Source organism: Coptis chinensis, unplaced genomic scaffold, assembly GCF_015680905.1.
Source record: "Coptis chinensis isolate HL-2020 unplaced genomic scaffold, ASM1568090v1 utg270_pilon_pilon, whole genome shotgun sequence".
NCBI classification, from domain to species: domain Eukaryota; kingdom Viridiplantae; phylum Streptophyta; class Magnoliopsida; order Ranunculales; family Ranunculaceae; genus Coptis; species Coptis chinensis.
The window spans coordinates 55,691-127,779 of NW_028238134.1; the positions used below are offsets into that span (position 1 = coordinate 55,691).

Below are 72,089 nucleotides of genomic sequence, written 5' to 3' on the forward strand. Positions count from 1 at the left end.
TCACACACTCTTCTTTTGATTTCGCAACCTTGACATAGTCTCTAATACATATCCTCTCTTCATCAATCCAACCCCTATTCAAAGGCTCAGTTTGCAACTTTGTTTGGATAACATCCATCTCTTCTTTTTTTTTCCTCTGCCCTTGTCTTTACATTCCCAATCCTCTCTCTGTTCCATTCAATCAAAGCCCCTTTCACAATCTTGAGTTTTCTCATAAAGACAAACATTGGGTTTCCTACAACTTGACTCACCCAAGCCTGCTGGACGGTTTCCAAAAACCCTTCCTCTCGAGTCCAGAAATTAAAAAACCGAAATGACTTCTTATTCTGGCCCTTTTGTCTTGAAGAATAAGTTACCATAGAAGAGTGATCTGATATAGTGCCCGGGTTCAGGAATTCAGCTTCTACTTCCTCAAACTTATCCAGCCATTCTGCATTTACAAGAACTCTATCTAGCTTTCGCCAAATTCTTATACCTCTTCTGTTATTCCATGTCAATACATTCCCCTTGTATTTCATATCTGTCAGTCCAGCCATAGTAACACATTGCAGAAAATCAGTATAATGTATTGGGTGGGTCGGCCTACCTCCAACTTTCTCCTCAGAACTCAAAACTGAGTTGGAATCCCCTAATATCACCCAAGGTCCATGATGCAAACACGAAAAGTTTACCATCCTGTTCTAGAGCTCTCTCCGAGTAACCAAATCAGTGCTTGCATAGACAAACGTAGCCATGAAAATCTTACTACTAACTAGAGTCACCTCCACTGTTATATATTGCAATTCCCTCTCTATAACTCTGACCTTGCACCTGTTGGCATCCCAACATACCCAAATCTTGCCCTTCTCACTATGCATATAGTTATGTTCCACATTCCATCCCTCACAACACATTCTACTAATTTTGTCCATGTTTTTTTCCTGAACTTTTGTCTCTACCAATCCCATAAGGCTAAGCTTATGTTTCTTTATCATCTCTCTGACTTCCACCTGTTTGAACCCCACATTCAGCCCCCTCATGTTCCAACACCCTAGATTTATCATCATTTGGTCTTTCTCTTTGGATTAGAGTGATCGTACTTGGAAACCACTATATTTGATTTTACATAACTAGGTATCTTAGTCGTCTTTATAACTTTCGGGCTCACCTCTATGCTGGTCTTCCCCTTATCTTTTCTGCTTGTCTCTCCTCTTTCTTTTCTCTGATTTTTTTTTTGAAAGGCAAGCAGGGTTTTTGAGAGGTCCCTTACCCCTATTTTATTAGAAAATAATCATGTCTTGGTTACACTCTTACATACTGTTTGCCCGTGGCATCTTCATAAATAATCTTTTTTACATTCTCAGAAAAAGAACTAGGCACTATCTCTATGTAACTAACTGTGGGAATAGTAGCTGCTAGTGCATCAGCTAGTCTATTTGACTCTCTATATACATGGCAAACTGAAAAAACATCTAATTTCCGTATTAGCTCCTGTAGTTCGTCCATCAGATGCTTTGCCCGCCATGGTTGCTGTTCTCTCCTCCTTAAGTATGTGACCACTGTGGTTGAGTCTGTTTGTGCGCTAATTCTCTTTAAGCCTTTCTGAACTGCTAACTTGAGCCCATGGGCCAGGCCCTCTAGGTCTATTAAGTCTATTGACTTGTGTTATGCCTTTCCATTAGCTGCCGCGACAACAGTCCCAAGTTCGTCCCTGATGACTGCAGCCCAACCTCCATGGTTGCCTTGAAGAGTGCCATCAGTGTTTAAGTTGTGGATTTCTGCTCCCGCACTCACTTCCACCGTAATGTTCCACAACTGCATAAATTTATCCCTCTCTAGCCCTTCCTCCAATTTTGCTTGAATGGATTGTAGCTTACATCTGACATCTCTTACGATCAACTTCCCCACCTGTTGTGCTGTTTTATTGGTGTGCTCGAAAATTCTTCTATTTCTCTCCTGCCAAATGTTGTAAATGAACCCATTGAATATGAGTTTCAATGCATCCTGTTTGTATCCTTTACCTTTTGATGTTTGAATAATCCATGAGATTTCTTCCCGCCATGTTGTTCCACTCGGTATATTATAGCCAGCATGCACAAGAAGTGCCTGCCATATGAACTGTGAGAACAAACATTCATAAAACAGATGCTCTTCCGTCTCTCTTTTTTTCCAGCACAAAACACACGTATCGTCTTGCACTTTCTTCCACTCCTTCAACTTCACTAACGTCTTCAGACCTTCTTTGAGGGTTAACCACGCAATAAACGCGTGTCTCGGTATTCTGTTCTGGAACCAAACAATGCTATGCCACGATATAGGCACTTTTGTCTCTCTGACACAGTGAAATGTATCCCTGAGGTTAAAGTCACCTTTCTGCGAAGCTGTCCACACTATTCGATCTTCACCCCTCCCCACTCTGACTTCTTCTTCCATGTAAGTTATAATGTCGGGCAAATGAACTCTCGCACGCCAAGGTGTATTCCACCTCCCATCTTCAATCATATTCGCAACTGATGCGTTCAAGTTACATGTTGAATCATAAGTTAGCGAAATTGGGAAGTACTCTCTTAGTATACCCATGGGATGCCAAGGGTCTAACCAGAACTTAGTGTCCCTTCCATCCCCAATCTGATGATGTACAATGAACTTAGCATCCTTCCTATTTCGCAAAATGTTCCGCCAAACCCATGAACAGTCATTGGGTATCTTCAACTGCCAGAAGTTTCTATCTTTGATGAGATTTTTTTTAATCCATTGTGTCCATAGTGTGCTCTGACCACTCACCAGATTCCATATGTGCTTGAGATTGGCTGCTATGTTAGCAGTTCTTAAGTTCCGAATCCCGAGCCCACCTTCGTCATAAGGGAAACACAAATCTTCCCAACTGATAAGGGCATGTGAAGTCGTGCATTCAGGTCCAGACCATAAAAAATTCCGGCACATTTGATTAATCTCATCTATTGTCTGTTGTGGAAGTACGAATGATGAAATCCAGTATATGCTCATATTGTTCAAAACTGCCTTTAATAGTTGTAGTCTTCCTGCATAAGACAATGCTCTTCCCTTCCATGCTTGTATCTTGTTTCGAACTTTGTCTATCAGAGGCATACAATCAGTAGCTTTCAATCTTGTGGTTATCAATGGCAGCCCCAGATATCTTACCGGTAGAGTTCCCTTCTGAAACCGAATTATGCTCTTCATTTGCGTACACATAGCAGCATCCATTCCCGCATAGAACATATTACTCTTCTCTATATTGACTTGCAATCCTGAGCAGCTCTTGAATTTCATGAGTGTGTCCTTCAATGTTCTTACTGTGTCTAGATCTCTGATCAGTTCTGCTTGCGTCTGTTCTGGGATTTTCATTACCTTCCTCTCCACTTCCTTCCTCATCTCTTACTTGCTCAACCACCACACCTCGTCAGAACCTCTTGTACTGCTCGTGGCCTACAAGTATTCTTTTTTTTCGGTGTCAGCCATTCTTCCTCTGTTTCTGTTTCATTCTTCTCCTCATCATTGCTTATTTCTTTCTTCTCCTCCTGCTCATTCATTTCAGCTTGCGTTACTGATACTCCCTTTTCTACCATTGCTTGCTTTATAGTTTCAGTAACTTCCTTTGCCTCTGTCTGGTTCTGTTCCTTCTTTCTCATCCATACAGTAGTCATACTTTCCATCTTCTGTGGTTTCCTTGGACAGTTATTGTCATTATGTCCAAATAGTTCACAATGCTTACATTTGGGTGGCTTCCAATTATACTCCACCTTTACCTTATACGCTCTTTTCTGGTCCAAGACACATGTGATATCCCTCGGGTACTCACATTTTGTATCCACTTCCACGCAAACTCTTGCGTAACTAGTCCTTGTCATGTCCTCTGTTGCCTTATCAGTAAATAGCGGCACTCCTATAGCACTCGCCACCTTACTGAACCCCTTCTTATTCCATAATTCCATCGGGAACTTCTTTAATATTACCCATATAGGGATAGTTTTCATCTCATCTGCCTCGACAAAAAGCTTCCATGGCCTGACTACAAAAAGTTGGCTTACTATGTGAAAAGATCCTATGTCCAGCATAGTGTTTCTATCCTCCTCACTCCTAAATTCAAATGAGTACATGTTCTCCCCATACGTCTTCATCTCAAACCCATTCTTCAACCTCCATGTTTTTATGACTACATCCTTCACAAACGCGAAACCCAGTTTCCTTCCTACAAACGTCCCCATAATAAGATTTTCAAACTTCTTATGCACATCAACATACTCTTTAGACTCAAAGTGTACTATGTTGTTCATCTCAACTGTGCCCGGTTTGAAATACTCAAGAGTTTGCTTTCCTACTGATTTCCTACCTAGTATTTCAGCCCATGACCGTTTCTGACCAGTCTGAATGACTGCCTCTGATGTTTTTTTTGTACTATCTTGGGTCAAGCCTGTTGTTCCTTCACTCTGCTCTGTTCCCGCAAGCATGATCTTCAGTGTATCAATTTCTGTTCTAGCCTTTTTCTCATCTCCTATATTTTCGGATCTTACTTTTAGGGTTTGCAAGGTCATATTTCCATGGCTTCCCTCTTCAGTTCCTTCCTTTCCATCATTCTTACCTTGTAGCTTCATATTATCACCTTTCTCTGATGGTTCCTCAATCAGGTTTTCTACCTGTTCTTCTTCTCGCTGAACTAGCAGTTCATTATGGATCCTGATCATTCGTTTTTTCAGAAGTCTCTCGAGTGACCCTTTTCCATTAACTCTCTCAAACTCCTTCTCTTGTTTCTCCGTCTCCTCATCATCAGTGTCCTCCCTAGAAGGTGTTCTAGGATTTGCGCTCACTTTCTCTCGTGTTTTTTCTCTCTCCATATGTTTTTTTGTTAAATGACTGAAATACCCCTTATGAGAATCGCCCACTAAAAGGTCCCTATTATTATTATTATTATTGTGCAAGCTCACACGTAGGTGCATTCAATCTTGTGTTTTGCATTCTTTCCGACGCAAGCTCGCTTGTAGGTACATTCATTCAATCAATCGAGTGTTTTTTATTCATTCTAATGCAAGCTCAAATGTAAGTGTATTCCATCAAGTGTTTTGCATATATTCAATCAATCAAGTGTTTTACATTCATTTTAATGTAAACTCCCACGTGGATGCATTTAGTCAAGTGTTTTGTATTATGTCGGTGTATAAAGTGGGGTTATAGGGTTTCGAAGTTGTTCATCTTAGATCTAACTTAGATGATCTAGGCTAGGGTTTAGGGTTTAGAGGCTTCTTCCTTGTTTTACAACGATCAAAGCCATAGTAAACGATAAAAGTGAACTCAAAGGCCGAAAAACTCAAAAGCACAAGAAACACTCCAAGGATTCATGGATCAATGACTAAACCATTTGTAACACAAGGACTAAGCCTCTAAACCCTTAACCCTAGCCTAGATCATATAAGTTAGATCTAAGATGAACATCTTTCGAACCCTATAACCACTTTATACACCGACAGAATGGAAAACACTTGACTAAATGCATCTACGTAGGAGTTTGCATTTGAATGAATGCAAAACATTTGATTGATTAAATGTATGCGAAGCACTTGATGGAATACACTTACTTGTGGGCTTGCATTATAATGAATGAAAAATACTTGATTGATGTAATGAGCGTACCTACAAGCGAGCTTGCGTTAGAAAGAATGCAAAACACAAGATTGAATGCACCTACGTCTGAGCTTGCACTATAATGAATGCAAAACACTGGATTGATTGATTGATTGTAGAAAACTAATGTTCTTATCGCTTTTTCCGGATACAACCCTATTATTTAACTAATACCTCAAAAGGTGTGTTACAGAGCCAAAAGGAGCCTAAAAGGGACACCATGGAACAATTGGGAAAAAGTGCCAAAAAGTCAAACTGTCAAAAGTCAACGGTCAACGATCAAAGCCATAGTTAACGATAAAAGTGAACTCATGGGCAAAAAAACTCAAAAGCACATGAAATACTCCAAGGCTTCAAGGATGAATAACTAAGCCTCTAAACCCTAAACACTAGCTTAGATCATATAAGTTAGATCTAAGATGAACAACTTCCAAACCCTATAACCCCACTTTATACACCGATAGAATACAAAACACTTGACTAAATGCATCTATGTGGGAGTTTGCATTAGAATGAATGCAGAACACTTTATTGATTGATTATATGTGGAACACTTGATGGAATACACTTACGTGTGAGCTTGCATTAGAATAAATGAAAAACACTTGATTGATTGAATGAACGTACCTACAAACGAGTATGCGTTAGGAAGAATGCAAAACACAAGTTTGAATGCACCTATGTGTGAGCTTGCAAAATAATGAATGCAAAACACCGGATTGATTGATTGACTGTAAAAAAAACTCATGTTCTTATCGCTTTTTCTGGATATAGTCCTTTTCTGGAACCGAGACATCAAAAGGCGTGTTATAGAGCCAAAAGGAGAAAAAAGGACCCTAAAAGGGACATCATGGAATAACTAGGAAAAAAGTGCGAAAAAGTACAACTGTCAAAAGTCAACAGTCAACGATCAATGTCAACGATAAAAGTGAACTCAAGCGCCCAAAAACTTAAAAGAACAGGAAACACTCCAAGGCTTCAAGGATCAATGACTAAACCTTTTGTAAGACAAGGACTAAGCCTCTAAACCCTAAACACTAGCCTAGATCATATAAGTTATATCTAAGATGAACAACTTCCAAACCCTATAACCCCACTTTTATACACCGACAGAATGCAAAACACTTGACTAAATGCTTCTACTTGAGAGTTTGCATTAGAATGAATGCAAAACACTTGATTGATTGAATGTATGCGAAACACTTGATGGAATACCCTTACGTGTGAGCTTGCATTAGAATGAATGAAAAATACTTGAATGATTGAATGAACGTACCTACAAGCGAGCTTGCGTTAGAAAGAATGTAAAACACAAGATTGAATGCACCTACGTGTGAGCTTGCACTATAATGAATGCAAAACACCGGATTGATTGATTGATTGTAGAAAACTCATGTCCTTATCGCTTTTTCCGGAAACAGTTATATTCTGGAACTAATACATTAAAAGGAGTGTTATAGAGCCAAAAGGAGACAGAAGGACCCAAAATGGCTGCATTAGAATAAATAAGTGTTAATGGTGGCAAATAAGTGGTGATTTTTAGCCTTAAGGGTATTTCAGTCTTTTGCTCATAAATTAGATTTTAGGTCGATTTCAAATGAAATTAGGTCAGTTTACTCCATCTGCTGGTGGCGCTGGAGAGTGTTGGGCTCCCTCAGTAGATACATCCTCCCCAAGTAGTGATGCTGAAGCGGAGGAGTTGGAAGCAGCGGCGAAAGCGCATTTTGGGGAAGGCTCGCTTGAAAGAATGTTGAGAAAGAGAATGTTGAAGATACATTTAGATCTACTCGCTGGTAAAGGGGAGGAGATAAGGAATCAAGAAGGCATAATCGGAGATGAAGAGAATCTGAAAAATGGAAATGATGGGGACGTTCTCAAGAAAGGTTCGCAAAGAGGTCGGGATGAAGTTATAAGGTCAGATCCTAAAATTGTGGATCTTGTGATTCGGGATGATGGAGACAAATTGAAGAATGGGGATAAAGAACGAATCCATGATGGGAAGCTTATTGAGAAGAAAAATAATTTGAAGCAATCTGGAAGTCAAATTCTGGTTCGTGCTACAGTAAAAAATATTCAGGAAGATGGTGAATTTGAATTCAAACAAGTCAATAATGTTGTAGAAACGTTGGATTCTGATTATGTGTTTGGATTAAGAGAAGAAGCAAGTCCTTGTACAAAGCCGCTGCCATCAGCCATAAATAACGATGAAGATGCCATGAATGAATCATCCTATGAAGATAGTCGAGGGGCTGGAACAGACAAACAAAAATGTATGCTAGAATCACCGTTTGAATATCCAATGTTGCACGATAAAGGTTGTAGCGATACTGTAGCATTGTGTGGAACTGTAGCAGACAACATAACTACAGAGAATGTCGGAAATAATGCAGGTCAGCAACCAAGATTGGGTGAGAAGAATCAAGGTTGGAAGGAAGGTAAAACCATAAAGAAATCATGGGCAGAGATGCTTGGCAGCAGCGCGGTGGGTAAGGAAGAGTTAGATTTTGTGCCGCCCATGATGGTGGATGGGAAACCTGTTATTCATGTTCAGAGTGATCAGTTTCAGCATGAATGTAAGACATATGAAAACCTTGTGGTAGGACAGTTTGTAGGAAGAAGAATGGGGTACAAGTATGTGAAAGAAACACTAACCAAGACTTGGAACATTAAGAATTTCAAGATGAACTTATATGGTGATAAAATGTTTACGTTTCAGTTTGAAAAGGAAGAGGATAGGCGGGAGGTTCTTGAAATTGGATGTATTCATATTGCTAGCCAGTTATTTGTCATTAGGCCTTGGAAATTATTTATTGAAAATGAGATAGATGATTTAAAAACACTTCCCATTTGGGTGGTTGTTAAAAATTTGCCATTAGTTATGTGGAACAAGAAGGGGTTTAGCAAGATTGGCAGTATAATTGGTAATCCACTATTTGTGGATAGACTAACAGAGAGCAAATCAAGAACTTCTTATGCGAGGGTGTGTGTTGAAATTGATACCAAGTGTCAATACCCGGATGGAGTACCTATAGTTATTGATGAGCGGAGAAAGTTTAAGGTTACATTTGAGTACAACTGGAGGCCAGCAAGGTGTACTTGTTGTGACACCTTTGGGCACTCTGAACAAAGGTGCCTTAAGAATGTCAAGGTGGTTTCAGATCCTAGAAAGGGTATTTGGCTTAAGAAAAAAGATGTTGGGCATGGGATACTAGATGAAAGGGAAGGAGATGAGAAAAGGGAAAGTCCTAAAGAAGTATTAGATCCTGTTAATTCAGTGGAAAAAGAGACCGAGGAAAGCAATGAAGAAAATGAGCCAGGGAATGAGATAGGGCTTGTGCCAGTGGTTCTAAGGGTTGAAATGGACCAAGAGGGGAGGACTCAGAAGTCGGTGAATCAGGAACAGATGAGAGTGTAAATGAGATTGGGAAGGATGGCTGGGAAACGCCACCTAGGAGGCATATGATCAGGGCAAGGGCAGTACAAAAAACTGTGACTACTAAGACATCGGCTACAGTGACTGGAAAGGAGAGGGTGCAAGAAACAGTGAAGGCAGCACTTGTAACCAACAAGGGCACAAGTATAGTTGGCAGCAAATATGCGGGGGTGTCCAGAGAGATAGCGGAATGGGGGAACCAGCGCTTTTCTCACAAACCTACCTAGAAATGGTTTTAATGCTATGGATAGTTAACTGATCCCTAGAAAGTACCACTACAGCTGATTCATATGCAATGATCAGGCCATGGTCCTTTCCTCATGATGTAAGAAATTATATATGATGATGTAATGGGGAAAGAGTATGAGAGATTGTAATTTCATTTTATTCCATTATTTATTTTCAATAAAATAGGGGTAAGGGACCTCTCAAAAACCCTGCTTGCCTTTCAAAAAAAAAAAAAAAAGGGACATCATGGAATAACTAGGAAAAAATGCTAAAAAGTAAAACTGTCAAAAGTCAACGGTCAACGATCAAAGCCATAGTTAACGAAAAAAGTGATCTCAAGGGCCCAAAAACTCAAAAGCACAGGAAACACTTCTAGGTTTAAAGGATCATATAAGTTAGATCTAAGATGAACAACTTCGAAACCCTACAACCCCACTTTATAACACGACAAAATGCAAAACACTTGACTAAATGCATCTACATGGGAGTTTGCATTAGAATGAATGCAAAACACTTGATTGATTGAATGTATGCGAAACACTTGATGGAATACACTTAAGTGTGAGCTTGCATTATAATGAATGAAAAATACTTGATTGATTGAATGGACGCACCTACAAGTGAGCTGAAGGCTTTAGTCTGATAGGTAGTGCAATAGGAGTATCGATGTTCGCAAATAAACTAACTGAAGAGAAAAGAAGAACTTCATATGCTCGAGTATGTGTAGAAGTTGAGGTTGACTGCAAATACCCGGAGAGCATTACAGTCGTTGTTGATCAAACTAGAGCCATTGAAGTTGGATTCGAGTATAACTGGAAGCCGCCAAGATGTGCTAAATGCAAGGTGTTTAGGCACACAGATAATAGCTGCGCTAAAAATCAATCATGGAAGGAAGCACCAAAGGTGGGTTCTAATAAAGTATGGCTAAAAAAACAGAATAGTAAAAGCACAACACTGGATATGGAGCAGCAAGAGGATAAGCACGAAGAGCAGAAGGTTAAAGGTAGTATGACAGTAGGCAATGAGTTACAGGAGATTCATAATGTTGAGGAAACCGGGAGGATATCAGCTGGAAAGAAAAAAGGTTGGAAATCTCTAACTAACGAAAAGTGAAGGAAGCGACTCAAGAAAAAAAGAGGACAAAACCGAGATAGCAAACATATCTTTGGAAGTGGCGTGATGAAGATGAAGCCAAATCACGGGAGCAAAGTAATGAAGGTACGGATGATGAAGCAATACAAGAGGAAGGAAATGGTGGAGGTAAGGGTAATGAGAGTGAAGGATGGCAAACACCTACACGGAGACATAGAGGGAAGAGTGCGACTTGAACATAAGAATTTGAATGAGGAAGGCGCGAAAAGAAAATTGGAAATATGAGTACTCAAGCAGGATTGGACACGCCTCATCAAGGTAACCCAAAACCACTTGTTTTTCAACCGGGGGCAGATGTTGCAAGGACGTAATTGGAGTGCGGAACCACAGGGGAAAAGGGCAACTTGGAGTTCAGCAAAGGTGAAAGCACCATCTTTTGTGAGGCACAGAGAGAGTGTTTAAACACGATCAATCTCAATGAGATAATTTGCAGGATGCAAAGTGGAGGTGGTACGAAGGATTAAGAGTATTGGGCCAGAAACAGGCCCAACAATTGAGAAAAGTTTTGTCAAAGAACCCATGGCACGCAAGAAATATAATGGTAGCAAGACTGCCCAAGATAGATAGATAGATTAGTCTTTTTTGAGTCTAGTATGCATGGTTACATGAAATGTATTAAATTGCAAATATAAATGCATATAATGTACCAACTGTAGGGTACATAGAAGTTAACCCGAGCTCATTATTTATGATGATGCTAGGTGAGAATGTAACAAGAATTTATTTATGAATAAAATAGGGTAGGGGACCTCTTTAAAACCTAAACAAAATAAAATAAAAAAAAAAAAAAAAAAAAAAAAAAAAAAAAAAAAAAAAAAAAAAAAAAAAAAAAAAAAAAAAAAAAAAAACAAAAAAGCTTGCGTTAGAAAGAATGCAAAACACAAGATTTAATGCACTTATGTGTGAGCTTGCACTATAATGAATGCAGAACACCGGATTGATTGATTGATTTTAGAAAACTTATGTTTTTACCGCTTTTTTCGGATACAGCCCTATTATGGAACTATTACCTCAAAAGGCGTGTTAAAGAGCCAAAAAGAGACAAAAGGACCCTAAAGGGGACATCATGGAACAACTGGGAAAAAGTGCTAAAAAGTCAAACTGTCAAAAATCAACGGTCAACGATCAAAGCCATAGTAAACGATAAAAGTTAACTCAAGGGCCCAAAAACTCAAAAGCACAGGAAACACTCCAAGGATTCAAGGATCAATGACTAAACCATTTGTAAGACAAGGACTAAGCCTATAAACCCTAAACCCTTGCCTAGATCATATAAGTTAGATCTAAGATGAACATCTTCCAAACCCTATAACCCCACTTTATATACCGACAGAATGCAAAACACTTGACTAAGTGCATGTATGAGGGAGTTTGCATTTGAATGAATGCAAAACACTTGATTGATTGAATGTATGTGAAGCACTTGATGGAATACACTTACATGTGGGCTTGCATTATAATGAATGAAAAACACTTGATTGATTGAATGAACGTACCTACAAGCAAGCTTGCGTTAGAAAGAATGCAAAACACAAGATTGAATGCACCTACATGTGAGCTTTCACTATAATGAATGCAAAACACCGGATTGATTTATTGATTGTAGAAAACTCATGTTCTTATCGCTTTTTCCGGATACAGCCCTATTATTTAACTAATACCTCAAAAGGCGTGTTATAGAGCCAAAAGTACCCTAAAAGGGACATCATAGAACAATTGTAAAAAAGTCCCAAAAAGTCAAACTGTCAAAAGTCAACGGTCAACGATTAAAGCCATAGTTAACGATAAAAGTGAACTCAAGGGCCCAAAAACTCAAAAGCACTTGAAATACTCCAAGGCTTCAAGGATCAATGAACCCTTTGTAAGACAAAGACTAAGCCTCTACACCCTAAACACTAGCCTATATCATATAATTTAGATCTAAGAACAACTTCCAAACTCTATAACCCCACTTTATACACCGATAGAATGCAAAACACTTGATTGATTTAATATATGTGAAACACTTGATGGAATACACTTACGTGTGAGCTTGCATTAGAATGAATGAAAAGCACTTGATTGATTGAATGAACGTACCTACGAGCGAGCTTGCATTTGGAAGAATGCAAAACACAAGATCGAATGCACCTACGTGTGAGCTTGCAATATAATGAATGCAAAACACCGGATTGATTGATTGATTGTAGAAAACTCATGTTCTTATGAATGCAAAACACCAGATTGATTGATTGTAGCAGTTAATGGGGACTTCTAAGGGGTGATTTATTAACCTTAGGGGTATTTTGGTATTTTTACAAAAAATTAGGAAAACATGCAAAAAGTACGAGAGTTATGACAGTTTAAGAGTGCAATTCCTAGCACACCACCTGCTAGAGTTTGCATTGATGGAGATGATCTGGGTACAAAAACACCATCTAGTGAGGAATCTGACATGGACTTTGTATGTTCTGCATTCACTAAGATGTATGGTGTGGGATCTCTGGAAAGGTTCAGGAAGAGACTTGACGCTTTGCTGAAGGTGTGGGATGGATCGGACAGTGACGATACGTAAGAAGAAAGACATCAAGGATCTTGCAATGGATATAACACTTGTAGTTATGGTGCAGTGGGAAATAATACTGAGGGTGTCCAAACACAAGAAGCGAAGGGTAAACAAGTCAGAGACTTGGTAGTGGGATGTAATACAGCAGATGGACAAGATTCGCTACTGAAATTATAGCAAGATGTATAGTACTATTGCACAGAAACGAGGAATCAGGGAATGGAAGGTAACAACTTTGAGAGGGATTCCAGAATAATAGGAACTAGAAAAGACACGCAAAAAGAAGGAACACAAACCAACATGAGGGCAGATGGACATGATCCTATCGATCATAAAAATAGATCAAAGAGTACAAAAACGTCTTGGGCAGATGTGATTGGAAAGGGAGCAGCGGGGAGAGAAGAATTGAGTTATATACCTCCCACTCTTGTCAATGGAAAACCAGTTATACACGTACAGAGCACACAATTTACTGCTTTCAATAAGAAATTTGAGAATTTGGTGGTTGGGTCTTTTGTGGGGAAGCGGTTGAATTATAACTATGTTAAGGAGATTGTTGGTAGGACTTGGAGGGTTAAGAAATTCATAATGAAGCCATATGCAGATACAATGTTTACTTTCCAGTTTGAGAATGAGGATGATCGAAGGGCGATTGGATGTTGGATCGTTCCATATTGCAAGTAAACCGCTTGTTGTTAGGCCTTGGAGACTCTTTTGTGGAGGCGGAAACGCGAGAGTTGAGAACGATTCCTGTATGGGTAGTGGTGAAAGGGTTACCTATGGAAATGTGGAATAAGGATGGCTTCAGCCAAGTCGGGAGTGCGATTGGTATACCGATATTCACAGATCGGCTAACGGAGAATATGGCAAGAACCGTGATGCAAGAATGTGCATTGAGATAGATGCCACATGCTCAGTATCGAGAGGGAATCCGGGGTGGTCTTGGATCAAAGAAGAGCGTACAAGATAGAGTTTGAGTACAATTGGAGACCACCGTGCTGTAGTGGTTGTAAGGTATTTGGTCATTCTGATATTACTTTCCCAAGGCAGCCAAATTTAGATGCGAAGGCACAGAGAGTATGGCTGAAAAAGGGAGACAAAGGAACTGCAGAAGGAGTACAATGCAAACACTCAGATATTGAGGGTACGAAGGGGAATGTCAGAGAGGATGTGAAGGGAAAAGGGGCTGAAATAGTAATGACAAAAGACACAGATGTCTTCTTTATGGTGCTTCCTTCATGAATTGGTTGCTGCTCTGCAGTGTTTGGCGCAGTCCTTACTTTCCTCTTCATGGCTACTGGTAATTCAGCTAGATTCGTCTTTTCGACTTCAACCCCTCGCCTTTGCACTACTCGAGTATCAAGGGATGGATGAGTAATGACATTTTTGATGTTCTGCGTGGCTATTGCTACTGAATTCCTCTTATGCAAGCCAGCCCCTCGACTTTGCATCACTTCAGAGGATGGATGGATCATCATCGCCACCGCCACATCGACTAATCACCACCCAGAGGTTGATTGAGTGTTGTTTGGGAACCACTCTTTTCTTCTGCCTCATTTCCACATGACTCAGTTTCAATTCCCAATCGAGTTTGTATCACTCGATATTCAAACTCGAGATCTTTCCTCTGTCCCTTAGTCATGCCTATACAAGTGCCTAGTGAATTAAAGTTACATTTCATCTCCGATTTGTTGAACAGCGGTTCTTCTTCCACTTACGGTAGATCTACGCCCTTCACACCTTCGTTTCACTTCGATACACCTTTTTGCCATCCGCTCATCGCCCTTGGAGACAAAATCCAAGCGCCTCTTCCTTTATCGCGCGGCCCTTATGATTTGCCCAACTTCCATCGATTTGATTTGGTCGAGCCTCCTCCTAAATCTCCAAGGTGAACCTTCTCCATACTTCCCGATGAGCATAGATTTGTAATAATCGATATCTTCATCTTCACATGAATGAGTATTGCTCTCGATCTCTTCTTCCTCGGCCAAATCCGGTCGTGTGTGTGAGGACTAGCGGCAAAGAAACCTAGTTTCAATTGATTTTCGTGATGTTTTTCTATTTTTTCCAAGAAAAGACTAAAATGCCCCTAAAACATAATATCGCCCCTTAGAGGCCAACATTAACAAAAAATGATGATGGATACACTTACGTGTTAGCTTGCATTAGAATGAATGAAAAACACAAGATTGAATGCACTTACGTGTGAGCTTGTAATATAATGAATGCAAAACACTGGATTGATTGATTGATTGTAGAACTAATACATCAAAAGGCGTGTTATAGAGCCAAAAGGAGACAAAAAGACCCTAAAAGGGACATCATGGAACAACTGGGAAAAAGTGCCACAAAGTAAAATTGTCAAAAGTCAAAGGTCAACGATCAAAACCATAGTCAACGATAAAAGTGAACTCAAGGGCCCAAAAACTCAAAAGCACAGGAAACACTCCAAGGGTTCAAGGATCAATGACTAAACCCTTTGTAAGACAAGGACTAAGCCTCTAAACCCTAGCCTAGATCATATAAGCTAGATCTAAGATGAACAACTTCGAAACCCTATAACCCCACTTTATACACCGACAGAATAAAAAACACTTGACTAAATGCATCTACGTGGGAGTTTGCTTTAGAATGAATGCAAAACACTTGACTAAATGCTTCTACTTGAGAGTTTGCATTAGAATGAATGCAAAACACTTGATTGATTGAATGTATGTGAAACACTTGATGGAATACACTTACGTGTGAGCTTGAATTAGAATGAATGAAAAACACTCGATTGATTGAATGAACGTACCTACAAGCGAGTTTGCGTTTGAAAGAATGCAAAACACAAGATAGAATGCACCTATGTGTGAGCTTGCACTATAATGAATGCAAAACAATGGATTCATTGATAGATTGTAGAAAACTCATGTTCTTATCGCTTTTTCCGGATACGGCCCTATTATGGATCTAATATATCAAAAGGCGTGCTATAAAGCCAAAAGGAGACAAAAAGGACCCAAAAAGGGACATCATGGAATAACTGGGGAAAAGTGCGAAAAAGTCAAATTGTCAAAAGTAAACAATCAACGATCAAAGCCATAGTCAACAATAAAAGTGAACTCAAGGGCCCAAAAACTCAAAAGCACCGGAACCACTCCAAGGCTTCAAGGATCAATGACCCTTTATAAGACATGGACTAAGCCTCTAAACCCTAAACCCTAGCCTAGATCATATAAGTTAGATATAAGATGAACCACTTCCATACCATATAAACCCACTTTATACACACACAGAATACAAAATACTTGACTAAATGCATCTACATGGGAGTTTGCGTTAGGATGAATGCAAAGCACTTGATTGTTTGAATGTATGCGAAACACTTGATGGAATACACTAACGTGTGAGCTTGCATTAGAATGAATGAAAAACACTCGATTGATTGAATGAACGTACCCACAAGCGAGCTTGCGTTAGAAAGAATGCAAAACACAAGATTGTATGCACCTACGTGTGAGCTTGCACTATAATGAATGCAAAACACCGGATTGATTGATTGATTTTAAAAAACCCATGTTCTTATTGTTTTTTCCGGATACAGCCCTATTCTGCAACAAATATATCAAAAGGGGTGTTATAGAGCCAAAAGGACCCTAAAAGGGACATCATGGAATAACTGGGGAAAAGTGCAAAAATGTCAAATTGTCAAAAGTCAACGGTCAATGATAAAAGTGAACTCAAGGGCCCAAAAACTCAAAAGCACAGGAAACACTCCAAGGCTTCAAGGATCAATGACTAAACCATTTGTAAGAGAAGGACTAAGCCTCTAAACCCTAAACCCTAGCCTAGATCATATAAGTTAGATATAAGATGAACAACTTCCAAACCACTTTATACACCGACATAATACAAAATACTTGACTAAATTCAGCTACGTGGGAGTTTGCATTAGGATGAATGCAAAGCACTTGATTGAATGAATGTATGCGAAACACTTGATGGAATACACTAACGTGTGAGCTTGCATTAGAAATTTAGAATGAATGAAAAACACTCGATTGATTGAATGAACGTACCTACAAGCGAGCTTGCGTTAGAAAGAATGCAAAACAAAATATTGAATGCACCTACGTTTGAGCTTGCAATATAATGAAAGAAAAACACCGGATTGATTGATTGATTGTAAAAAACTCATGTTTTTATCGCCTTTTCTTGATACAGCCCTATTCTGGAACTAATACATCAAAAGGCGTGTTATAGAGCTAAAAGGAGACAAAATGAACCTAAAAGGGACATCGTGGAACAACTGGAAAAAAGAGCCAAAAAGTAAGACTATCAAAAGTCAACGGTCAACGATCAAAGCCATAGTCAACGATAAAAAGGAACTCAAGGGTCCAAAAACTCAAAAGCACAGGAAACACTCAAAGGCTTCAAGGATCAAGGACTAAATCCTTGTAAGACAAGGACTAAGCCTCTAAACCTAAACACTAGCCTAGATCATATAACTTAGACCTAAGATGAACAACTTCGAAACCCTATAACCCCACTTTATACACCGACAGAATACAAAACACTTGACTAAATGCATCTTCGTGGGAGTTTGCATTAGAATGAATGCAAAACACTTGATTGATTGAATGTATATGAAACAGTTGATGGAATACACTTATGTGTGAGCTTGCATTAGAATGAATGAAAAACATTCTATTGATTGAATGAACGTACCTACAAGCAAGCTTGCGTTAGAAAGAATGCAAAACACAAGATTGAATGCACCTATGTGTGAGCTTGCACTATAATGAATGCAAAACACCAAATTGATAAAAATGTGTGGGCAAGCCTGTTTTTAAAGAGATCAGTAACTCAATAGTGTGTCGCGGGGTTCGAACCCAGACCTCTGGTATCATCACCCAAAGGTTTTACCAACTAAGCTAGAAGGCACTTACAAAATGTGTGGGCAGGCCTGTTTTTAACGAGATCAGTAACTCAATTGTGTGTAGCGGAGTTCGAACCCCAGACCTCTAGTATCATCACACAAAGGTTTTACCAACTAAGCTAGAAGGCACTTAGGAGCTTTATATGAGCTTTATGGTTGTTATATATGATAGCATATATGAGCTTTATGGTTGTTAGTTGTTAATGGGGACCTCTAAGGGGTGATTTTTTACCTTAGGGGTAATTTAGTCTTTTTACAAATTATTAGAAAAACATGCAAAAAAACCAAGAGATTAGGATTACAGAGTTCGAAAACCATAGCACACCAGCTGGGAGTTTTGGAAAATCTTGTTCGAGTGAGTCTGAATTAGAGGTGGATAGCTTTGAAAGTGAAATAAAAGCAAGATATGGTGAGGGGCTATTAAGAGATATAGAAGGAAGCTGCTGGAGGAGTTTGGAGTGAGTTTGAAAACGCGAGAAGAGCGGGAAGAATCACCAGAGAGTATTACAACATGTAAAACAAAAGAAGGTAAAGAGTCGGTACAGCACAAAAGTTCAGAAAAGATTGCGACTGAAATCCAAGGAGCTGGGCACCGAAGGGTCTTGAGAATTACTGGAGTGGGGGAAGAAGGTGAGTTCATCTTCACGAGAGTAACTCATGATGGGTGTGAGGAGAGAAACAATATGTTAGATTCGAAAATTTCGGATCTGAATGTAACAGAAGGTAACGCAACAGAATCATGAAGTAACTAAGGATGTACAGGAAGATGAAGGCTTGGAGAAGGCAAGTACTAAGGGAATGAAGGAAGCCAGTCTAAATGAAAGTAATAATGGAACAATAACTTTAGAAGGACAAGAGAACACAGAGAAGAAATCATCATGGGTGGATGTGCTGGGCAGGACGAACGTGGGGAAGAAGAACTTGAAGTATGTGCAACCAACCATTGTCAATGGTAAGCCAATACTTCATGTTGAATCATCAAAATTTGCTCACCTTTACAAGAAGTATGAGAGGCTGGTAGTAGGGAGCTTTGTCGGGAAAAGGCCACATTTTGGGTATGTAAAAGATATAGTCTGTAGAACATGGAAGCTGAAGAAAGGATTTACTATGCTGCCTTATGGAGACACAATGTACACGTTTAATTTTGATGATGAAGAGGATAGAAGGAAAGTACTTGATATTGGATCCTTTCACATCGCAAGTCAGCTTGTTGTCATAAGACCATGGAAGCTGTTCATGGAGGATGATGACGCGGTGTTACAGACTATACCAATTTGGGTGATAATAAAGAGATACCCAATGGAGCGGTGGGATGAAGATGGGTTTAGCCAGGTGGGAAGTGTCATAGGGAATCCTCTATTCACTGATAAGCCAACAGAAGATCGCAAAAGAACAACTTATGCCCGAGTTTGCGTGGAGATAAAAGCTGATTGCACCTATCCAAAAGATTTAACTGTTGTAATAGACAGAAGGAGAGCTATTAGGATAGACATTGAGTATAATTGGAAGCCCCCTTGTTGCACTCTCTGCCATATTTTTGGACATACTCTGAGTAATTGTGGAAAGGCAGTTGTGAAGAAACAGAAAATGCAAGCAAAAACTGAAATATGGATAAAGAAGGAAAAAGCTACAGAAGAGATGAAGGAGAAAAGGACATAAGAGGGAAAAGAGAAGAGAGAGGCGGAACCAGAGATCCAGGAAGTGCATAACTTGGATGAGGAAGAAGGCTGGCAAAAACCAGGGAAAAAACACAGCTGCAAAGATCGAGTAAAAAGGGATGGCAGAGAAGAAGATGCCATAGGAAGTAAGAATGAGAATATAGGGGCAAAGAAAGTTGAAGAACTCAAAGGAGATGAACCTAAGGAGCATGGCAATTCTGATGAGAGGAATGAGGTGGGAAACATGAAAACACACAGTATTGAAGCAACAGTAAAAGAGGATAGCGAACAGAGTAAGCGCAGCAAAAGGTTCACGGTGATACCTACAGCAGTAAAGGGAAAGAATGAGGCTACAATACCAGGAACGTCAAAACAAGGAAACCGCTTTATTTCCTTGGTAATAGATCAGAACTCTCATCAATGATAAGTCTTGGATGCTGGAATATGAGGGGATTCAGAATGGGGTTTAAACACTATGAAGTAAAAGAGATTATAATGAAATATGAATTAGGCATAATGGGTCTGCTGGAGACAAGGGTTAAGGAGGAGAATATGGAGGCAGTTATTTCGAAAGTGTGTAATGGATGGGCATGTGAGAACAATTACAGTGAAGATGCGCTGGGCAGAATTTGGGTGTTATGGGATACACAAATGGTCACTATGCATTTGGTAATGAAAGACATGAAAAGTATTACAATGGAGGCAACTACAAACAATGGTAAGAGGTTTCTCATTACTGTGGTATATGCTATGAACGATATGAACACTAGAAGGGAGGTGTGGAATAAGATAGTCAACATGTCGGACACAACACTACCATGGATAGTGATTGGAGATTATAACTATATTCTAAATTCTAAAGAAAGAGTTGGCGGGGCTGTAACAAGACCGGTACACTTTCAAGACCTGTTAGAATGTGTTACAATGGCTGGGTTGGTGGACTTGCGGTTTAAAGGGCATTACTTCACATGGAATAATAAACAGAGAATAAGGTTATGGAGAAAGCTGGATCGGGTATTAGTAAATGCTGAGTGGATCAATGAATTTGGGGACTCTGAGGCAGAATTCTTGAACCCAGGAGCCACATCAGACCATACACCAATGGTGGTCTATTTAAGAGCACAGAGAAACCAAAAGAAAAAAAACATTCAGATTTTTTAACTTCTGGGTTGAAGAAGACGGGTTTAAGGAAACAGTTGAAAAAGTTTGGGCAATGGAGGCTGTAGGAAACCCAATGTACACTTTCATGATGAAGGTGAAGCAAACAAAAACAGAGTTGATTAGGTGGAATAAAGACCGAGTGGGGAAAGTACAAACCAAAAAGGAAGTCACAAAGAGTTACATGGACATGGTACAAACACAACTACAAGGGGATCCGATAAATCAAGAACTAATCACAGAGGAAAGGATAGCAGTAAGAGAGCATGTAAAAGCAGCCATATCAGACGAGTCAATGCATAAGCAAAAATCAAGAGATCAAGTCATAGTGTTGGGGGACAATAACACAGAGTATTTCTTTAAGTCTATGAAGGCGAGAAGAAGCACTAATAGAATTACTTGCTTGACAGATGGGAATGGTAATGAACTGGAAAACCTAAATGAGATAGGGGAGGAATGTGTGGAATACTATAAGAAGCTATTTAGCCCATCAGATCTGCCAGAGATTAATTTCAATGAGATTGGAAGTATTCAGCTGAGGGAAAGAGTAAAGCAAGAGGAGCAGGATCAGTTACAAGCTGATGTGAAAAGAGATGAGATTGTTGAAGCACTGGCAAATATAGACAATGACAAAGCCCCAGGCATTGATGGGTTCAGCTCTCTATTCTTTAAGGCATGTTGGAGGATTGTGGGTGACGATTTTGTGAAAGCAATCAAAAACTTCTTCAAGGCTGGACGCATGCTAGCTGAGGTAAATACCACATGCATTACATTAGTACCAAAGATGCAATGCCCTGTGTCTCTGAGTGATTACAGACCTATAGCATGTTGCTCTGTAGTGTACAAATGTATCACTAAGATTATCACAGGGAGAATGAAAAACTTTTTCCCAAGAGTTATTCATAATAATCAGTCATCTTCATTACTGGAAGGAGCATACAAGACAATATCCTCAACGTCTACAATTATCATACTGATAATGGGCCTCCAAGATGCATGGCAAAGATTGACTTGAGAAAGGCATATGACAGTGTGAGATGGGAAGCAATACTCTTTGCTTTAAAGAGAATTGGAGTACCATAAAAGTTTATGTGCTGGATCAAAGAATGTATGGGGACAGCTAGCTATTCCATAATGTTGAATGGAGCACCTTATGGGCACTTCAAAGGAACAAGAGGTATAAGACAAGGGGACCCCATGTCACCTTACCTCTTTGTGCTTGTGATGGATTTGTTTACTGATATCATGAGGCAAAGTGTAGAGGATTGAAGGTACAAATTACATTATAGATGTCATGATCCTATTATCACTCACATCACATTTGCAGATGATTTACTAGCCTTCATGCATGGGGAAGAAGATACAGCTGTATGTCTAAAGCAAAATTTGGCTGAATTTAAGCAATTGTCGGGGCTAGAAGTGAATGAGAACAAAAGTCAAATATACTTTGCTGGAATGGATCAGGCACTCTGCAGTGTAATTCAGAATACACTGCAATTCCCAGTAGGAGAATTACCAGTGAAGTATTTGGGGCTGCCGCTAATATCAAAAAGGCTATCATCAGTAGATTGCTCACCTTTATATTACAAAGTGGATAGAAGAATACAAAGTTGGAAGGGAAAATCATTATCATATACGGGCAGGTTGCAATTGGTTAAGTCTGTCATCAACAATCTAAGCATATATTGGACCACGTCGTTCAAGCTACCATTGAAAACCATTGAGGACATCAACAGGTTATGTAAAAATTTCCTATGGAAAGGGCCGGATTTGATGACTGCACATGCTCTGATCAGTTGGGAGGATGTATGCCACCCCTATGAAGAGGGTGGGCCCGGTATAAGAGACCTAAGTACGGTGAACAAAGCAGCAACACTGAAGCACCTTAAGCAGATAGTCAGCAATAAGAAAACGCTGTGGGTGAACTGGGTAAAGAATAACTTAATCAAGCAAAATGAATTCTGGCACATGAAAGCACCTGATCATTGCTCCTGGAGTTGGCGCAACATCCTAAAGGTAAGAACTGATGCTACAGAGTTTATTTTATACCAAATAGGGGATGGCAAGAATGCAAAGATGTGGAACGAACCATGGCACCCATCGGGATTACTGAGAGAAAAGTTCCCTTCACCGCTTCGATATAGATCGACCTGTAATCTAAACTCAACAGTGTCATACCTGATAGAAGATGGAAGATGGGAGGTACCGCAGAACATCAGAAGGTATTTGAATGAAATTGCGTGCGAAATGGAAGAGAAGGTTCAGATCGAAGGTGGAGAAGACGAAATTATCTGGACTGAATCGCGAACTGGTGAATACACTCTAGAAGATACTTATGAGAGTATGAGATCAGTAAGGCAACCTACAACATGGCATGGGTTAGTATCGTTCACTAATAAAATTCCGAGACACTCATTCATTGGGTGGATGGCGTTTCACGATGGACTGAAAACGAGAGAGAAGATGAAACAATGGAAGGTGGTGGTATCTGATACCTGTGTTCTATGCTGGAAGAGTGTGGAAAACACACAACACATTTTCTTTGAACTGGCTTGTGCACAAAGCAGCAGGGAGAGGATGCAAGCAAGACGCATTAAGGTTGGTAACACAAATGCATATTTGCACTGGGTGTGGCAGGAAAGGAATGGGAGAATATTCAAGCATGAGGCGAGGTATACTGATCAGATGGTGGTGCTAGTCATGAAGGACGTGAGAACAAAACTCAGTTCTATTGAATATAAGATGGCTGAAGGTCAGGAGAGAGATGAGTTCATGCAAAGATGGAATATGCATATCAAAACAGAACAAGGGATAAAGCAGAAATGTAAATGGGAAAAAGCTGGACCAGAAACAGTGATCCTCAACATACGCTACAAGGGGATCAAGGAGGCTGGGCAGCAACTCTGAGAGATGATAAAGGTATGGTGTTAGCGGCAGCAAAAGAAAAGTCAGAGTTCACAACAATTGCGTTTATTGAGCTACAAGGACTGCAAAATGGGGATTGAAAGGTTTAAAATGCACAATGTGAGGAAAATCAAGGCACAAACAGATTCCACAAACGTTTTCAGCTTTCTAAAAGGCAATAAGGACCAACCATGGAGGATAAGGAAACTACTTGAAGACATAAGGAAACAGAGTAACACTTTTGAGAATTTCTCTATAGTCCATGTGTTTAGAGAATGTAATAGGTTAGCAGATAGCATTGCATCAAATATTCCTTCTGTTTTATTTATTGAACTCACCCCTAGCTCTTTTTCTGAAGATATAAAAAAAATTGTTTTTGAAGATGTTAAAGGGAAAGAGTACATAAGATTGTAATAGCTTTTTTTTTTTTTCTGATTATCCTCTATGAGGAAGGGGTAGGGGACCTCTTAATTAAAAAACCCCGCTTACCAACTAAAAAAAAACACCGGATTGATTGATAGATTGTAGAAAACTCATGTTTTTATCGCTTTTTCCGGATACAGCCTTATTCTGGAACTAATACATCAAAAGACGTGTTATAGAGCCAAAAGGAGACAAAAGGACCCTAAAAGGGACATCACAGAATAACTGGGGAAAACTGCTAAAAGGAACAAAAGGACCCTTTTTCCCAGTTGTTCCATGATCTCCCTTTTAGGGTCCTTTTGTCTCCTTTTGGCTTTATAACAAGACTTTTAATGTATTAGTTCCAGAATAGGGCTGTATACGGAAAAAAGCGATAAGAACATGAGTTCTCTACAATCAATCAATCAATCCGGTGTTTTGCATTCATTATAGTGCAAGCTCACACATAGGTGCATTCACTCTTGTGTTTTGCATTCTTTCTAACGTAAGCTCGCTTGTAGGTACGTTCATTCAATCAATCGAGTGTTTTTCACTCATTCTAATGCAATCTAACACGTAAGTGTATTCCATCAAGTGTTTCGCATACATTCAATCAATCAAGTGTTTTGCATTCATTCTAATGCAAACTCCCATGTAAATGCATTTAGTCAAGTGTTTTGTATTCTGTCGGTGTATAAAGTGGAGTTATAGGGTTTCGACATTGTTCATCTTAGATCTAACTTATATGATATAGGCTAGGGTTTAGGGTTTAGAAGCTTAGTCCTTGTCTTACAAAGGATTTAGTCATTGATCCTTGAAGCCTTGGAGTGTTTCCTGTGCTGTTGAGTTTTCGGGCCCTTGAGTTCACTTTTATCGTTGACTATTGCTTTGATCATTGACCATTGACGTTTAACAATTTGACTTTTTGGCACTTTTCCCCAGTTATTCCGTGATGTCCCTTTTAGGGTTCTTTTGTCTCCTTTTGGCTCTATAACACGCCTTTAGATGTATTAGTGCCAGAATAGCACAGTATCCAGAAAAAGAGATAAGAACATGAGTTTTCTACAATCAATCAATCATTCCGGTGTTTTGCATTCATTATAGTGCAAGCTCACACGTAGGTGCATTCAATCTTGTGTTTTACATTCTTTCTAATGCAGCTCGCTTGTAGGTACGTTCATTAAATCATTCAAGTGTTTTTCATTCATTCAAATGCAAGCTCACACGTAAGTGTATTACATCAAGTGTTTCGCATACATTCAATCTATCAAGTGTTTTGCATTCATTCTAATGCAAACTCCAACGTAGATGCATTTAGTCAAGTGTTGGGCATTCTGTCGGTATATAAAGTGGGGTTATAGGATTTGGAAATTGTTCATCTTAGATCTAACTTATATGATCGAGGCTAGGGTTCAGGGTTTAGAGGCCTCCTTGTCTTACAAAGGGTTTAGTCATTGATCCTTGAAGCCTTGGAGTGTTTCCTGTGCTTTTGTGTTTTTGGGCCCTTGAGTTCACTTTTATCGTTGACTATGGCTTTGATCGTTGACCGCTGACTTTTGACAGTATGACTTTTTGGCACTTTTTCCCAGTTATTCCGTGATGTCCCTTTTAAGTCCTTTTGTCTCCTTTTGGCTCTATAACACGCCTTTTGATGTATTAGTTTCATAATAGGGTTGTATCCGGAAAAAGAGATAAGAACATGAGTTTTCTACAATCAATCAATCAATCCTGTGTTTTGCATTCATTATAGTGCAAGCTCATATGTAGGTGCAATCAATCATGTGTTTTGTATTCGTTCTAATGCAAGCTCGCTTGTTGGTACGTTCGTTCAATCATTCAAGTGCTTTTCATTCATTATAATGCAAGCTCACACATAAGTGTATTCCATCAAGTGTTTCAAATACATTCAATCAATCAAGTGTTTTACATTCATTTTAATGCAAACTCTAACGTAAATGCATTTAGTCAAGTCTTTTGCATTCTGTCGGTATATAAAGTGGGGTTATAGGGTTTGGAAGTTGTTCATCTTAGAACTAACTTATATGATCTAGGCTAGGGTTTAGGGTTTAGAGGCTTAGTCCTTGTCTTACAAAGGGTTTAGTCATTGATCCTTGAAGCCCCAGTGTTTCCCGTGCTTTTGAGTTTTTGGGCCCTTGAGTTCACTTTTATTGTTGACCGTTGACTTTTGACAGTTTGACTTTTTGGCAGTTTTTCCCAGTTTTTCCATGATGTCCCTTTTAGGGTCTTTTTGTCTCCTTTTGGCTTTATCACACGCCTTTTGAGGTATTAATTCCATAATAGGGCTGTATCCGAAAAAAAACGATAAGAACATGAGTTTTCAACAAGCTATCAGTCAATCTGGTGTTTTACATTCATTATAGTGCAAGCTCACACATAGGTCCATTTAATCATGTGTTTTGCATTCGTTCTAATGCAAGATCGCTTGTTGGTACTTTCATTCAATCAATCAAGTGTTTTTCATTCATTATAATGCTAGGTCACAAGTAAGTGTATTCCATCAAGTGTTTTGCATACATTCAATAAATCAAGTGTTTTGCATTCATTCTAATGCAAACTACCACGTAGATGCATTTAGCCAACTGTTATGTATTCTGTCTGTGTATAAAGTGAGGTTATAAGGTTTGGAAGTTGTTCATCTTAGATCTAACTTAGATGATCTAGGCTAGGGTTTATTGTTTAGAGGCTTAGTTCTTGTCTTACAAAAGGTTTAGTCATTGATCATTGAAGCCTTGGAGTGTTTCAAGTGATTTTGAGTTTTTGGGCCCTTGAGTTCACTTTTATCGTTGACTATGGCTTTGATCGTTGACCGTTGACTTTTGACAGTATGACTTTTTGGCACTTTTTCCCAGTTATTCCGTGTTGTCACTTTTAGGTCCTTTTGTCTCTATAACACGCCTTTTGATGTATTAGTTCCATAATAGGGTTGTATCCGGAAAAAGCGATAACATGAGTTTTCTACAATCAATCAATCAATCACGTGTTTTGCATTCATTATAGTGCAAGTTCACACGTAGGTGCATTCAGTCATGTGTTTTGCATTCGTTCTAATGCAAGCTCACTTGTAGGTACGTTCGTTCAATCAATCAAGTGCTTTTCATTCATTATAATGGAAGCTCACACTAAGTGTATTCCATCAAGTGTTTCGCATACATTCAATCAATCAAGTATTTTGCATTCATTCTAATGCAAACTCCCACGTAGATGCATTTAGCCAAGTGTTTTGCATTCTGTCGATATATAAAGTGGGGTTATAGGGTTTGGAAGTTGTTCATCTTAAATCTAACTTATATGATCTAGGCTAGGGTTTATTGTTTAGAGGCTTAGTCCTTGTCTTACAAAGGGTTTAGTCATTGATCCTTGAAGTCTTGGAGTGTTTTCTATGCTTTTGAGTTTTTGGGACCTTGAGTTCACTTTTATCGTTGACTTTGGCTTTGATCGTTGACCGTTGACTTTTGACAGTATGACTTTTTGGCACTTTTTTCCCTGTTATTTCGTGATGTCCCTTTTAGGTCCTTCTGTCTCCTTTTGGCTCTATAACACACCTTTTGGTGATGTTTATGTACGGAGATAATAGGACAACCACCACACTCAAAGATAACCTCTATATTTTCAGCAGAGTCTCGAGGTTGGAAGTAAATGTTCAGAAGAGCAGTGTTTTCTTTGCTGGAGTAGATGATAGAGTAAGTACAGATATAGTGCAAACACTTCTTTTTTGCTAGGGATGAGTTGCCTGTGAAGTATTTAGCGCTTCCTTTAATAACTACAAGGCTGAAGTCAGTACTGATTGTTGTCTTCTAATCTCTAAGATCACAGGGAGGATTCAAAGTTGGAAGGGAAGGTTACTGTCATATGCCGGAAGATTGCAGTTGTTAAAGGCAGTTTTGAATAATCTTAGTGTGTATTGGATGGCTGCATTCACACTACCACAAAAAACTATTGATGATATCAATAAGATTTTCAGGAATTTCTTATGGACAGGTCCAGACTGCAAACAATCTCATGCCTTGATAGGATGGGATGATCTCTGTTACCCATATGAGGATGGTGGGCTAGGGATACATAATATAGAAAAGGTTAACCAAGCAGCAACCATGAAGCCTCTATGGAAACTCATTACAAGGACTGATAATTTGTGGGTACAGTGGGTACAAAAGCATCTAGTTAGGGGGAAGAATTTTGGCAGCTCAAAGTACCAAGTGATTGTTCCTCAAGTTGGAGGAACATACTTAAGTAAGGAAAGAAGCATCATCAATAGTTCTGCATCAAATAGGCAATGGCAGAGAAACAAGTTTCTGGGATGAACCATGGCATCCCTTTGGTATTTTAAGAGAAATGTTCCCACAAGGTCTGTTATATAACTCAAGCTGTAACAAACAAGAAAAAGTAGCTAACTGTATTTCAGATGGCAAATGGGTGTTCACAAACAATGTCAGACGTCACATAAGTGAGATTACTGATGCAGCAGAAAATGAGGTGGAGATAATGGGTGATGAGGATAACATTGTTTGGTCTGCAGCAACACATGGAGAGTACAATATGAAGGATACTTATGATAGTCTAAGAGGTATGAGGCAAGAAGTTCAATGGCACAAACTGGTATGGTTTACAAAAAAAATACCTAGACATTCTTTTATCAGCTGGATGGCACTTAGTGAGGGACTTAAAACACTGCAGAAAATGAAAGCACAGAAGGTTGTGGACTCAGACACTTGCATATTCTGCTGGAGAGAAAGTAAAACGGTGGAACACCTATTCCACTCGTGTCTCATACCACAATCCCTATGGGGAATTCTACTTCAGAAAATGGGATACCACAGGACAATAGAAACCACATGGCAAGGGGAAATTTTATGGATTGCATCTGTAGCGCAGGGGAAAGGAATAGAGCATGATGTAATGAGGTTAATGTGGAATGGTTTCAATTATTGGATATGGAAATCGAGGAATGATAGGATATTTGATAATAAAGGCGTTGAATGTTCAAATAGATAGCTCGAAGTTCGATCGGTGATGTCGATCAAAACCGAAGGTGATACAAATCAAGATGAATAACGGACCGGAAGTGGAAAGGTTCACCGATATCCGGAATGTTGATGTGCATATTGAGCAAAGGAAGAAGAAATTAGTTCAATGGCAGAAATCAGAAGATGGATCTCATATTCTCAACACGAGGGCGCACACTTCAAGATTCACTATAGGGGGTGGGCAGCGTGATTCGTGATAATGAAGGGAATGTTATAGTGGCGAGCCATGGCAGATCATCAAAGAACACGATCGATCTTATCGAGCTGGAAGCCGCCGAGCAGGGATTGAAAATGGCGATGACTAAAGGAATAAGAAGAATTCTCGTGCAAACAGACTCCATGAGTGTCTTAGCATTCTTAAACGACATGTGTTAGTATCCCTGGCAGGCCGAGAACATGATTCGGGCCATTAAGCGATTGAAGGCCCATTTTGAAGAGTTTAACATTTTTCATGTGTTTAGGAGTCCAATAAACTTGCGACGCGCTATTGCAACGAATATACCGCCATGTAATTACATAGAATTAGTGCCAAGCCTATTTACAGAGGATGTAAAGAGTATTATAGATGATGATGCTAGGGGTAGGCAATATGTGAGAGAGTGAGAATGTAACAAGTTATTTTACAACTTTATTTTCAATAAAAGGGGTAGGGGACCTCTCTGAAAACCTTGCTTATCAACCAAAAAAAAAAAAAAAAGTGTATTCCACAAAGTGTTTCGCATACATTAAATCAATCAAGGGTTTCACATTCATTCTAATGCAAACTCCCACGTAGATGCATTTAGTCAAGTATTTTGTATTCTGCCCGTGTATAACGTGGTGTTATATGGTTTGGAAGTTGTTCAGCTTAGATCTAACTTATATGATCTAGGTTAGGGTTTAGGGTTTAGAAGCTTAGTCCTTGTCTTACGAAGGGTTTAGTCAGTGATCCTTGAAGCCTTGGAGTTAGGGCTGGCAATGGGTCGGATAAGAATCGATACCCGATCCGGTCCGAACCAATAAAAGCGGGTCTGAGACAGGTAGTTAGCATATTGGACCGGTTCTGGGTCTTGAACATCAGAACCGGACTCTTATTGGATTGGTTCTGGATTAAGTATGTACCGAACCGTTATGGGCATGATCCGATTAAAACTTTTAGTCTTATTCTTCATAATTTTTCTCCACCATATATTTCTATTACCTTATGCAATATTGCAATATTTAAAGTTCCAAAATAAGATATGTCAAATACATATGTAATATTACGATATTTTTTTACATAATTAAAATATGGTTTCTATCTAAAGGGAAATCCCCCTTTACAAATTTGGATTTCAAATCATTCATTATGCCTTTTGGATTTGTGTATCTTGTTTTTGTGTTTAGCAAAAAAAATTATTTAATATTTATATAATGAAAATTATGATCTAATTATAAAAAAAAACTCGATTCATCGGGTTGAAATTGAGCTTATTGGTTCGGAACGGATCGGATCCGGAATCAAAAAGAAGTTTTTGGTTCGGTTCTGATTCTCTAACTCAAATATCTATTCGGGTCGGGTCCGGTTCTGGGTCTGTATTGTTGAAAAGCGGATCGGTTTTGGATTTGCATATATCCGGACCGATCCAACCCATTGCCAGCCCTACTTGGAGTGTTTCCTGTGCTTTTGAGTTTATGGGCCTTTGAGTTCACTTTTATCGTTGACTATGGCTTTGATCGTTGACCGTTGAATTTTGACAGTTTTACTTATTGGCACTTTTTCCCAGTTATTCCATGATGTCCCATTTAGGTCCTTTTGGCTCTAAAACACGCCATTTGATGTATTAGTTCTAAAATAGGGTTGTATCCAAAAAAAGCGATAAGAACATGACTTTTCTACAATCAATCAATCAATCCGGTGTTTTGCATTCATTATATTGCAAGCTCACACGTAGGTGCATTCAATCCTGTGTTTTACATTCTTTCTAACGCAAGCTCGCTTGTAGGTACGTTCATTTAATCATTCAAGTGTTTTTCATTCATTCTAATGCAAGCTCACATAAGTTTATTCCATCAAGTGTTTCGCATACATTCAATCAATCAGGTGCTTTGCATTCATTCTAATGCAAACTCCCACGTAGATGCATTTAGTCAAGTGTTTTGCATTCTGTCGGTGTATAAAGTGGGGTTATATGGTTTGGAAGTTGTTCATCTTAGATCTAATTTATATGATCTAGGCTAGGGTTTAGGGTTTAGAGGCTTAGTCCTTGTCTTACAAAGGGTTTAGTTATTAATCCTTGAAGGCTTGGGGTGTTTCAAGTGATTTTGAGTTTTTGGGCCCTTGAGTTCACTTTTATCATTTACTATGGCTTTGATTGTTGACCGTTGACTTTTGACAGTTTGACTTTTTGGCACTTTTCCCCAGTTATTCCATGATGTCCCTTTTAGGATCCTTTTGTCTCCTTTTGGCAAAATAGATAGGCTAGAAACGACATTTCTTATGTCAATGACACCAAAGGGATATTAAATTAATGGAATTGGGATATGGAATATAATGAAATAGAGCCACTTTGGGGTTCCCTATGAAATGAGGCATGGAATGGAGCCATTGTGAAGAAGTTCCGGGAGTTACGAAGGAAGCTTCGGGCTCATAGTGGTCATGGGTTGAGAACTATGAGATCTAATTTCCCGTTGTTCCTCAGTAGCTCAGTGGTAGAGTGATCGGCTGTTAACTGATTGGTCGTAGGTTCGAATCCTACTTGGGGAGATTTGATTCATTTTGAATTCTTTAATTCAAAATAAGAATTCAAAATGAAAGGGCTCGCTTTGACCGTTAGGAGTAGGTAACCCGTTCCATGTCTTTGTCTCTATTGCATTCTATCTCATCGTATCACATTCTGTTCTGCAATATTTGAGAATCGCCGTCAATACCTCGGTGTAGATCCGGGATAATCCTTTGTTCCATAGCCCCAGGGCTATTTACAACTAGCCAATTAAGAATTCTCAGATGTACTAGCAGTGCATCAAAGATGTAGTCATCGATTCTCCCGAGAGGCCACAATTACCGCGAGCAAACATATTAATGACGAAGTAACGATTTTGCTATGCTACTAATACTTGTACTTGTTCGCTATTCAGCCCAAGCCCGGCCGAGGAAGAGTTCTGGGGAGTAAAAACACAAAAATATGCCGATTCTTTATACGGAATACCATATTTAATGGTAATATACTTCGCGATAAATAAAACAGCAAAAGCATTCCATTTCGACAAAAGACCCACACCCAAGTTCCATAGTTTTTGGTCCGCTATTCCGATCATGATTTTCCTACCCCCAGAGGTAAAGTTCCATAGTTTGTGGGCGAGGAGGATTCGAACCCCGACACCGTGGTTCGTGAGCCACGCGTGCTCTAATCCTCGAGCTACAGTGCCCCACCCCGTCTCCACTGGATCGTTCGGGAGTACCCTCAAAAGGGAACCTTTCCTCTCCTCAGCCATTTCGGGTTAAGAAGATGTGAAAGCGCATTTCTCTCTTCTCTATAAGAAATAAGAATGATGCCTTCCGAGGTGTAAAGTGGGAGGGATGTCATAATGTGCCTTGGATGATCCACATCTCCGGGTCGGGGCCGATGAGCACATTGAACTATCCATGTGGCTAAGAGCCCTCACAGCCCGTGCAATAACGACGAATTATCGGGCGCTCTACCACTGAGCTAATAGCCCGTCGCGATGCGGGACTCCCATCGGGCCCGCTATGCCAAAAGCGAGAGAAACCCCATTCCTCTTTTCCTTTTTCGTCCCCCATGTCGCCACACGGAGGGACATGGGGACGAAAAGGGGATCCAATCAACTTGTTCGACCTAGGATAATAAGCTCGTGGGCTTGGTCTTACTTCACCATTGAGAAACGAAGAAGACTTCCATCTCCAAGCTTAGCTCGACGTAGCTCGCTTCTTTTTGGGTGTGAAGCGGTGTCAAACCAAAATACTCAACAAGCATTAGCTCTCCCCGAAAGGAGGTGATCCACCAAGACCTTCCAAAGACGCCTACCTTGTTACGACTTCACTCCAATCACTAGCCCTGCCTTCGCATCCCCTTGCGGTTAAGGTAACGACTTCGGGCATGGCCAGCTCCCATAGTGTGACGGGCGGTGTGTACAAGGCCCGAACGAATTCACTGCCGTATGGTCGACCGGGCGATTACTAGCGATTCCAACTTCATGCAGCGAAGTTGCACCGCAATCCAACCGAGGGCGGGTTTTGGGGTTAGCTCACCCTTACGGGATCGCGACCCTTTGTCCCGCCATTGTAGCACGTGGTGTCGCCCAGGGCATAAGGGGCATGATGACTTGACGTCATCCTCACCTTCCTCCGGCTTATCACCGGCACCGCTCAGTGGTTCCAAACTAAACGGTGGCAACTAAACACGAGGGTTGCACTCGTTGCAGGACTTAACCCAACACCTTACGGCACGAGCTGATGACAACCATGCACCACCTGTATCCGCGTTCTCGAAGGCACCCTCTCTTTCAAGAGGATTCACGGCATGTCAAGCCCCTCGGTAAGGTTCTTCGCTTTGCATCGAATTAAACCACATGCTCCCCCGCTTGTGGGGGCCAAAAATCAATTCCTTTGAGTTTCATTCTTGCTAACGCATACTCCCAGGCGGGATACTTAACAGCGTTAGCTACAAAGACTGCATCGGTCGATACGACAAATGGCGCCTAGTATCCATCGTTTACGACTAGGACTACTGGGGTATCTAATCCCATTCGCCTCCCCTAGCTTTCGCCTCTCGTCGATTGTCGGCCCAGCCAGAGTGCTTTCGCCGTTGGTGTTCTTTCCGATCTCTGCGCATTTCACCGCTCCACCGGAAATTTCCTCTGCCCCTACCGTACTCCAGCTTGGCAGTTTCCACCGCCTGTCCAGGGTTGAGCCCTAGGCAATAGAGTTAAAAATGGAATATGGGCCAGAGATTGAGTTGATAAGTGGAATGTGGAGGTAGTAATAAAGCAAAGGAAGCACAAATTTGTGCGGTGGCAGAAATCAGAACTGGGAATTCATGTCCTCAATACAGATGGCACACTCCAAGGTTAACTTGGGGGTTGGGCAGCATTGATTAGAGATTCATGAAGGGTATTATCGGCTAGCCATGGTAGAGCAAGTAAGCCATCGATCGACCTCATCGAGTTGGAACCAGTGGAGCAGGGGATGAAAATGGTGCTATCAAAAGGAACAAGACGACTTCAAAAATAGACTGACTCAATAACCGTAATAGCCTTCTTAAAGGAGAGGGGCCGACACCCATGGTAGGCATAAAAGATGGTTCGGGCTATTTTGCGAATGAAAGCCCAATTTGAATAGATAACCATTTTTCACGTATTCAGAGAGTCTAATAAGTTAGCTGATGCTATTGCAGCTAATATTCCATCATGTAATTATTTATAATTATTACCGAATTTGCTTGCAGAAGATGTAAAAATAATTATATATGATGATGCAAGGGGTAAGCAATACTTGAGAGAGTGAGAATGTAACAAGCTGTTTACAATTTTTTATTTCTAATAAAAGGGGTAGGGGACCTCTCTAAAAACCTCGCTTACCAACCAAAAAAAAAAAAAAAAAAAAAAAGCTTGCTATATAATGAATTCAAAACACCGGATTGATTGATTGATTGAAGAAAACTCATGTTCTTATCACTTCTTCCGGATACAACCCTATTCTGGAACTAATACATTAATAGGCGTGTTATAGAACCAAAAGGAGACAAAAGGACCCTACATGGGACATCATGGAATAACTGGGAAAAAGTGCCAAAAAGTAAAACTGTCAAAAGTCAACGGTCAATGATCAAAGCCGTAGTCAACGATAAAACTGAACTCAAGGGCCTAAAAACTCAAAAGCACTAGAAACACTCCAAGGCTTCAAGGATCAATGACTGTTCTTTGTAAGACAAGGACTAAGCCTCTAAACCCTAAACCTTAACCTAGATCATCTAAGATAGATCTAAGATGAACAACTTCCAAACCCTATAACCCCACTTTATACACAGACAAAATACAAAACACTTGACTAAATGCATCTATGTGGGAGTTTGCATTAGGATGAATGCAAAGCACTTGATTGATTGAATGTATGCGAAACACTTGATGGAATACACTTACGTGTGAGCTTGCATTAGAATGAATGAAAAACACTCGATTGATTGAATGAACGTACCTACAAGCGAGCTTGTGTTAGAAAGAATGCAAAACACAAGATTGAATGCACCTACGTGTGAGCTTGCAATACACAAGAAAGAATGCGTGTTCCCAGATTACATCCCAGTGATACTTGATCAAAGGAGAGCATACAAAGTGACTTTTGAGTATAATTGGAAACCACCAAAGTTCGAGAGTTGTAAAGTTTTCCGACACTCTAACCAAAGATGCCCGAAGAAGGAGAAAACAGAAACAGTAGATACAAGTAAAGTATGGCTACAAAAGGAAAAAAATGACAGGAAGGAAGAAGATAAAGGAGTGAAAGGGAAGCAAATAGAAAGTGATGAACAAAAGGTAGAACTCGCAGAAATCTCAGGAAGTAAGGAAGTCCATGAAGTACATATCGTAGAGGATGATAAGGGCTGGGACCTTACAAGAAGCACAGATGTAAGGCCAGAAATTTGGAGGGGAAAGACAACCCACAAACTGGGAAACGAGTGGAGACAGAAGGGAATGAAATAAAGAAGATGAGGGCAGAAGGAACAGAGGTTGAGAAAAAGCAGGAAGCTAGTGGTATCCAGCAAAGGGAAATACGAAACAAGGGGATTGGTATAGGATGCTGGAATGTAAGGGGCCTAAACAAAGCTTTTAAGCAGATTGAGGTGAAAGACATGATAAGACGGAAAGAATTAAGTGTGTTTGGAATGATTGAAACGAAAGTGAAGCAAGCAAATATGCAAGATGTCATTAATGGCTGTTGTAATGGATGGATGGCGGAACATAACTACGAGTATAGTAAACTGGGAAGGATATGGTGCTACTGGAACCCACATAATTGTAACATGACCACTATAGAGAAAGATGAACAGAGTATAACCATGGACGCTGAACTGATGAATGGGAAAACATTTGTAATAACAATGGTTTATGGATCAATTGATAGGAACAAAAGGAGAGAGCTCTGGAGGAGTTTGATTCAGATATCTGGTAATGTACAGAAGCCATGGATTGTAATTGGGGATTTTAACTCAGTTATGAATGGGCAAGAAAGAGTAGGAGGAACGGAGACAAGACCGCACCACTTCCAAGATTTGATGCATTGTGTCATAATGGCTGGCCTAGTCGATTTGAAATATTCCGACAATTTCTTAACATGGAGTAATAAGCAAACAGTGAGGCTATGGAGGAAACTAGACAGAGTCATGGTCAATATGGAGTGGATAAATGAGTTTGGAGATACAGAAGCGACCTTTAAAAATCCAGGAGCAACATCTGATCATTCATCAATGGTAGTGGAAACGATAAGAACCAAAGGTCAGTGTAAAAAGTCATTTCAATTTTTTAATTATTGGATTGATGAGGAGGGGTTTTTTGAGGTGGTTAAAGAGGCATGGGGGTTTTCAGTGGTAGGAAACCCAATGTACACGTTCACAAAGAAGCTGAAGAATGTAAAGAATGCTCTAATAAGCTGGAACAGAGAGAAAGGAAAGGCGTGCACAAGGAAAGTAGAAGCGGAAAGAGAACTAGAAGGAATACAAACTCAGCTACAAAGTCAGCCATTGAACCAGGAACTCATTACACAGGAAAGAGTGATAAGAAGAAAGTATGTCAAAGCTGTAATAGAGGAGGAGAATGAATGTAAACAAAAATCAAGGGACCAGGTAGTGACACTTGGAGACAGCAATACAAAGTATTTTTTTAACTCAGTAAAAGTGAGAAGGATGACAAACAAAATTACTTGCCTGAGAGATGGGAATGGAAAGGTTCTGGAAGAAATAGAGAGTATAGGGGAAGAATGCATGATGTTTTATACTGACCTATATAGTCCGGACCAGATGGAGGAAATGGATTTTAGTATGTTAGAGGAAATTGAGGTAGAGTAGTTGGATCAAAATACTCAAGAGGAGCTGATAAAGGAGGTCACTAGAGATGAAATTATTGAATGTTTATTAGGTATAGACAGTGACAAAGCACCAGGGAGTGATGGGTTCTCTTCCTTATTCTTCAAGGCTACGTGGAGGATTATAGGAAATGAGTTTGTTAAAGCTGTGAAGAACTTTTTCAAGTCGGGTATGATGCTACAGGAGGTGAATACAACATGTATAACCTTGATTCCGAAGATACCAAAGCCTAGTTCATTGGGGGATTACAGGCCCATAGCATTACAAAGATCATGACACGTAGGATGAAAGTTTTCATGACTCAAGTAATATCTCTCAATCAGTCAGCATTCATTTCGGGCAGAAGTATTCTTGATAATATACTGCTTTCACACGAGCTGCTACACAATTACCACCGGAATCATGGGCCACCTAGATGTGCAGCTATGATTGATCTAAGGAAGGCTTATGATACTGTAAGATGGGAGGCTGTCAAGTTTGCTTTAACGAGAATTGGAGTCATCTTACAGTTTGTACAGTGGATTCAGAAATGCATAGAAACTCCGAGATACAGCATTATGTTAAATGGAGCTCATTTCGGGTATTTCAATGGAAAGAGAGGAATCAGGCAAGGGGACCCAATGTCACCATATTTATTTGTTCTAGTCATGGAGTTTTTCACTCAAATGCTTAGACGGAAAGTGGAGGAAGGAGAATATAGGCTCCACTATAAATGCAGGAATCCACTCATCACACATCTATCTTTCGCAGATGATTTAATTGCATTCATGAATGGAGACTTGGAAACAAGATCTGGCGGCTGAAGAAAACTCGAAAGCAAGCTGAAAAGTGCTCGGGATTGCAAGTTAACCTACAGAAGAGCAATATGTTCTACTCGGGTATGGATGCGACAAGATGTACACAAGTCGAGAGCATTATTCAGTTCCAAAGAGGAGAGTTGCCGGTAAGATATCTGGGACTACCTTTAATAAAGACGAGGTTAAAGAATACTGATTGTGTGGCCTTGATAGAAAAGGTAAGGACCAAGATACAAGCATGGAAAGGGGCCGCGACTATCGTGATATCGGGAGACTTCAGTTGTTAAAGGCAGTACTGAATAACATGAGCATCTACTGGACGTCCTCTTTTGTGTTGCCACAACAAACAATAGATACAATAAATCAAATGTGCAGAAACTTCTTGTGGTCGGGGCCGGAATGTGCTACATCCCATGACTTATTAGTTGGGAAAGTTTGTGTTTCCCTTATGAAGAAGGTGGTCCTGGGATTCGAAACCTCAGCCCCTCCAATATGGCAGCAAATCTAAAGCATATTTGGAATCTAGTGAGTGGGAAAGAGACGCTATGGGTAAAATGGGTTAAGCTGAATTTGATAAAGGGCAGAAACTTTTGGCAGTTAGCGATACCCAATGATTGTTCATGGGTATGGCGTCATATCTTGAAGAACAGGAAGGATGCGAAACACATTGCTCAACATCAGATTGAAGATGGAAGGGACACCAAGTTTTGGTTGGATCCATGGCATCCGATGGGCATACTGAAAGAGTTTTTTCCATTATCTCTTCTTTATGATTCAACTTGTAATCTAAATGCATCAGTCGCAAACTTGATAGAAAATGGGCATTGGAATATACCATGGAACATACAAGTCCATATGCCAGACATTATTAGCGAAATGGAAGAAGGGGTTAAGGTGGGCAGAGGTGAGGACAGAGTCATCCGGAATCGCCGATAAGGGGAGTACACACTCGAGACACATATGAGAGTGTAAGAGACACAAAGAGACTGAATACATGGCATAGCATCATCTGGTTTCCCAACAGAATTCCGAGGCATTCGTTTACAGCTTGGCTAACTCTGAGCGAATGATTAAAGACTAGACAAGATGAAGGAGTGGAATATAGTACAAGACGATACTTGTGTTATCTGTGGGAGGGAAAGAGAGACAGTGAGACACCTTTTCTTTGATTGTAGTTACTCAAAGTTTATATGGCAATATGTACTCAAATTTGCAGGTTATCAAAGGGCGAGAGCTGCTTCATGGCAGCTAGAAATTGCATGGGTACAAAAGGTGGCGAAGGGAAAAGGCTATAAGCAAGATGCAGTTCGGTTAGTGTTTACTGGCTTCATATACAAAGTGTGGCAGGAGCGAAATCAGAGAATTTTTCAGCAAAAAGAAAATGTGGCAGAGCATGTGGGGAAGGAGATCATAAGGGACATTAAGATCAAACTATAGTCACTCAAAGCTGAAATGGAGGAGGGGCCCGAACGGAACAGCTTCATGGAGAGATGGGACATTCAAGTGAGAGCGAAGCAAAGGAAGGTGAAGCGCTGCTGTTGGGAGAGAGCTGGAGAAGGCATATACAACCTGAATACGGATGGCACACTACAAGGAAGTCAAGGAGGATGGGCAGCAGTGTTTCGGGATGTGAATGGGGTTGTGGTTGCAGCAACACATGGCAAAGCAGACTATGATTCAATAGACTTGATTGAATTGCAAAGGGCTTGAACAAGGGCTGAGACTTGGATTGCAAAAAGGATATCAAAGAATGAGGCATAAAAACGATTTCGACTTGTGTAACAACATTACATGAAGGATAAAGCGCAAGCATACCCATGGAGGGGCACATCACATGATGAAAGAGATACATGACATGATAGAACAGCTAGAAGAATTTTTAATTATGCATGTATTTAGAGAAACAAATAAACTAGCAGATATACTAGCATCTACCTTACCTACTGTTAGTTATATAGAATATAATCTTAGTTCTTTTTCAGAAGATGTAAAAAAGATTATATATGATGATGCCACGGGCAAAGAATATGTAAGAATGTAACTGAGCTATGATTTTATTATGAATAAAATAGGGGTAAAAACCCTGCTTGCCGTTCAAAAAAAAAAAAAGGAGGGGGGGAGAAATAGCATGGAGAAGAAACAAACTGAAAAAAGCAGAAGGTAGGGAGGCAGACTTACCAAGCGAACAAGGGAAGAATAACAAAGGAGAAACAAGTAGTGCAAAAGGAAACAAGATGAGTGGAATTACAGCCACTAAAAATACCACTCAAGGAGGGAAACTTAGCATAGTGACAGCCAAGTACGGTCACTCTAAGAAACCAAATGTTATCAAATGAGTACACATCTCAGCTGCTGGAACATGAGGGGATTCAACATGAATTTCAAACAAGTAGAAGTGAAGGATATGGTCAGGAAATACAATCTGAGTATCATGGGGTTAGTGGAAACAAGAGTGAAAGAAGAAAAAAGAGAGCGAGTGTTTAAGAGAACGTTTAACAAGTGGGCAATGGAGGATAACTATGCACATAATGTTTTGAGGAAAGTATGGTTTTGTTGGGATCCTAGAGTATATACAGAAACTTTATTGAGGAAGGATGATCAACAGATAACCATGGAAGTGGCCACGATATCAGGGGAGGAGTTTGTGGCCACAATAGTCTATGCAAGTGTGGATATGAATGAAAGAAGAGAACTATGGAGAGCTGTAATAGATTTATCTTGCATTATACAAAAGCCATGGTTAGTAATGGGGGATTTTAACTCCATATTGAGTCCACAAGAGAAGAAAGGAGGGTTAGAAGTCATTTTTTTTTTATTGGAAAAGCGAGGTTGTTAACGGGGTCCCCTACCCCTTTTTATTATAAATGAAAAGTATCAGCATGTTACATTCTTACATATAGTTTTCCTATAGCATCATCATAAATTATTTTCTTTACATCCTCTGAGAATGAACTAGGAACTATCTCTGTGTAGCTAACTGTGGGTATAGTGCTAGCAATAGCGTCAGCTAATTTGTTGGACTCTCTATATACATGAGTAATAGAAAAAACTTCTAATTGCTCTCTCATCTTGCTAATATTCCGCATCATCTTTTCTGCTTGCCACGGATACTGCCTCTAATTTTGGAAAAAAGATATCACATTTTTTGAATCAGTTTGCACTTTGATATGCTTAAAGCCATGTGCTATAGCCATTTCGAGCCCTTTTTCCACACCTTGCAGTTCTATTAGCGCAATAGTATGCTTGCTGGCCCTTCCCTTACTTGCTACTTGGACCTGCCCATGCTCATCTCGTACGACCGCAGCCCAACCACCTACAAGCCCTTGTAAAGTACCGTCTGTATTCAAGTTTGAAATCCCAGCCTCTGCTCGTTCCCACTTACAGTGTCTCTGTTTCCTCTGTTTCGTAAGAACCTCCAAGTTCCATGTGTTTTGAAAGTGTTCTTTTTCTGGTCCACCCTCCATCGTGATTTCCAGTGATTGCAACTTCGTCCTCACATCACTTAGCACCAGTTGCACAACCTGCTGGGTTACTCTCTGTTTGTTCTCAAATATCTTATCATTCCGACTCCTCCATATCCAATAAATGTAAGCATTCCATACTAACCTTATAGCATCTTGCTTTGGCCCTCCTCCTGCTGAAACTCTCTGCACCCACTCAATTTCTTGTCGCCATGTCACAGCTGTTGCTCTGTTAAAACCCATTTTCTCTAAAAGCATCTACCACACTGCCATAGAGAATGTACACTCATGAAATAAGTGTTCTTCCGTCTCAACATCTCTCCAACACAATATGCAACTGTCAGAAGTGACTTTCTTCCATTTCTTCATCTTATCAAGTGTCTTGAGTCCCTTGTTCATCGCCATCCAGCTGATATAAGAATGTCGCGGTATTCGGTTAGCAAACCAAATCGTTCGATGCCATGCAACTGTTTGCCTTATCCCTCGCAAACCTTCATATGTATCTCTCAAGTTATAATCTCCTTGACTCGTTGCAGTCCATACCAGTTTATCCTCTCCCCCCATTATCTCTATTTCATCCTTTGCCTGTTTAACAATCTCATGTATCCCATTCTCAATATGTTCTGGAAAGTACCATCCCCCTTGCACTACAAATTCAGATACTTTGATATTAAGGTGTCCACTGGAGCTGTATATAAAAGCTTGCGGAAACTTATCTCTTAAGATGCCAGTCGGATGCCAAGGATCAAGCCAAAAACTTGTGTTTTTGCCATCTCCAATTTGATGTGCCGCCACTTGAGCTGCTTCCTTTCTATCCTTAAGCACATTTCTCCAAACCCATGAACAATCATTAGGAACTTTCAGCTGCCAGAAGTTTCTGTCTTTGATTAGGTTCTTGTGCACCCAATCAACCCATAAGTTATCTGCCTTTGTAACCAGTTTCCAGATATTCTTCATATTTCTTGCCTGATTCACCTTCGAGAGATCCCTTATGCCAAGTCCACCTTCAGCATACGGGAAGCATATGCTTTCCCATCCTATCAATGCATGTGACTGCGTGCAGTCAGGCCCTGTCCATAAAAAATTCCTGCACAGCCTGTTAATATCGTCAATTGCCTTCTGAGGTATAATAAAAGATGCAAACCAATACACACTTAGATTATTTAGAACTGCTTTAATCAATTGCAATCTCCCTGCATATGATAGCGACTTCCCTTTCCAACTCTGAATTCTTCTTGTAACTTTTAAGATTAACGGACTGCAATCTGTGGTTCTCAATCTTGTGGTAATCAATGGTAATCCCAAGTAATTTACTGGTAACTCTCCTTTTGGGAACTGTAACACTCCTTTAATCTCTGTACAAACCACCTCATCTACTCCAGCAAAGAATATCTGACTTTTCTGGACATTAACTTCAAGGCCAGTGCATGCCCTAAAGGTGTTAAGATTTTCTCTGAGCTTTGTAGCTGTTTGTGTATCTCCATGCATAAAAGCCACCAAATCATCCGCAAAAGATAAGTGTGTAATCATTGGGTTCATACACTTCGATGTAGCGGTAATTGGTTATTAGTGACATCAGATCGCATGATTTCCGAGAATAAGTCCATCACTAGCACAAATAAGTAAGGAGACATGGGGTCTCCTTGTCTTATCCCTCGTCTGCCTTTGAAATATCCATATGGTGCTCCATTAATCATTATAGAGTAACCAGCTGTTTGCATACACACTTTCACCCATTCAATAAAATGCGGGGAATCCAACTCTCTTCAGTAGCAAAACTCACCGCTTCCCATCTTACCGTATCATAAGCCTTTTCGAGGTCCACTTTAGCTGCACATCGCGGGCGGAGTTTCATTCTGTGATAGTTATGCATTAGTTCATGAGATAATAAAATATTATCTTGGATGCTTCTCCCTGTGATGAAGGCAGACTGATTCAAATTGATCACTTTGGGCATAATCTGTTTCATTCTCTTTGTCATCACTTTAGTAATGCTCTTGTACACCACTCCACAACACGCTATTGGCCTGTAGTCCCCCAAACTTGACGGACTCTACACCTTTTGTACAAGTGTAATGCAGGTTGAATTAGCTTCTTGTAGCATCTGACCTGAGATGAAGAAATTCCTAACTGCCTTGACAAAATCATCCCCAATGACGCGCCATGTGCACTTGAAGAAGTATGAAGAGAATCCATCACTTCCTGGAGCTTTATCGTTTCCAATGTTTGTTAGAGCCTCTATTATCTCATCTCTTGAAACTGGTTTTTGTAACTCCGCAAAATCTGTGCTGTGTATTGCTTGCCGTGGCCCTATTTCCTGAAAAACACTGAAGTCCATCCCTTGCATCTGATCTGGACTATATAGCTCCTTATAGTATCGCTCACATTCAGCTCCAATGTCATCAAAATCTTGCATCACATTCCTATCACTATCAACCAGACATGTTATTTTGTTTACTACTCTGCGTGCCTGTACCGATTTGAAAAAATACGAAGTATTGCTGTCACCTATAGTTATGTCTTGATCGCGCGATTTCTGTTTATAAAACCCCTCTTCTGACTTAGCTGCTCGCACATAGTGCTTTACTGCTTCTCTCTCTCTAAGAATGAGTCCTCTGTCCATGGGCTTTGTTTGTAACTCTGTTTGGATCGTGTCCATTTGCTGCTTTGTTTCCTTTATTCTGCTCACCACATTTCCAACCCTCTCACGGTTCCATGTTATAAGGGCTCCCTTCGTTATCTTCAACTTCTTCATTAGTATGAACATTGGATTACCCACTACAGTGTTTTGCCATGCCCCTTCCACTGTTTTCATAAACCCCTCTTCTTTGTACCAGAAATTAAAAAACTTAAAAGACTTCTTCTTTTGATTTCTCTGCACTAGTGACGTGACTACCACCGATGAGTGGTCTGATATAGCTCCGGGGTTTAAAAATTCAGCTTCATGATCTTCAAATCCATCTATCCACTCTGCGTTGACCATAACTCTATCCAGTTTGCAGCTTATTCTCTCCTCTTGCTTGTTGTTCCATGTTAGAAAATTTCCCTTATACTTCATATCCACTAGTCCTGCTGAATTCACACATTGCATAAGATCTGAGAATTGCTGCGGCCTTACTTCTAGTCCTCCTACCTTTTCTTGGGGGTTCAGAATTGAGTTGAAGTCCCCAAGGACTATCCATGGCTTTATTATAGTACATGACATGTCTACTAGCTCCCTCCATAGTTGTCGTCTTTCCATCATATCAACACTTGCATACACAATCGAGACTATGAACTCTTCTCCGGTTATGGTAGCCACCTCCATTGTTATATGTTGATCATCCTTCCTTACTAACTCGGCTGTACATACTCTTGGATCCCAACAAAACCATACTTTCCCCAAAGCATTATGTGCATAGTTCTCCTCCATTGCCCACTGGTTAAACGTTTTGTTAAATACTCGCTCTCTTTTTTCTTCTTTCACTCTTGTTTCCACTAGACCCATGATACTCATATTGTATTTCCTTACCATATCCTTCACTTCTACTTGTTTGAAATTCATGTTGAATCCCCTCATGTTCCAGCAACCGAGGTGTGTACTCATTTGTTCACATTTGGATGCTTAGAGTGACCGTACTTGGCTGTCACTATGTTGAGTTTCCCTCCTTGAGTGGCATTCCCTCCTTTTACATTGTTTGTTCCTCTGGTAGTGTTCTTCCCTGGTTCAGTTTGCATTTCTGCCTCCTTACCTTCTGATTTTTCTGCTTGTTTCTTCTCCATTACATTTTTTCCCTTGTCTCGTATGTCTCTCTTCTGTATGCCACTCACATCATGTTCCTTCTCATCCTCTATTCCTTCTGTCATCATCTTCTTTGTTTCATTCCCTTCTTTTCCTACTATTTCCACTGTTCGAGGGCTGTCTTCCCCTTGCAAATTTCTGGCCTTACATCTATGCTTCTTGTTGGGTGACTCCCAGCCCATTTCATCCTCTACAATATGTACTTCTTGAACTTCCTTTCTTTCTGAGCTTTCTGTGAGTTCTGCCTTTGGTTTATCACTCTCTTTTTGCTGCCCTTTCTCTCCCTTCTCTTCTTCCTTCTTGTCATTTTTTTCCTTCTGTAGCCATACTTTGTTTGCTGCTCCTGTTTCCACCTTCTCCTTCTTCGGACATCTATGGTCAGAGTGCCCGAAAACTTTACAATTCTCACACTTAGGTGGTTTCCAATTATATTCAAAAGTTACTCTGTACGCCCTCCTTTGATCAAGTATTACCGAATGTATTCAGGTAACGAGCAGCTTTCGATTATCAATCTCAACGCATACTCTCGCATAACTTGTTCTGGTCATATTCTCAGTTAATCAGTCTGTAAACATTGGTATTCCCACTGCACTTCCCACTTGGCTAAAGCCATCTTTATTCCACATCTCCATTGGCAAGCCTTTGACAATCACCCATATAGGTATGGTTCACAGTTCCTTCGTTTCTGCTTCAACAAACGTTTTCCAAGGCCGCACAACAAACAGTTGGCTGGCAATATGAAAGGATCCTACATCCAATACTGCTTGTCTCTCCTCATCAGTCTCAAACTTGAATGTAAACATGGCTTCCCCATACGGCTTCATTACAAATTTTTTTATCCCCCACGTTCTACTCACGATATCCTTCACATAATTGTAATTCATACGCCTACCAACAAAGGATCCAACAATTAAGTTATCAAACTTTTTGTTATACTCTGAGAATTGCTCAGTTGTAACGTGTATAACTGGCTTTCCATTCACTATGGCTGGAGGAACATAGGTCAATGCCGCACTTCCTACCGTTTTTTTCCCAATTATATCTGCCCATGAGCTCGTCTTTGCTGCTCTCTATTCAGTTTTCCCATTTTGGTCTGCTAGTGTTTCTTTTCCTACTCCCTCATCATCGGTTTTACTTTCTCTAGTAGTCTGCTCCCCTCTCATCATCTTGGATTTTGCATAATATTGCTCACTATGTTGCTGCATCTCCAAGAGCGTATCTTGAGTTTCCTTTGTTGTTGCTCCATCTAAGTTCTTCTCTGTGTTCATTACTTAGCGTGAACTCCAGCAACTCCTTTTTAATCTGTAGGCCTTCATGACCCTTAGGCCCATTCTTTGCTTTTGCATGTTTCGGCTCCCCGCCTTACATGGTCATCTTCCTTCTCGTTAACTTTTTTCCTAGTCAGATCCGATATATCCGGAACATTTTCTTTGCTATTTTCATATCTCGCATCTTTAGTTACTTTCGTGTAGATGAAGTCATCATCTTCTCCACCTCCTGATATTCTCGCAACCCCTTGTATTCCTAGTTTTTTTTTTCCTGAGTTTATGGACTGTACCAACTCACTGTCCTCTTCTTGGACTGCTTTTACCGCATCCAACAGTTTGTTAGCCTCACTTAGTAATTCTTCTCTAGTAATACGCCTTTCCAGTTGTTCATCACATTCTCTAAGCGGTTTCAGACTCATACCAAACTCCTCCAGCAGCTTTCTTCAGTATCTCTCAACCGAACCCTCACCATATCTTGCCTTAATCTCAGTCTCAAAGCTATCTACCTCTATCTCTAACTGACCTGATGAAGATTTCCCTAAACTCCCAGCTGGGGTGCTAGGGTTCGGACTCTTAATATTTCCTAACTCTCGTATTTTTTTCATGTTTTTTCCTAATTTTTGTGAAAAAGACCTAAATACCCCTAAGGATAAAAAATCACCCCTTAGAGGCCACCATTAACAACTAAACAAGCTTACCATTCGGGTTAGAAGTCATCCCGAACCAGTTTACAGATTTTTTGAATTGTGTAAATTCTGCGGGACTAGTGGATATCAAGTACAAAGGTACATGGAGTAACAAGCAAATGGAGAGAGTAAGTTGCAAACTCGACAGAGTGATGGCCAATTCAAAGTGGATTGGTGAGTTTGAAGACCATGAAGCTGAGTTCTTAAACCCAGGTGCTATATCCGACCACTCCTCTATGGTAGTTACATCTATGAAACAGAGAAATCAAAAGATTAAAATTTTCAACTTCGACACAATGAAGAGGGTTTTATGCAAACGATGGAAGAAAGTGGAAAAGCCCGATAGAGGGTAATCCAATGTATGTGTTTATGAAAAAACTGAAGGTAACAAAGGGGGCTCTGATTGAGTGGAATCGAGAGAGAGTAGGGAACATAATTGATAGAGTTAAAGACAAGAAGAAAGAGCTGGATGGAATCCAAACACATTTACAAGCACAGGCCCTGAACAGAGAACTGATTACTATGGAAAAAGAGGCACTTAAGCACTATGTACGAGCAGCGGCAGCAGAGGAAGGATTTTACAAAGAGAAGTCGCGTGATCAGGTAATCAGTGTCGGTGATAACAACAGTACCTATTTCTTCAGATCTGTACAAGCTCGTAGAGTGGTAAACAAGATTACTTGCTTGGTTAACAGAGACGGCCATACAATGCAAGACTTCAAGGACATTGGGGAGGAATGCGTGCGATATTATAAGGAGTTGTAGAGCCCATATCAGATGGCAGAGATAAACCTAGAAGTGTTTCAAGATATTGGGGCAAAGGCAGACCATAAATGCCGTAGACCATGAAGATCTGCAGTGGCAGATAACAAGAGATGAGATCATAGAGGCCTTGGCAGATATTGGAAATGAAAAAGCGCCGAGAATTGATGGATTTTCAGCACTATTCTTCAAGTGTACATGGAGAGTTATCGGTGATGAGTTCATAAAGGCAATTCAGAAATTTTTAACATCAGGGCAGCTCCTTCAAGAAGTTAACGCTACTTGCGTTACACTTATACCTAAAGTACAAAGTCCAGCCAATCTGGGGGAGTATAGACCTATAGCGTGTTGTGGAGTGGTATACAAGTGTATTACAAAAGTGATGACAAGAAGACTGAAGCAGATAATGCCAAAGGTGATAAACATGAACCAGTCGGCTTTCATTCTGAGGAAGAGCATCGGGACAACATTACATTTGTCCCATGAACTCATGCATAACTACCATAGGGATGCAGAACCACCAAGATGTGCTGTTAAAGTGGACATAAAAAAGGCCTATGATTCAGTGAGATGGGAAGCTATTGAATTTGCTATGGAGAGAGTTGGGATGCCTAGAAGATTTATTGAGTGGGTCAAAGTGTGTGTGGAATCAGCTCATTACTCAATCATGATCAATGGGGCACCATATGGGTATTTCAAGGGAAGGAGGGGGATAAGACAAGGAGACCCGATGTCCCCTTACCTGTTTGTGTGATGGATTTGTTCTCGGAAATCATGCACTATTCTGTAACAACAAATGAGTATAAATTACAAATGCAAAAATCCAGTTATAACTCATTTGTCCTTTGCAGATGAGTTGATGGCCTTCATGCACGGGGATGTACAAACAACAACAAAGCTTAAAGAGAACTTGAATATTTTTAAAGCTTGCACGGGATTAGAAGTGAATGTCCAGAAGAGTCAGATATATTTTGCCGGAGTGGATGATAGCATATGTACAAAGATTGAGGGGATACTACAATTCTCAATAGGAGAGCTACCAGTGAAATGTTTGGGACTCCCCTTAATAACGACGAGATTGAGATCAACTGATTGTAGTCCTTTACTCACAAAAGTTACAAGAAGGATACAGAGTTGGAAGGGAAAGGCGTTGTCATATGCAGGGAGATTGCAGTTGGTTAAAGCAGTTCTCAACAACTTGAGTGTATACTGGTTTGCAGCCTTTATTATGCCACAGAAGATTATTGATGATATAAATAGGCTGTGTAGAAATTTCTTATGGACAGGGCCTGACTGTCACCAGTCACATGCGCTGATTGGATGGGGGGAGCTGTGCTACCCATATGAGGAGGGAGGGCTGGGATTGAGGAATTTGGCAAAGGTGAATCAAGCAGCTAACATGAAGCACATATGGAAAATAATAACAAAGGCATATACACTTTGGGTGGACTGGGTACACAGGAACTTGATCAAACGCATGAACTTCTAACAGCTCAAAATACCAAATGATTGTTCTTGGAGTTGGCGAAATCTGTTAAAAGAGAGAAAGGAAGCAGCTCAAGTGGCTATACACCAAATAGGAGACGGAAGCAACACAAGTTTCTAGCTTGATCCGTGGCATCCGAGTGGAATTTTGATAGATAAGTTTCCACAAGTTTTTAAGTATGACTCCACATGTCACATAAATGCAAAGGCTGCTGAATTCATTGTACAAGGAGAATGGCACTTTCAAGATCGAATAAAGGTCCATATAAGAGAGATAGTGGATCAGATTGATTATGAAACAGAAATAATAGGGGGAAGAGATAAGTTAGTTTGGACGGCTTCTATTCATGGTGAGTACAACCCTATGAGGGACACGTATGAAGGAGTGAGAGGTATTAAATAGCTAGTATCATGGCATCGGCTAGTGTGGTTTTCAAACAGTATTCCGAGACATTCGTTCATTAGTTGGACGGCGATCAAAGGGGGACTCAAAACTTTAGAGAAGATGAAGGAATGGAAGCAAGTTACTAATGATACATGTATTTTGTGCTGGAAGGAGGTGGAGACGGTAGAACATCTATTCCATGGTTGTGAATACGCAAAGGAAGTGTGGCAGCTGATTAGGCAGAAAATGGGTTACAATAGAATACAGACAAGCACATGGTAGACAGAGATTGAATGGGTACAGAGCAAGTCAGAGGGGAAACGGCCTAAACAAGATGCTATTAGATTAGGATGGAATGGGTATATATACTGGATATGGCGAACGAGAAACAAGAAGATTTTCGAAAATAAACAGGTACTTGCTTCTCAGGTGGTGAGTAGAATATTAACAGATGTTAGAACGAAGCTGCAATCTATGGAGATAAAGATGGGTGATGGACCTGAGAAGGAACAGTTCAGCGAAATGTGGAATGTCAGTGTGAAGTCACGAGTGAAGAAGATGAAGAGGTATTGTAAGTGGGCCAGAGCTAAAGAGGGAATAGAAAATTTAAACACAGACAGTACTCTACAGGGGTCGGTAGGTGGATGGGCTGCAGTTTTGAGAAATGAACAGGGCCAAGTTCGGTTAGCAAGTAAAGGCAGGTCCAATAAGCGGACCATAGCCTTAATAGAGTTACAAGGCATTGAACAAAGGCTGAAAATGGCGATTTTGCAGGGAATTAGGAAAATAAGAGTGCAAACGGACTCAGCAAATGTTATTGCATTCTTCAAAGCTGGAACGAAATACCCATGGCAAGCAGAACAGTTGATGAAGAGCATTAACCAGATGAGAGAGGAACTAGAAGTATTCAGTATTACTCATGTATATAGAGAAGCTAATAAACTTGCAGATGCACTGGCAAGTAATATTCCAACATTTAGCTATATAGAATTAGTGCCTAGTTCATTTTCGGAGGATGTAAAGAAAATAATATATGATGATGCAGTAGGCAAACTATACATACGAATGTAACAAGCTAATTATTCTATTTTAATGAAAAGGGGTAGGGGACCTATATAAAAAACTCGCTTGCCCAAAAAAAAAAAAAAAAAAAACTTGCAATATAACTAAATAATCCGTTCAAAAGAGCTTGAGTTTTGTTAATGGGGGCTTCTAAGGGGTGATTTTTTATCCTTAGAGGCATTTTAGTCTTTTTACGTAAAATTAGGAAAAACATGCAAAAAACACACGAGTTTAGGGTTACAGAGGGCGAGAATCCTAGCACACCAACTGGGAGTGTTGGGAAATCATCATCAGACGACTCAAAGTTTGAGGTTGATAGTTTTGAGAGTGAGATAAAGGCACGATATGGAGAGGGGTCTGTGGAGAAATATAGAAGGAAGATGTGGGAGGAGTTTCAAATAGATTTGAAAAGGCGGGAGGAAAGGGAAGAATCACCAGAGAGTCTAACAACAAGCCAAATGAATGAGCTGCTTAGAGAGGCCAAGAGACTTCTGGAGGTGGTAAAACAAGTCCAAGATAATGAGGAAAATAATGAGGCGGTATAGAGCAGAAAACCAGAGGATAGGAAAGAAACGCAAGTGGCTTCGAGGATTGCTGGAGTTAGTGATGATGGAGGCTTCATATTCAAGAAAGTCACTATGACTTCGAGTGCTGAGAAGAGCAAAATGGCGTCTCCTACAATAGTGGATCTGAATGAAACATCCAAACAAGATTTGGAAGGTGAAGAGACGGTAACAGGGAGAGCTCTAAACAGTGCGGACTCAGAGGATGAAGATGAACAAGGTAATGAGATTGTTCAAGAAGAAGAGGAGAAGAGGGTTACTTGGGGCAAGTATGCTGAACAGGAAAGCTGTTTGTCAAGAGTCACTAACCTACGTACCTCCTACGTGATTGATGGCAGGCTAGTGATTCATGTGAAATCGACCCAATTTGCAAAAATCAAGGAAAAATTTGAGAATGTGATAGTGGGTAGCTTTGTTGGCAAGAAACTCAGTTTTTCTTATGTAAAGGAGATGGTGGCAAGGACTTGGAGGCTGAAGAATCACTTTATAATGAAGCCTTATGGAGACAACATGTTTATGTTTCAGATAAGCAATGAGGATGATAGGCAGACAGTATAGGACATTGGGTCGTTCCATATTGCGAGTCATCTTTTCGTAATCAGGCCATGGAAACTCTTTGTAGAATCGGAGACGAGAGAGCTGAAGACAATCCCTATTTGGGTGATCATGAATTTTTTTCCAATGGAGATGTGGACAAAGGAAAGGTTTAGCCAAGTGGCAAGTGTTGTTGGAAACCCATTGTTTACAGACAAACCCACGGAGAATATGTCAAGAACATCTTATGCCAGAGTTTGTATTGAAATAAAAACGGACTGCAGGTATCCGGAGAGTGTGCCTGTTGTACTTGACCAAAGGAGAGCTTTTGAAGTTAAATTTGAGTATAATTGGAGGCCTGCCAAATGTTCTAATTGTCAAGTGTTTGGGCATACAGACACTACATGTCCTTATAAGGTGAAAAAGGAAATTGATTCAAAACAAGGGGTGTGGATTCAGAAGAAACAAGATAATGATGCTTAGAAAAAAACTGCTGCTAAGGGGCAAGGAAAAGGTTGGGGCGGATGAGAAAACATAAAATGAAGAGGAGGAGATAGCTAAGCCTATACAAGCACAAGATCATATAGAGGAGAGTATGAAAAGAGCTGATGGGTCGCAAGAAGAGCAAACAGTCCAAGAAGATAAAAATGAGGGTTGGGAAACACCATCACGGAGGCATACTATAAGAGCATGAGAAGAGCATCATGTGCAAGCGGGGGCTGAAAGGCGTAGTGAAACTAGGATGATAAAAGAGATCGCAGGGGTAAGTCCTAAGGCGAATAAATACAGAACTATTCCTGCTAGAACGAATCTAGGTGCTAGTGGTTCGGGGAGCAAGAACAGAAGTCAGAAAGTGGATGAACAGGATACCCAGGTCAGAAAAGTGAGTGTTAGTAAAGATTTGGCTAAGACTGGCCAATTTATACACCCCCATTTATTTAAATGATACAAATCGGATGTTGGAACATGAGGGAGCTAAATGTGGGGTTTAAACAGATAGAAGTTAGAGAGCTGATTAAGAAGCATAAACTCAGTCTTATGGGATTGGTGGAGACAAAAGTCCAGCAAAAAAATATGGATAAAACTGTTAGAAAGTGTTGTGAGGGGTGGAAGGTCGAGCATAACTACATGTATAGTGATAGAGGAAAGATCTGGGTATGCTAGGATGCAAACATGTGCAAGGTGAAAGTTATGGAGAGGGAGCTGCAGTATATAACGGTGGAGGTAACTATTACTAGTGGAAAGGTGTTCATGGTAACGATTGTATATGCAAGTACTGACTTGGTTATAAGGAGAGAGCTGTGGAACAGAATAGTAAACTTCTCGTGTGCATATCATGGGCCATGGGTGATATTAGGAGATTTCAATTCAGTTCTGAGCTCAGAGGATAGAATTGGAGGGAGACCAACACATCCGATTCATTATACTGATTTTCTTCAATGTCTTACAATGGCGGGGCTCACAAATATGAAATACAAGGGGAATGTATTAACATGGAATAACAGGAGAGATGTTAGAATTTGGCGAAAGCTTGACAGAGTGCTTGTAAATGCAGAATGGCTTGATGAGTTTGAGGACGTTGAAGCTGAATTCTTGAATCGGGTACTGTATCTGACCATTCATCTATGGTAACTTATTCTTCAAAACAAAAGGGTCAGAATAAGAAGTCCTTTTGGTTCTTTAATTTCTGGACTCGTGAGGATGGGTTTGTGGAAATAGTTCAGCAAGCCTGGGGGAGTGAGGTTGTAGGAAATCCGATGTATGTTTTTATGAGAAAACTTAAAATTGTGAAGGGGGCTTTGATTGAATGGAACAGAGAAAGGGTTGGAAATGTCAAGACAAGAGCACAAATGAAAAAGGAAGAGATGAATCTTATACAAACAAAATTGCAAACAGAGCCTTTGAATAGAGAATGGATTGATGAAGAAAGGATATGTATGAAAGAGTATGTCAAGTGTGCGAAATCAGAAGAAGAGTGTGAGGCAGAAGTCGCGAGATCAGGTGATTACAGTGGGGGATAACAATACAGAGTATTTTTATAAGTCTGTTCGAGCTAGGAGGGCAGTGAATAAGATAACATGTTTGAGGGATGGGCTTGGAAGTGTAAAAGAAGATTTGGATGAGATAGGGGCTGAATGTGTGCAATTTTACAAGAAACTTTATGCCCCAGAGAACCTACAGGAACTAGACTTTAATTGCTTTGATTCTATACAGCCGCAAAAAGTTATCAGTAATGACACTAGAGAATGGTTAGTGGCAGAGATTACAAGAGATGAGATTATCGAGGCTTTGTCGGGTATAGACAGTGATAAGTCCCCAGGGAATGATGGATTCTCCCCATTGTTCTTTAAGGCTGCTTGGCGAATTGTGGGAGATGATTTTGTTAGGGCGGTACAGAATTACTTCAGGGCATGTAGGATGCTCAGAGAAGTAAATGCTACTTGTATATCACTAGTGCCTAAGATACAGACCCCTACAAGTTTGAATGATTATAGGGCTATTGCTTGTTGCAATGTGATGTACAAGTGTATTACTAAGATTATGACGCTGAGAATGAAACCTATCATGCATGAGGTGGTGTCGCTTAATCAGTCAACTTTTATACTAGGGAGGAACATTCAGGATAATATATTATTGTCTCAGGAATTGCTTCACAATTATCACAGGGATGCTTATCCACCACGATGTGCGACTAAGATTGATCTGAAAAAGGCATATATGACTCAGTAAGATGGGAGGTTGTTGAATTTACAATGAGAAGGATTGGGATACCGGAGAAATTCATAGGCTGGTTGAAAGAATGTATAGGAACTGCTTCCTATTCGATTATGGTTAATGGGACTCCGTATGGGTATTTCAAGGGGAAGAGAGGAATAAGGCAGGGGGGACCCTATATCTCCGTACTTGTTTGTCTTGGTAATGGAATTGTTTTCTGACATTATGAATCAGGCTGCTATAAGGGGTGAGTTTAGATTGCATTATAAGTGTAACGACCCGGTTATAACACATCTTTCATTTGCAGACGATCTGATTGCATTCATGAATGGGGATGCTAACACGGTTAGAAGCCTAGTAAATTCTCTGGGGAAGTTTAGAGCTTGTTCAGGACTGGAAGTGAATGTGGGTAAGAGTCAGATTTTTATGGCAGGAATGACTGAGGAGGTGAGTGAAGAAGTAAAGGGTGTATTACAGTATCCAGTTGGTACGTTACCAGTTAAGTATCTCGGGCTACCACTTATAACAACGAAGCTTTCATATTCTGATTGTATACCATTGGTGTCTAAAGTGGCAAAGCGAATACAGAGCTGGAAAGGGAAAAGTTTGTCGTATGCGGGAAGAGTACAGCTGATCAAGGTGGTGTTGAGTAACTTAAACATTTACTTGATATCATCGTTTAGGCTTCCTAAAGGAATTGTGGACGAGGTTCAAAAGCTTTTGCGAAACTTCCTGTGGAAAGGTTCGGATTGTACCACAGCCCATGCTCTTATTGGGTGGAAGGATGTCTGTTATCCTTATGACGAGGGGGGCATGGGAATAAGGAATTTGGCCGTAATGAATAGAGCAGCTAATATGAAGCATGTCTGGAATATTGTTAGTAGCAAAGACACACTCTGGGTTAAGTGGGTGTGGAAGAACCTAATAAAGGATAAGTTCTTTTGGGACATGAGCATTCCTAATGACCGCCCTCGGAGCTAGAGGAGTATTATTTTGTGGGGAGAGATGATGCAAAAGAGCTAGTGTACCAAGTTGGGACCGGCAGTGATATCAACTTATGGATGGACCCCCGGCACCCGGTTGGTATCCCCGAAGCCTTATTTTTTCCTCTAGGCTCACCTATGTATCAAATATGAGTCTAAATGCAAAAGTTAAGAGTCCGATACATAATGGGGTCCGCAAGTGCCGCAGCAGTAATCGCGCAGAGACACATGCCCGAGGTTATGAAGCAAGCGTAAGATGAAGTCGAGGTGATTGGGGGCTCGCAGACAAAGTGGTTTGGATCGCTACATTGCATGGTGAATTCCAACTCAAGGAAACCTATCACTCGATCGGAGAAAGAGACGGCCGGTATCTTGGAGAAATCTGGTATGGTTTCAAAACAAAATACCTCGTCATTCTTTTATTGGTTGGATGTTTGTTTCGGGAAGGAATTAAAACTCTTGTGAAATCAAGAGGCAGAAAGTGGTTGATTCGGTGTTGTGTGGAATTTTGTGGACGAAGGATGAAACAGAGCGTCATTTGTTCTATGAATGTAGTTTCGCACGCTATGTGTGGAACGAAATGCTCCTGAGGGAGGGATATCGAGAATAGTGGCTGTCGAATGGGAGGATGAGTTGGAATGGATTATTAGATTGAGTAAAGGGAAGGGATGTAAAAAAGATGCGATTCGGTTGTGTACAAATGCATTTTTTTACTGTGTCTGGCAAGAGCGAAATGAGCGAATATTCGAGAACAAGTATCGCATTGCCCAGCAGGTTGTGGAACTGATTATTCAAGATGTCAAGATCAAATTGCATAGCCTGGAACTGAAAATGAAGGATGAGCCCGATAGAGTGAGGTTTATGCGACAGTGGAATGTTCATGTCCAAGTCAGCAACAACGATCAATGGAGGGTGGGCAGTAGCTCTACGCTACCATCAAGGGTAAGTAAAGGCAGCAACAAAAGGAAACTCAAAGTTCAACACTATTGCCCTTATTGAATAGGAGGGAGTTTACAAGGGTTTAAAGCTAGCTAAGCAGCATCAATGCAGCAAGGTTGAAGCTAGGACAGACTCGACTAATGTCATCTCGTTTATACAAAAACGAAGTAAAGTGCCTTGGCCAGGACGGAAGTTGCTAGCAAATGTGTTCGAAATTATAGACCACTTGGAAATGTTTGATATTAAGCATGTTTATAAGGAATGTAATAAGTTAGCAGATGCTTTAGCTTGTAATATCCCATCTGTTAGTTTCATAGAAGTTATCCCCTAGCTCGTTTTCTGAGGATTTAAAGAATATTGTATACGACGACGCTATGCGAAAAACTTATATTCGATTGTAACTCACTATATTTTTTATTATTAATGAGAAGGGGTAGGGAACCCCGTTAACAACCTCACTTGCTGATAAAAAAAAAAAAAAAAAAACTTGCAATATAATGAATGCAAAACAACAGATTGATTGATTGATTGTAGAAAACTCATGTTCTTATCGTTTTTTCCTGATACAGCCTTATTCTGGAACTAATACATCAAAAAGCGTGTTATAGAGCCAAAAGGAGACAAAAGGACCCTAAAAGGGACATCATGGAATAACTAGGAAAAAGTGCCAAAAAGTAAAACTGTCAAAAGTCAATTGTCAACGATCAAAGCCATAGTCAACGATAAAAGTGAACTCAAGGGACCAAAAACTCAAAAGCACAGGAAACACTCCATGGCTTCAAGGATCAATAACTAAACCCTTCGTAACCCACTTTATATACCGACAAAATGCCAAACACTTGACTAAATGCATCTACGTGGGAGTTTGCTTTAGAATGAATGCAAAACAATTGATTGATTGAATGTATGTGAAACACTTGATGGAATACACTTACGTGTGAGCTTGCATTAGAAAGAATGCAAAACACAAGATTGAATGCACCTACATGTGAGCTTGCACTATAATGAATGCAAAACACTGGATTGATTTATTGATTGTAGAAAACCCATGATCTTATCGCTTTTTCCGGATACAGCCCTATTCTGGAACTAATACATCAAAAGGCGTGTTATATATCCAAAAGGTCCCTAAAAGGGACATCATGGAATAACAGGGGAAAAGTGCTAAAAAGTCAAATTGTCAAAAGTCAACAGTCAACAATCAAAGCCATAGTCAACGATAAAAGTAAACTCAAGGGCCTAAAAACTCAAAAGCACTTGAAACACTCAAAGGCTTCAAGGATCAATGAATAACCATTTGTAAGACAAGGACTAAGCCATTCAACCCTAAACCATAGCCTAGATAAACTAAGTTATATCTAAGATGAACAACTTCCGAACCCTATCACCCCACTTTATACGCTGACAAAATGCAAAACACTTGACTAAATGCATCTACGTGGGAGTTTGCATTAAAATGAATGCAAAACACTTGATTGATTGAACGTATGCGAAACACTTGATGGAATAAACTTACGTGTGAGCTTGCATTAGAATGAATGAAAAACACTTGAATGATTGAATGAACGTACCTACAAGCGAGCTTGCGTTAGAAAGAATGCAAAACACAAGATTAAATCCTCCTACGTGTGAGCTTGCACTATAATGAATGCAAACCATCAGATTGATTGATTGATTGTAGAAAACTCTTGTTCTTATCACTTTTTCCGGATACAGCCCTATTATGAAACTAATACCTCAAAAGGCGTGTTATATAGCCAAAAAGTGACAAAAGGGCCCTAAAAGGGACATCGTGGAATAACTGGGAAAAAATGCCAAAAAGTCAAACTGTCAAAACTCAACGGTCTGTATCTGATAAAAGCCATAGTCAATGCCATAGTCAACGATAAATGTGAACTCAAGGGCCAAAAACTAAAAAGCACTTGAAACACTCCAAGGCTTCAAGGATCATTGACTAAACCACTTGTAAGACAAGGACTAAGCCTCTAAACCCTAAACCCTATCCTAGATCATATAAGTTAGATCTAAGATGAACAACTTCCGAACCCTATAACCCCACTTTATACACGAACAAAATCTAGAAACACTTTATTAAATGCATCTACATGGGAGTTTGCATTAGAATGAATGCAAAACACTTGATTGACTGAATGTATACGTAACACTTGATGGAATACAATTACGTGTAAACTGGCATTAGAATCAATGAAAAACACTTGAATGATTGAATGAATGTACCTACAAGCGAGTTTGCGCTAGAAAGAATGCAAAACACAAGATTGAATGCACTTACGTGTGAGCTTACAATATAATGAATGTAAAACACTGGATTGATTGATTGACTAATACATCAAAATGCGAGTTATAGAGCCAAAAGGACCTAAATGGGACATCATAGAATAACTGGGAAAATGTGCCAAAAAGTAAAACTGTAAAAAGTCAATGGTCAACGATCAAAGCCATAGTCAACGATGAAAGTGAACTTGAGGGCCTAAAAACTCAAAAGCACTTGAAACACTCCAAGGATTCAACGATCAATGACTAAACCCTTTGTAAGACAAGGACTAAGCCTCTAAACCCTAAACCTTAGCCTAGATCATATAAGTTAGATCTAAGCTGAACAACTTCCAAACCATATAACCCACTTTATACACCGACAGAATACAAAATACTTGACTAAATGCATCTACATGGGAGTTTGCATTAGGATGAATGCAAAGCACTTGATTGATTGAATCTATGCGAAACACTTGATGGAATACACTTACGTGTTTGCTTGCATTAGAATGAATGAAAAACACTCGATTGATTGAATGAACGTAACTACAAGCGAGCTTGCATTAGGAAGAATGCAAAACACAAGATTGAATTCACCTACGTGTGAGCTTGCAATATAATGAATGCAAAACACCGGATTGATTGATTGATTGTAGAAAACTTACATTTTTATCGCTTTTTCCTGATACAGCCCTATTCTGGAACTAACACATCAAAAGGGGTGTTAAAAAGCCAAAAGGAGACAAAAGGACCCTAAAAGGGACATCATGGAACAACTGGGAAAAAGTGCCAAAAAGTAAAACTGTCAAAAGTTAATTGTCAATGATCAAAGCCATAGTCAACGATAAAAGTGAACTCAAGGGCCCAAAAACTCAAAAGCAAAGGAAACACTCCAACGCTTTAAGGATCAATGACTAAACCCTTTGTAAGCCAAGGTTAAAGCCTCTAAACCATAAACCCTAGCCTAGATCATATAAGTTAGATCTAAGATGAACAACTTCGAAATCCTATAACCCCACTTTATATACCGACAAAATACAAAACACTTGACTAAATGCATCTACGTAGGAGTTTGCATTAAAATGAATGCAAAACACTTGATTGATTGAATGTATACGAAAGACATGATGGAATACACTTACTTGTGAGCTTGCATTAGAATGAATAAAAAACACTCGATTGATTGAATGAACGTACCTACAAGCGAGCTTACGTTAAAAAGAATGCAAAACACAAGATTAAATGCACCTACGTGTGAGCTTGCACTATAATGAATGCAAAACACCGGATTGATTGATTGATTGTATAAAACTCATGTTCTTATCTCTTTTTTCGGATACAGCCCTATTATGGAACTAATACATCAAAAGGCGTGTTATAGAGCCAAAAGGAGACAAAAGGACCCTAAAAGGGACATCACGGAATAACTGGGGAAAAGTGCCAAAAAGTCAAATTGTTAAAAGTCAACAGTCAACGATCAAAGCCATAGTCAACGATAAAAGTGAACTCAAGGGCCCAAAAATCAAAAGCACATGAAACAGTCCAAGGCTTCAAGGATCAATGACTAAACCCTTTGTAAGACAAGGACTAAGCCTCTAAACCCTAAACCCTAGCCTAGATCATATAAGTTAGATCTAAGATAAACAACTTCCAAACCCTATAACCCCACTTTATACACCGACAGAATACATAACACTTGACTAAATGCATCAACGTTGGAGTTTGCATTAGAATGAAAGCAAAACACTTGATTGATTGAATGTATGCGAAACACTTGATGAAATACACTTACGTGTGAGCTTGCATTAGAATGAATGAAAAATACTCGATTGATTGAATGACGTACCTACAAGCGAGCTAGCGTTAGAAAGAATGCAAAACACAAGATTGAATGCACCTACGTGTGAGCTTGAAATATATTGAATGCAAAACACCGGATTGATTGATTAACTGTAAAAAACTCATGTTCTTATCGCCTTTTCCGGATACAGCCCTATTCTAGAACTAATACATCAAAAGGAGAGTTATAGAGCCAAAAGGACCTAAATGGGACATCATGGAATAACTGGGAAAAAGTGCCAAAAAGTAAAACTGTAAAAAGTCAATGGTCAACGATCAAAGCCATAGTCAACGATGAAAGTGAACTTCAGGGCCTAAAAACTCAAAAGCACATGAAACACTCCAAGGATTCAACGATCAATGACTAAACCCTTTTTAAGACAAGGAATAAGCCTCTAAACCCTAAACCCTAGAATAGATCATATAAGTTAGATCTAAGATGAACAACTTCCAAACCATATAACCCCACTTTATACACCGACAGAATACAAAATACTTGACCAAATGCATCTACGTGGGAGTTTGCATTAGGATGAATGAAAAGCACTTGATTGATTGAATCTATGCGAAACACTTGATGGAATACACTTACGGGGTGTTTGCTTGCATTATAATGAATGAAAAACACTTGATTGAATGAATGAACGTACCTACAAGCGAGCTTGCGTTAGAAAGAATGCAAAACACAAGATTGAATGCACCTACGTGTGAGCTTGCAATATAATGAATGCAAAACACCGGATTGATTGATTGATTGTAGAAAACTCATGTTCTTATCGCTTTTTCCTGATACAGCCCTATTCTGGAACTAACACATCAAAAGGGATGTTATAGAGCGAAAAGGAGACAAAAGAACCCTAAAAGGGACATCATGGAACAACTGGGAAAAAGTGCCAAAAAGTAAAACTGTCAAAAGTCAATTGTCATCGATCAAAGCCATAGTCAACGATAAAAGTGAACTCAAGGGCCCAAAAACTCAAAAGAAAAGGAAATACTCCAACGCTTTAAGGATCAATGACTAAACCCTTTGTAAGACAAAGACAAAACCTCTAAACCCTAAACCCTAGCCTAGATCATATAAGTTAGATCTAAGATGAACAACTTTAAAACCTTATAACTCCACTTTGTACACCGACAGAATACAAAATACTTGACTAAATGCATCTACGTGGGAGTTCGCATTAGAATGAATGCAAAACACCTGATTGATTGAATGGATGCGAAACACTTGATGGAATACACTTACTTGTGAGCTTGCATTAGAATGAATGAAAAACACTCAATTGATTGAATGAACGTACCTACAAGCGAGCTTGCGTTAGAAAGAATGCAAAACACAAGATCGAATGCACGTACGTGTGAGCTTGCACTATAATGAATGCAAAACACTGGATTGATTGTAGAAAACTCATGTTCTTATCGCTTTTTCCGAATACAGCTCTATTCTGGAACTAATACATCAAAAGGCGTGTTATAGAGCCAAAAGGAGACAAAAGGACCCTAAAAGGGACTTCACGAAAAGATTTGCTTTCAGGTTGCTTTAATGGTGGCAAATATAGGGTGACTGTTACCCTTAGGGGTATTTCAGTCTTTTAGCAATTAAAACAGAAAATATGCGAAATTCAAATGAAATTGGGGATCCAGCAGTCGCAAGCTTTAGCACACCAGGTAGGGCACACGATGAGGGAGACGAGTTTGAGAGCACTACACCCACAAGTGAGGATGAGACAGTGGAGTTTTACAGGTCTTTCCTCATCAAGAAGTATGGGATTGGTTCGCTTGAGAGATTTAGGCAAAGAATCGAGCTTGAAATCAAATCTGAAGAGAATGGGGCATCCAACCATGAAGGCCGGAAGATGAAAGTGGAGGCGTTGGATATTGTGTTAAATCATGATGAAGGTAGCGATGGCGAAGCTTCATCTGAAAAGGAAGAAGAACTTACTGTTGGAAAAGGTTGGTTGAATGCGGGAAAAAGAATGAACCAGGCGAACACAAGTGGGGATGCTGTCTTAGAAGTGAACGAAGAGTTGATGGCAGTTGATCCATCAGAAGTGGATGAAGACTCAACGTTGCAACAAGGTTGTCCGAGTGCTGAGAATCAGATGATCAAAATTGGAGACGACCAGAACTTGAAAGCATCTTTTGAACCTTCCTCTGATGGACGAAGGATGCAAAGCAGAGGGGATGGAATGCAGGAGAGGCTTTCACAGACCAGCGAAACATCCCTTGATGTTGTGCAAAGTCGAGGTATTGAAACCGACACTATGAACACACCAGCAGGTACGGTACCAAGGAAAGATATAGATTTTGAATATCACGTGCTGCAAACTCGAGTGGGAAATGAAACTGAGATTGGTGGAAACGTAGCTGTGAATGATATTCAAACAACACACAATCAACCAAGTGAACTGATCAGTCAATGTGGCAGAAGTGAAAAAGACGAACAGGCATCCTCTGAAGGTCGAATGACGAAAGTCGACCGGACCGAATGCAGATTTGCAAGCTGCAGCATCGGTGAAAAAGGAATGACTCATGCATCCCTTGATGCAGTGCAATGTCGAGGTATTGAAATCGACAAGACGAAACCAACAGAACCACCTGCATCCATGAATAGAAAAGGTATGAAAGTTATAGGAGTGGGTGGTAGCGATATTGTTACACAACAAGGAGTAGAGAAACATGTAATGGCAGCCTGTGGAAATGGAGCAGAAGGGACTGCTGAAAAAACTATAGAGCAACAACCAAGTTTGGGTGAAAAGAATCATGACCAGCATGAAGGAGGTGCAGAACATCAAGCTGGGGATGGGGATGCTAAACTAGGATTGGGTGGAGAAGATACAGGCCCAAATACTACGGGTAACAAAGGAACGTGGGCTGAAATGCTAGGGAGGAAGTCTGTAGGGAAGGAAACTTTGTATTATGTTCCTCCTGCTATTATTAATGGCAAACCAGTAATTCATGTTAAGAGTTCTCGATTTGCAAGCTTGAACAAGAAGTATGAGAATACGGTGGTTGGGCATTTTGTGGGGAGAAGGTTAGGGTATAGTTATGTCAAAGATGTGGTGAGAAGAACTTGGAATATCAAGAACTTCACCATGAACACATATGGTGATAATATGTTCACTTTTCAATTTGAAAAGGAGGAAGAGAGACAAGCAGTTCTGGATATGGGGTGTTTTCATATTGCTAGTCAACTTTTTGTGATTAGACCGTGGAAATTGTTTGTTGAGGCAGAATCACATGATTTGAAAACGATCCCTATATGGGTGATTATCAAAAAACTACCTATGGAAATGTGGAACAAGGAGGGATTTAGTGATGTAACTAGTGTGATTGGAAATCCATTGTTTGTTGATAGACTAACTGAGCAAAAATCAAGAACGGCATATGCTAGGGTGTGCGTGGAGATAGACACAAAATGCACGTATCCAGATGGTGTCCCTCTGGTGATTGATGAGAGGAGAAGATTGGGAGTAGAATTCGAATACAATTGGAAGCCAGCAAGATGTACATGCTGTGATGTGTTTGGGCACAATGATACTATGTGTCCTAAGAACATGAAGGTGCCAAAAGATTTGAAAAGCGCAGTATGGGTGAAGAAGGACACCAAAGAAGATGCTACAACTGCCAAGATAGAGGTTGAAGTACAAACAGTGCATGCTGTTGAAAGCGAGCAAGAATGGGAATCACCTACTAAGAAGCATCGATTCAGGCCTCGGGCCGGGCAATCCTCAAGGGGTGCATTTCTAAGCTCAGAAAATGAGAAAGAGGATGATACACTGAATGTCATAGATGGGGGCATTAAGGGCAATGAGACTTACTAAGGTAGGAGAAATTTTTAAACCAGTACTCAAGGAGGGCAATAGAGGTACAAAGGAAGGGAGGTTTACTACAGCGGAAGCTTCTTCTAATGAGAGAAATGTGACTAGAAACAAGGCTCAATCACAAAAATCAGCACAGGTTGGTCAGGGTGAAAAGGTTTCTATGTCTACAACTACTAGGTCAAAGACAAGCAAGGAGGTGACTAATACAGGCACCAATCCTCTCATAATTTCAAATGACTACGGCATGTTGGAACTTTAGAGGATTGGGCTTGAGATACTTATGGCAAGCAAAGAAATTGATGAGGAGAATACAAGAATTGCAAGCAGAACTTTGTTATTTCACCTTATTACATTCATATAAGGAAACAAATAACATAATAGATGCAATGGCTGTAAATGAATTTACTGTGAGTATTATAGTTATTATACCTAGTTCATTTGCTGAAGATGTAAGGAAAAATTGCATATGAAGATGCAAAGGATGTTTACGAATGTAACAACCAAATAATTTCTTTTTTAATGAAAAGGGGTAGGGGACCTCTATAAAACCTCGCAAACATAAAAAAAAAAAAAAAAAAGGGACTTCACGGAATAACTGGGAAAAAGTGCCAAAAAGTCAATTTGTCAAAAGTCAACGGTCAACGATCAAAGCCATAGTCAACGATAAAAGTGAACTCAAGGGCCCAAAAACTCAAAAGCACAGGAAACACTCCAAGGCTGCAAGGATCAATTACTAAACCCTTTGTAAGACAAGGATTCCTCTAAACCCTAAACCCTAGCCTAGATCATATAAGTTAGATTTAAGATGAACAACTTCCAAACCCTATAACCCCACTTTATACACCGACAGAATACATAACACTTGACTAAATGCATCAACGTAGGAGTTTGCATTAGAATGAAAGCAAAACACTTGATTGATTGAATGTATGCGAAACACTTGATGATCTAGGATAGGGTTTAGGGTTTAGAGGCTTAGTCCTTGTCTTACAAATGGTTTAGTCATTGATCCTTGAAGCTTTGTAGAGTTTCAAGTGCTTTTGAGTTTGTAGGCCCTTGAGTTCACTTTTATCGTTGACTATGGCTTTGATCGTTGACCGTTGAGTTTTGACAGTTTGACTTTTTGGCACTTTTTCCCAGTTGTTCCATGATGTCCCTTTTAGGGTCTTTTTGGCTCTATAACATGACTTTTGATGTATTAGTTCCAGAATAGGGCTGTATCCGGAAAAAGCGATAAGATCATGAATTTTCTACAATCAATCAATCAATCCGACAATCAATGGGGACCTTTTAGAGGGAGATATAAACTTTAGGGGTATTTTGGTCTTTTTGGCCAAAAACAGAGAAAAATCATGCAGACCTTGAAACACCTATTAGGGCTTGCCAAGAACACAAGGAGACAGTAGCCGCAAACCTTGAAACACCTATTAGGGCTTCCATAGAGAGAGAGGAAATAGAGCATGGAACACCTCATTCTGATGAGGAGGATTTGGATTTCATCAGGGCCGCCATAAGAAAGAAGTATGGGGACGGATCACTAGAAAGGTTCAGGCAAAAGTTGAATGCAGAGAAAAATAATGACAGTCGAGGAAAGATACAGAGTGAAAAAGAAAAGATTGAGGATATTGCACTCGATATAGCACTGAGGAACTATGAAGAAGACGGTATGGCAACCATCTCATATTTGGACAAACTTAAGGGAAAAATAGGAACGGATGGAACTGATGGTAGTGGTGTAAAAGGGCGAAAGATAAAAGAACTACTAGAAAAATTTCTGCACAAAGAAAGAGAGGAGAACACATCAGAGAGGGATGCAAGGTTGACCACAGATACACAACCAAAAGACCACAGTGAAAGCAGAGATTTGGCAATAAAAACGCGAGAAACTGGCACAGAGAATGAAAACACAGAGCATGAAACAAGAAAGAATCACAGCGAGAAGACACCGCAAATGAAAAGTTCATGGGAAGACGTGATTGGAAAAAAGGCAGTTGGAAGCACTGAATTGTCATATGTACCACCAACATTGGTTGATGGAAAGCCCGTTATTCATGTGAAGAGCTCCCAATTCACAGACTTCAACAAAAAATTTGAGAATTTGTTAGTTGGATCGTTTGTAGGGAAAAGGATGCATTATAATTTTGTTAAGGATGTGGTTAGTAGAACTTGGAGAATAAAAAGCTTTGTCATGAAGCCATATGGGGAAAATATATATATATATATTTTTTTGGTTGGTAAGCGAGGTTTTTAGAGAGGTCCCCTACCCCTTTATATAAATGAAAATAAGCTTGTTACATTCTTACATATTGCTTACCCCTAGCATCATCATAGATTATTTTCTTTACATCTTCTAAGAAGGAACTAGGCACTAAGTCTATATAACTTACATTAGGTATATTACTAGCCAATGCATCTGCTAATTTATTGCTTTCTCTGTATACATGGCTGATGTTATAATGCTCCATCTTTGCTTCCATTTCTCTGATGCTCCTGATGGTCTTTTCTGCTACCCATGGATACTTGTTCGTCCTCTTCAGCCAAGCAACAACAGTTTTTGCGTCTGTTTGTATTGCAATCTTCTTTACTCCTTGTCTTATCGCCATCCTCAGTCCTTGCTCCACAGCCTGCAATTCAATCAAAGCTATAGTGGTCCTATTTGACTTGCCACACTTTTGTCGCCACCACTTCTCCTCCATTATTTCGGATAACTCTGCGCCCATCCTCCCTCTGCTCCTTGCAATGTACCATCTGTATTCAGATTGTATATCTCTTCCTCTGCCCTCATCCACTTACAATACTCATGCTTTTTTTTCCTTAACTTCCACTTCTATGTTCCAGATATCAATGAAGTTTTGCCCCTCTGCTCCTTGCTCCATTCTAATATTCAGCGCTATAAGTCTTCTTCTCACATCTTCAATAACTGATTTTACTAAATAAGTTTCATCAACTTGCTTATTTTGAAAAATTCTGTCATTTCGCGCTTTCCAAATCCAATACATAAATGCGTTCCAGGTGAGTCTGAGACTGTCTTGAATGCATCCTTTACCTCGTGTATTTTCCTCTGTCCATTGTACTTCACCTTGCCATGTCTGCGCCCTGACTCTGTTAAAACCCATCTTTTGTAACAGTTTACTCCACACCATTTTTGCCACGGTACAAAAATGGAAGAGATGATCTACAGTTTCCTTTTCCCGCCAACACAAAACACAGTCATCAGTAACCACTTTCTTCCATTCCTTTAATTTCTGCAATGTTTTAAGTCCTCCACTCAAAGCCATCCAACTAATGAAAGAGTGTCGAGGTATTCTACTTGAGAACCAGACAAGTTTGCTCCATTGTACAGTTTGATTTATTCCTCTGAGTGCTTCATACGTTTCTCTCATGCTGTACTCACCATTCGCTGCTGCCGTCCAAACTATCTTGTCCTCTTGACCCATTATTTCTACCTCTTCAATCTCCTCAATAAAATCAGATAGGTGTACCATTATACGCTGAGGAACTCTCCATTTGCCATCTACAATAAAATCTGATACCTTGTTCTCCACGTGGCACATGCTGTCATAAAGAAGAGCTTGTGGAAACTTTTCGCGCAGAATTTTTGAACAATACCAAGGCTCATTCGTAAACCGGGTCTCTGTCCCATTCCCTATTTGATGAGTCACTAAGTCTACAGCCTCCTTCCTTGCTTTTAGTATATTCCTCCAGCTCCATGTACAGTCACTTGGAGTCTTCAATATCCAGAAGTTTCTGTCTCTGATCAAATACTTTTGTACCCAAGTAACCCATAGATTATCTGCCTTTGATATAATTCTCCATATGTGCTTCATAGTTGCAGCTTGATTCACTTTTCCTAGGTTTCTGATTCCCAACCCACCTTCTTCATAAGGATAGCAAATATTTTCCCATCCAATCAATGCATGCGATTGTGTACAATCTGGCCCTGTCCACAAGAAGTTCCTGCATAATCTATTAATGTCATCGATTGTTTTCTGTGGTATAGTGAATGATGCTACCCAATAAACACTCAAACTATTTAACACAGCTTTAATCAACTGTAGTCTTCCTGCATAAGACAATAGCTTCCCTTTCCAGCTCTGAATTCTTTTTGTAACCTTCATAATCAAAGGACAGCAGTCAGTCGATCTTAATCGTGTTGAAATCAAAGGTAAGCCCAGATACCTCACAGGCAACCTGCCTCTTGCAAAATGTAGAACTTGCTCTATCTCAGTGCATGTAGTATCATCCACCCCTGCAAAGAAAACACTACTCTTCTGTATATTGGCCTCCAATCCTGAAGTCAATCTGAAATCTTCCAGGTTCTGTTTGAGCTTAGTAGCAGTCTGCACATCCCCATGCATGAATGCCATCAAATCGTCTACAAAAGACAAGTGGGTAATCACAGGATCTACGCACTTGTTATGTAATATGTATTGTCCCATCCTTACACTATGGAGCATAATGTCAAAGAACAGGTCCATGACTAGTACAAACAGATAAGGTGATATGGGGTCACCTTGTCTTATCCCTCTGCTTCCTCTGAAGTATCCATAAGCTGACCCATTAATCATTATCTAATAAGATGCAGTTTGTACACAAGAATTAACCCATGCCATGAATCTTCCTGGAATACCCACTCTTCTCCTAGCAAATTCCACTGCTTCCCATCTCACTGAGTCATAGGCTTTTTTCAAGTCTACTTTTATAGCACATCTTGGTGGTAGGTGATCTCGATGATAATTGTGCATGAGTTCATGTGACAAGAGAATATTGTCTTGTATACTCCTTCCCTTTATAAACGCGGACTGATTAGGATTGACAATTCTGGGCATCAAGTCTTTCATCCTTCTAGTCATTACCTTGGTGATACATTTATACATTACACCACAACATGCAATAGGCCTGTAGTCCCCTAGAGAAGTCGGTACTTGTATCTTTGGAATAAGAGTTATACAAGTGGAGTTTACCTCATGCAACATCTGATTCGATCGAAAGAAGTTCTGTGCTGCTCTTATGAAGTCGTCCCCAATGATTCTCCATGTGCATTTGTAAAAGAATGATGAGAACCCATCACTACCCGGGGCTTTATCATTTCCAACATTAGCTAGAGCTTCTATAATCTCATCCCTTGTTACCTCTCTCTCCAACCTTTCATACTCTCTTGCATCTAGCTGTTCTCGCGGTTCCATCTCCTGGAACTTTGAAAAATCTACTGCTGTCATGTTTGAAGGGCTGTACAGAGCTTTGTAGAAAGTTACACATTCATTTCCAATGTCATTAACATCTTGTATGGTATTCCCATCTTCATCTTGTAGCCATTCATTACTCTTCGTGCTTTCATGGATTTGAAGAAGTGCTTCGTGTTATTATCTCCTGAGCCAATCTCTTGGTCCCTCGATTTTTGTCTAAACAAAACCTCCTCTGTCTCAACTGCTTTCACATGTGTTCTGATGGCTTCTCTCTCTTTCCTGATGAGGATACGATTCATGGGCTGTCCTTGCAGCTGAGTTTGTATGATGTCCATGTCTTGCTTTCTTTGTTTCACTCTATCAACCACATTACCATCCCTTCTCCTATTCCACTGTATAAGTGCTGCCTTAGTTATCTTCAGTTTTTTCATAAACACAAACATCGGATTACCCACTACTTCACTCCTCCACGCCTCCTCTACAATTTTCATAAAATCTTTCTCTGTATACCAAAAGTTAAAGAACTTGAATGCTTTCTTTTTTTGGTTCCTTTGCGTCATAGAGGTAACAATCATGGCCGAATGGTCCGAGGTTGCTCCTGGATTCATAAATTCAGCCTCATGATCCCCATAGGCTCTTATCCATTCCGCATTCGCCATAACTCTATCCAGCTTGCATCTTACTCTCTCCTCTTGCTTGTTACTCCATGTGAGTAGGTTTCCTTTGAACCTTATATCTACTATTCCAGCAGCATTGACGCAATCTAGAAAGTCCACCAATTGATAAGGTCGCACCTCTAATCCCCCTACCTTCTCCTCTGTACTTAAGATTGAGTAAAAGTCTCCCATAATAACCCATGGCTTCTGTATTACACATGATAGATCTATGATTTTCCTCCATAGATTCCTTCTTGTACTCATATCATTGCTGCCATACACTACTGATACTACGACTTCCTCTCCTGATATAGTTTCTACTTCCATCGTGATCTGTTGTGAGTCTTTATCCATCAGTGTTGCGCCACACTCTCGCGGATTCCAGATCAGAACCAAATGTTCCCCAGTTCAGTTCCATTGCTATTCCCTTCTATTCTCCACTCTGTGACTGTTTTGTTGAACACTTTATCTTGATTCTTCTGCTTCACTCTGGTCTCTACAAGTCCCATTATACTTATATCATATTTCCTTATCATTTCTCTAACTTCAACTTGCTTAAAAGCTTGGTTGAACCCACGCACATTCCAACACGATAGATTTATCATCATTTACGTTTGTTTGGATGCACCAAAAGGCTAAGCTTAACCCCCTCTTTACTGGTAATACTCTGTACTAGTCGTTCACCCTGTTTCATACCTTGACCCCCTTCCTTTCTCTGTATCATACTTATGGCACTATTATCAGCAAGTTGTTTGAAACGGTTGTCTCCATTGCTTCCTACCTGTACTCTTTTCGCTTCTGCCCCCAACATTTTCCCTTTGATATTTCTATTCAGTTCCTTTTCTATAGTTTTATCATCTTGTTTCTCATTTCCCTCCCTTTGCACTGTTACTTTCTGTTTTGTATTTTTTTTTGGTTGGAAAGCGAGGTTTTTAGAGAGGTCCCCTACCCCTTTTCATTAAAATAAAAAACATGGCTTGTTACATTCTCTCACATATTTTTTCCCTCTTGCATCATCATAAATAATTTTCTTTACATCTTCCGAGAAAGAACTAGGAATTAATTCTATATAACTGACTGCAGGTATATTACTAGCTAATGCATCAGCTAGTTTGTTAGCTTCCCTGAATACATGAGTAATTCGAAAATAATCCAGTTCTGCCTTCATTTGCTCAATATCTCTAATCAGCTTCTCTGCTTGCCACGGATGTGGTTTGTCCTTAGTAAGGTAAGACAGAATGGTCTGTGAGTCCGTCTGTATACTTATCTTCTTCAATTCCTTTCCCTTCGCCATCCTCAGACCTTGCTGCACTGCTTGAAGTTCATTCAATCAATTGAGTGTTTTTCATTCATTCTAATGCAAGCTAACATGTAAGTGTATTCCATCATCATTTTTTGTTAATGTGGGCCTCTAAGGGGCGATATTATGTTTTAGGGGCATTTTAGTCTTTTACCAGAAAAAATAGAAAAACATGCGAAAATCAATTGAAACTAGGTTTGCTGCCGCCGCTAGTCCTCACACACCGACTGGATTTGCTGAGGAAGAAGAGATCGAGAGCAATACTCATTCATGTGAAGATGAAGATATCGATTATTACAAATCTATGCTCATCAGGAAGTATGGAGAAGGTTCACTGGAGAGATTTAGGAGGAGGCTCGATCAAATCAAATCTGATGAAAGTTGGGCAAATCATAAGAGCCGCGCGATAAAGGAGGAGGCACTGGATCTTGTCTCCAAGGGCGATGAGCAGATGGCAGAAGGTGTAT

General features: G+C 40.0%; 6 protein-coding genes and 1 non-coding gene across 7 annotated transcripts; 4 read left to right on the forward strand and 3 right to left on the reverse strand.

Moving 5' to 3' along the window:
* Window positions 1-7,134: 7,134 nt before the first annotated feature.
* Window positions 7,135-9,460, forward strand: LOC147473354 (uncharacterized). Its single transcript, XM_086587546.1, has one exon. It carries the CDS (start codon window positions 7,214-7,216, stop codon window positions 9,029-9,031), a length of 1,818 nt encoding a protein of 605 aa, XP_086443672.1. The 5' UTR covers window positions 7,135-7,213; the 3' UTR covers window positions 9,032-9,460.
* A 10,555-nt stretch (window positions 9,461-20,015) lies between these two features.
* LOC147473355 (uncharacterized) lies at window positions 20,016-20,717 on the forward strand. The gene has a single exon (XM_086587549.1). The coding sequence runs from the start codon at window positions 20,016-20,018 to the stop codon at window positions 20,715-20,717; it is 702 nt and encodes a 233-aa protein (XP_086443675.1).
* Window positions 20,718-31,718: 11,001 nt separating this feature from the next.
* Window positions 31,719-31,790, forward strand: TRNAN-GUU (transfer RNA asparagine (anticodon GUU)). The gene has a single exon. It is a non-coding gene; the product is annotated as a tRNA-Asn (tRNA).
* Window positions 31,791-38,408: 6,618 nt separating this feature from the next.
* LOC147473357 (uncharacterized) lies at window positions 38,409-39,353 on the forward strand. Its single transcript, XM_086587551.1, has 2 exons — window positions 38,409-38,820; window positions 39,133-39,353. The coding sequence occupies exons 1-2, from the start codon at window positions 38,409-38,411 to the stop codon at window positions 39,351-39,353; spliced, it is 633 nt and encodes a 210-aa protein (XP_086443677.1).
* Window positions 39,354-41,032: 1,679 nt separating this feature from the next.
* LOC147473358 (uncharacterized) lies at window positions 41,033-41,620 on the reverse strand. Its single transcript, XM_086587552.1, has one exon. The coding sequence runs from the start codon at window positions 41,618-41,620 to the stop codon at window positions 41,033-41,035; it is 588 nt and encodes a 195-aa protein (XP_086443678.1).
* Window positions 41,621-66,771: 25,151 nt separating this feature from the next.
* LOC147473359 (uncharacterized) lies at window positions 66,772-67,176 on the reverse strand. The gene has a single exon (XM_086587555.1). It carries the CDS (start codon window positions 67,174-67,176, stop codon window positions 66,772-66,774), a length of 405 nt encoding a protein of 134 aa, XP_086443681.1.
* Window positions 67,177-69,731: 2,555 nt separating this feature from the next.
* Window positions 69,732-70,649, reverse strand: LOC147473360 (uncharacterized). The gene has a single exon (XM_086587557.1). It carries the CDS (start codon window positions 70,647-70,649, stop codon window positions 69,732-69,734), a length of 918 nt encoding a protein of 305 aa, XP_086443683.1.
* Window positions 70,650-72,089: the final 1,440 nt, after the last annotated feature.

What these genes read in the sequence shown, in the direction of transcription:
- LOC147473358 (XM_086587552.1), bottom strand. Translation starts at nt 41,620, where the DNA reads ATGGGTTTTAACAGAGCAACAGCTGTGACATGGCGACAAGAAATTGAG.
- LOC147473354 (XM_086587546.1), top strand. Translation starts at nt 7,214, where the DNA reads ATGAAATTAGGTCAGTTTACTCCATCTGCTGGTGGCGCTGGAGAGTGT.
- LOC147473360 (XM_086587557.1), bottom strand. Translation starts at nt 70,649, where the DNA reads ATGGAAGTAGAAACTATATCAGGAGAGGAAGTCGTAGTATCAGTAGTG.
- LOC147473357 (XM_086587551.1), top strand. Translation starts at nt 38,409, where the DNA reads ATGGCAGCAAATCTAAAGCATATTTGGAATCTAGTGAGTGGGAAAGAG. An exon ending in AGGGGTTAAGGTGGGCAGAG is followed by an intron (nt 38,821 to 39,132) that starts GTGAGGACAGAG and finishes TCAAATTTGCAG; the next exon opens with GTTATCAAAGGGCGAGAGCT.
- LOC147473359 (XM_086587555.1), bottom strand. Translation starts at nt 67,176, where the DNA reads ATGGAGGAGAAGTGGTGGCGACAAAAGTGTGGCAAGTCAAATAGGACC.
- LOC147473355 (XM_086587549.1), top strand. Translation starts at nt 20,016, where the DNA reads ATGGGGTTTAAACACTATGAAGTAAAAGAGATTATAATGAAATATGAA.